The sequence below is a fragment of the Somniosus microcephalus genome, chromosome 8 (assembly GCF_052327205.1).
Source record: "Somniosus microcephalus isolate GS21.2 chromosome 8, FLI_Smic_1.0, whole genome shotgun sequence".
Lineage (NCBI taxonomy): Eukaryota > Metazoa > Chordata > Chondrichthyes > Squaliformes > Somniosidae > Somniosus > Somniosus microcephalus.
The window spans coordinates 241512674-241573621 of record NC_140994.1 but is presented as its reverse complement, the minus strand read 5'-3'; the positions used below and the strand labels follow the sequence as shown (position 1 = coordinate 241573621).

The 60948-nt window shown below is 45.6% G+C and overlaps 1 protein-coding gene and 1 pseudogene across 3 annotated transcripts in view; both read right to left on the bottom strand.

Moving 5' to 3' along the window:
* Nucleotides 1-372: 372 nt before the first annotated feature.
* On the bottom strand, nucleotides 373-37904 carry LOC147114205 (uncharacterized; annotated as a pseudogene). Its single transcript, XR_015079422.1, has 6 exons — nucleotides 37820-37904; nucleotides 36582-36854; nucleotides 19928-20269; nucleotides 12222-12491; nucleotides 729-1082; nucleotides 373-650 (listed from the first exon to the last, which is right to left on the bottom strand). The product of XR_015079422.1 is annotated as an uncharacterized LOC147114205 (transcript).
* A 16690-nt stretch (nucleotides 37905-54594) lies between these two features.
* LOC147114204 (uncharacterized) overlaps nucleotides 54595-60948 on the bottom strand; it is a 22381-nt gene continuing 16027 nt past the window's right edge. Inside the window, exons 3-5 of one of the 2 annotated variants that reach the window (XM_085995869.1) lie at nucleotides 58996-59265; nucleotides 54951-55304; nucleotides 54595-54872 (exon numbers count right to left, since the gene is read on the bottom strand). In XM_085995869.1, coding sequence (XP_085851995.1) covers nucleotides 54595-54872; nucleotides 54951-55304; nucleotides 58996-59265 — 902 coding nt within the window. Of the gene's footprint in view, nucleotides 55305-58995; nucleotides 59266-60948 lie in introns of both variants that reach the window. The other variant, XM_085995868.1, reaches the window with a different exon arrangement.

Sequence of the window (60948 nt, the reverse complement as noted above, 5' to 3'; positions counted from 1 at the left end):
AGGCTCTTAACTGCCTTAACTCCCACCAGTTGGAGTCGGATCAGTTTGGGAGCAGCTGAACAGACACTCAGTAAAATTGCGTGGGGGCGGGATGGAGGCGGGTTGGGTGAAGCCAATTTTTCTGATTTTACCAGTTGACACGCCTCCAAACCCATCTCCTCAGGGCTGGTAAAATCGAGCTCATAGAGACCAGGAGAGTTCCAAGCTCGATCCCCGGCTGTGCTGAGTTATCTCAGGGTAGAATTTCTGAGATTCTGCCCCAGTATAGAGCCTCACACACAGGATATAAAGGAGGGGCTACTTCTGGCAACAGGAACAATAAGTGATAAGAATTTTCTATCCAGATTATAAGTATAAAGAGCAAACCCTGAGTCACTTACCACTGGGCTCCAGATAGTACGGGACTAAAACTCGGGGCCTGTTTTGATAAAACAAAGCACATATCCAGTTCCCTCTGCCTCTGTCAGCTTTCTGAATAATCAGTCTCAATGATTTCTCTTCCCCATTCAATCCATTCCATGTTTTTTCTTCAACAGTTTTGCCATCACTATTGATCCAAACAAGTCTCATTGATCCAGTGACATCAGAGACAGAGCAGGTCAGGGTAACGGTGTCTCCCTCAGTCACTGCATCAGATTGTTCAGCTGTGACTGTATAAATAAGAAAATCATTTAGATTTTAAACAATAACTTGATCACTGAAAACAACGGCAGCATTCTGTCTCCTACCTTTAACTGTGATTAGTTTAATGGTCACAAATTTATTTGGTCCCAGAGAACATGTGTAATCTCCTGCATCTTCAAACAGCACAGGGACAATCCTCACACTGAACTTTGTGCCATTAAACTTTGTCTCTGTGGGCACCAGTCGACACCCAAAGTAGGTCCTGTTTACATTGATGAGCTGAGATTTCGAAGCAGCTGCTATTTCTTGCTCCTGATTTTGAAGATGATGTGAACTCCAGGTCCATGCAGCATGAGTGTAAGAGTGAAGATAATTATCATAATAACCATAGCAAATCAGGGAGAGTTCACTGTGATCTGTGCCTGATCGATAAAGTGTGTAACTCTTCTCATATAAATCTGCAATAGAGAGACAGAGAACAGGGTGGTAGAATTTCCCAGTTGCTGAGGTACAGAGAAACGCCAGAATAAATATTGGCCACAATTGTATTAACCTATTTTGCATTTTGATCGTCATAATTTCATTTCATCACGTTTTTGTCAAAGTTATGAACTTTTTAAAAATTGTACAATTTGGATGACTTGAAATTCCAAAAGAAAACAGCAATTTATAAAATTTAAACCTTTTTGATTTTTAGTATGATGAGATTTTTGTGCCCTGGGCAACTCCATGAGACCACAGGCCCAATATTCTGAGGCTCGGCCAGCAACATGTGGCTGTGTTTTCTCAATGGGGAGCTTTTGGAGGCGGGACTCCCACTTGTCGGGATTTAGTCCCGCCTCCATCGATTTGTGGCCAACCCACGCTATTTTCCCTTGATTGACCTTGTTAAGCCGCCCAGCAGGCTTAGCGGGCCAATTAAGGGAAAGCTGGTTACTGGTGATGTCAGCGAGTGACGGTTCATCTGTCAAGAGCGTTTGACAGATGAAATGTCAGCGTTTGACGGCTCTGTGAAGCTGTCAAACACTGACAATCTGTCCTCTAAGTTGAGCCCTTCCACTCAGACTCAGTTAGAGATCTCTCCTGAGCAGAGAGCAGAAGGCTGCAGCTTTTGACAGTTCAGTGGCCATTCTGCTTTCTGTGCCGGTGAGATGAGGGACTCCCAAGACCTGGAGGGATGAAGCCTGCAGGAAGAAGTAAAGGTAAGTAAAACTTATTAAAACACTTTACATTCCCCTCACACACTCACCTCTCCACACTTGCACCCATCACTCACCTGCACATCAGACATCTCAACCCCTCCGACCCCCGCAGACGGACGGCCCGCCTCGCTGACCCTAGTATGGTTCGGAGCCATCGGGAAGCCCACACTTCAGGGCTGAAAATAGGGATTCTCAAAAAAACTGCCTGTTAACTACCTGTTAACAGGCAGTTAATTGGCACTGATCCCCTTCCCGCTGTAAGATTTGCAAAATTTCTACATTTCCCCAAAGGTTATTATTAATAAACGCGACCCTGTGTGGACATTTTAAATCAAAAAGGGTACCCAAGATAGCGTCTGCGCCTCGTGGCAGAAAGCCTGTGAGATTTTGAAACTTGGACTCTGTGACGCAGGCAGCTTGTGCAGAAATCGAAACCAAGGCTGCAGTTTCTGTGAAGAGAGACTTTGCATTTTGAAAAGCAGACAGGACTTTGAATTATGTATTAGAACAAATTGGAGACAAATCAAAAGTCAGTTAGGCCTATAGTTAAGGCCATCAAGCAGTTTGCATAAATAATCGGGAACAGATTAAGGAAGCCATCGAGGCTGGACAGGCCCATCAAGGTGTATTAATAACAAAACAAGTCAATTATCGGGCCAGTAGATGTGATTACCGGCCATCTAAAAACAGTTAGTGTAGATTGCTACCATTATTTAAAATAGCCCGCCAAGATTAAGACAAAGAACTAACCTGATTTGGTGCACAGATAAGGGCCATCCATAGGAGTATAGTTGAAGGCCCCGGGTAGCAATCTCTTTCTTCTCTCTGGCCTCTCCTTGCTCCTCACCCTCGTGGCTGCTGCTCTTCCCCCGTCCCGCGCTTACCCCCTGGCCTCTGCCCGTGCCTTTCCCCACTCCATCTGGAATCACCCAGGCACTGCATCGGGCGGACACGAACAATTCAGGCCAAGCGAGGCGGGATGCGACGAGGCGAGGAGGCAAGATGAGTTGAGGAAGGCGACTGAGGAGATGAACTGAGAAGACGACTGAGGAGACGAACTGAGGAGACGACTGAAGACAAGCTTCGAATGATCGGGCCTTCAGTCTCAGCTGACCTGCGACTATCTTTATGCAAACTCAAACTGTCGGCCGAAGAAGAGGAACCATCATCCCTGCAAGGTAAAGTACCCAAGCAGAGACTTTAACTTTGGGGTACTCGAACCTGGACAACGCCCTTACAGCACCCGGAGACCATGTGATGACAGCAGGCTCCAGAGAGCACCAAGAGCGAACCCTGAACCCCAGCACTGTTTTGAGTTTGGCAGACCCTTTTGATTGGTGAGCATAAATTCTGGCCCCTCGTAGCTTAATCTAGTTAGGTATAGGGGGTGGGATAAGGATAAGGGGATTGTTAAGATAGTTGTTTTCCCTTGATGTGCCGTGTGTTCCCCATTCCCTGTATAAGTATATAGTTATTTGTATTTGCCTGTAATTTTACACTAGTAATTTCTCATAAGACTGTGTTAATTTTCCTGTTTAATAAAATCTTGAGTTTGCTTACTTCCAAACCACCTGTCTACTCGAGTCTTTTCTGTATCGCCACCTGTACCTAAGTCCGGTGTCTAGAACCCAGGGGCGTGGGAGCAATTTGAACCGCTCATATACAGTCAGAGGCATAACTGACTGGGCGTATGCGCCAAACACCACCACACGCCACCCCCTACACCGCCTTGGGGAGGCGGCTCCCAGCATGGGTCGGGTACCCACCTCCTGGGAAGATGGCATTGAGGTGGGTTGGGTGGGGTTGGGTGCCCGCCCCCAGATTCTGCCATTTTCCTGGCAGTCCCGCCTCCTTATCCACCCCCATGGAATTCTGCTGGTGGCGGCTGCAGGTTGCATAGAACTAAATTTTGCACACAGCAATTTTGCAATGATTTAAATATGATTTCCTTTAGGCTAGTGCAATCCTCATTTACCTGCAATCACTGTTCAAAGAAGATCCCGCGCAGAATTTCAAGAATATTGGCAAAACTCTGCCTCCGGTGCTCGCCTCGCCCATGTGAAATGGGCACACATCTGCTCCATGGGCCTGTCTCACTTTAACATAATCCTTAAAGCAAGGACATAGAAACACAGAAAAATAGGAGCAGGAGTCGGCCATTCAGCCCTTCGAGCCTGCTCCACCATTCAATATGATCATGGCTGATCCTCTGGGCTGGATTTTCATTCAGCAGTCGGGAATTATTAAATACTTTCGGGTTTTAGTCCCGCCTCCATCGACGTCCGGCCAATCCACGCGATTTTCCCTTGATTGACCTTGTTGAGCCCGCCCAGCGGGCTCAGCAGGACAATTAAGGGCCACCCGGCAACAGGTGACATCACAGACTGAAATTTCATCTGTCAAGAGATTTTGACAGACGAAATATCAGTGTTTCACAGCTGTATGAAGCTGTCAAACACTAACAGTCTGACTTATAACCTGAATCCTTCTATGCAGACTCAGTTAGAACTCTCACCAGCACTGAAAGCTGAAGGCTGTCACTTTTGACAGATCGCAGCCATTCTGCTTTCAGTGCCGGCTGAGTGATGGACTCCCGACGCCTAGAGGAAGAAAGGCTGTTAAGGTAAGTACAGTTAATTTAAACTTCTTTACAAACTTTAGACACACCAAACACACTTACATTTGCACTCATGCACCCATCACTCACCTGAACACTGACATCGCGACCCCTCCAAGTCCTTCAACCTGACGGCCCGCCTGCTCTAACCTGGCGTGGTTTGGAGCCGTCGGGAATCCCTCACGACACCCCTCAAAATAGGGATTAGGCTAAAAACTGCCTGTTAACTATCTGTTAACAGGCAGTTAATTGGCACTAATCCCTTCCTGCCTTGGGTCGGCGGGTCCCAGTGCGGGGCGGGTACCCGCCTCCTTTGAAACTTAGGTGGAGGCGGGTTTTGGGCGGGATGGTGTCGGGACCCCCGAATTCGGGATTTTAGCCCCCCGCACGCCTAAAAGCCCGCCTCACGGCACACTGAAAATCTAGGCCTCTATCTCAATACCATATTCCTGCTCTCTCCCCATCCCCCTTGATGTCTTTTGTGTCTAGAAATCTATCTATCTCCTTCTTAAATATATTCAGTGACTTGGCCTCCACAGCCTTCTGTGGTAGAGAATTCCACAGGTTCACCACCCTCTGGGTGAAGAAATTTCTCCTCATCTCAGTCCTAAATATCCTAACCCCTATCCTGAGAGACGCGGTTGTTTGAGTTGGTGGCAACTGTAATGATATCAGCAAATAGTGATGGTATTTGCCTGTTTGATTATGATGCCTTACCAGCATATTTGCCTGTTTGATTACTTATGCCTGACCAGCAGAGGGCATGTGAGAGAGGCAGAGTTTAGTTTTAGTTTCGTTTTAGATGGATCTCTAAGATGGTGTCTCCTGTAATGCTGTTAACATAGTTGAACATACTTTAGATAAAAAGACATCTCTTTCATGAATGTGTCGTCATTGAACCCACATACAAATCAATACATGATGTCAGAAGTGATTGAAAGAAATGAAGAGGAAAAATCTGAGGTTAAATCAGCTCTCCACATATTAGCAAGCCAAAAAAGAACATTGTTACTTACCATTGGAGAATAGCTAACGAAGTGAAAAAATGGAAGGTTTACACCCGCCGGCGAAGCTTCAGTTGACAGGTAATGTGGCTGAAAATTGGAGGTGATTCAAACAACGTTTGGAGTTGTATTTAGCGGCAATCGGAGCTGACGAGAAAAGTGATAAAATGAAAGCGTCAGTGTTCTTGCATGTCGTAGGTGATGAAGCGCTGGAGGTGTATAATAACTTCACATTCGCTGCTGATGGAGACAAAATGAAGTTGGATAAATTAATGGAACAGTTTGAGGCCTACTGCATACTTAAACGTAACGTGACGTTTGAGAGGCACAGATTTTTCACATGTGTACAGAAAACAGGAGAGACTATTGATCAGTATGTGACTGAACTGAGAAACAGAAGCAAAACGTGTGAATTTGGGGGACTGACAGACTCGCTGATAAAAGACAGACTGGTGTGTGGTATTCCAGATAATGGTCTAAGGGAAAGACTGCTAAGAGAGCAAAATCTAGACCTGGGAAAAGCCATAGCACTGTGTAGGGCTACAGAGACTGTGAAGTCGCAGGCAAAGGAGCTGCTCAGTGACAGTAGCTGCAACGTGGATGCAGTGAGAAAGAACGGACACAAACCGTTTAACAAAAAGAGCGCCAATGTGAAAAAAGAGGCGTGGCCAGCGAACAAAAATGAAAGGGGCAATCGAAAGACATGTAGTCGATGCGGTACACAGCATCCACCAAAAAAGTGTCCAGCATATGGTAAAACATGCAATAGTTGCAACAAAAACAACCATTATGCCTGTTGCTGTAAGAACCAAGTGCAACAAAGCAAGGTCCATACAGTAGATGAAAGCGGGATAGAGGAGCTCTATGTGGATGTTGTGTCTGAAAACAAAGAAGAAAAAAGAGACTGGATGTTGACACTAAAAGTGAATGACATACACATTCCATTTAAATTGGATACTGGAGCACAAGTTAATGTGATATCAGAGACTGATTTTAAGAAAATTAGACCCAGACCAAAGATACATGGAATAAAAGTGAAAGTGACAGGATACTCAGGTACTGATATACCAGTGAAAGGAAGATGCATTGTCAAAGTGACACATAAGGACAGAGAGCACACGCTAGCATTAATCGTAGTGCCAAAGGATGTGCAGGCCATACTAGGTTGAAAAGCCTGTGAGAGACTGAACCTGGTAAAGAGAGTCCTCGTTGTGGAAAGCGAAGGAGAGACAGTCTATGATGAACTCATGAAAGAGTACAATGACCTATTTCAGGGTCTAGGCTGCCTTCCAGGAGAACACACGATCAGAGTAGATAAAAGTATGCCAACGGTCATACATCCATGCAGAAAAGTTCCGTTTGCTCTTCAAAAGCAACTGAAGGCAGAGTTGGACAGGATGGAAAGCCTGAACGTGATTCAGAAGATAGATGAGCCAACTGAGTGGGTGAGTTCCCTCGTCGTTGTGGACAAAAAGAATGGAAAGCTCAGAATTTGCCTGGATCCAAGAGATCTAAACAGAGCAATAAAGAGAGAGCACTTCACGCTTCCTACACGTGAGGAAATCATGTCACAGTTTGCAAATGCAAAGTATTTCAGCAAGTTAGATGCATCATCAGGATTTTGGCAGATGAAACTGGACGAGGCAAGTACAAGACTGTGCACATTCAACAGTCCATTTGGCAGATACAGATTCCTAAGGTTACCATTTGGCATTGCCTCAGCTCCTGGAGTGTATCACAAAACTATCCATATGATCTATGAGCACCTGGAGGGAGTTGATACATCAATGGATGACATCATAGTATGGGGAACCACGAGAACTGAGCATGACGAGAGACTGAAAAAAGTGCTGGCAGCAACAAGGAAAACAAACCTGAAGCTGAATAGAGAGAAATGCCAGCTCGGGGTGACAGAACTGACATTCGTGGGAGATATCCTTAGCGGTGAGGGCATCAGACCAGATCCCAGAAAGGTGTCCGCCATTGAGAATATGCCAAAGCCACAATGCAAAAAGGACGTGCAGAGGTTTAATGGAATGATCAACCACATGGGTAAATTTATATCCAACCTCTCAGAAAAGATGGCGCCACTGAGACGACTAACTGAAAAGAACATAGAATGGGAATGGAATCATGAGCATGAGAAGTCATGGAGCGATCTAAAGAAACTGCTCACAGAGGAACCAATTCTGAGGTTTTATGACCCAGTGAGACCCATCAAGATATCATCAGATGCATCACAGAGTGGGCTCGGTGCCGTTCTTCTGCAAAAATATGACGACTGGCAACCTATTGCATATGCATCGCGCTCAATGACAGACGCGGAGACGCGATATGCTCAAATAGAAAAGGAGCTGCTCAGCATCACATACGCCTGTGAAAGATTTCACCAGTTTGTGTCAGGACAAACAATCAGTGTAGAGACTGACCATAAGCCCTTGATTGCATTGTTCCAAAAGCCACTAAATGGCTGTCCGCTTAGAATACAAAGAATGATGATCAGGCTGCAACGCTATACACTGAATGTTGCGTACACACCGGGCAAGCTGATGTATACAGCAGACACGTTGTCCAGAGCTGTAGACCCAAGAGAGCCCGCAAACACCAAAATGGATGAAAAAGTGAACGCCTACATGGACATGATCACAAGCGCACTGCCCATAGCAGATGCAAAAATGGAGCTCATAAAGACTGAGACAAACAAAGATGAAACAGTGAGATGACTGAGGAAAAGCATCTTGGATGGATGGCCCAACATGAAGCAAGACTGCTCACCTGACATGGCAGAGTACTGGAACTGCAGGGCGGAACTATCAGTGGTCGAAGACATCATCTACAAAGGAAGTAAAATAGTTATCCCAAAGAGTCTGAGAAAAGAGATGCTAAAAAGGATCCATGGAGGACATCTGGGAATCGAAAAGTGTAAGAAAAGAGCACGAGAGGTGATGTACTGGCCACGAATCAACCAAGATGTGACAAATGAGGTGTCAAACTGCACAATATGCCTGAAATATCGAGCAAGCAATCCGGCAGAACCACTAAAGCCACACCCAGCGCCAGACAGACCTTACCAGAAGGTAGGCGCTGACCTATTCGTATGTCAAGGGAAGGACTATCTTATAGTCACAGACTATTACTCCCTGTATCCAGAGGTTTGTAGACTGTACACCGCCACTGCAGATGCTGTGATAACATGTATGAAAGCCATATTCTCCAGACATGGCGTGGCAAGCGAGGTCTTCACAGACAATGAACCCCAGTTTTACAATGCAAGTTCCCGACACTTTGCCAAAGAGTGGGACTTTGTCCACACAACGTCAAGTCCTCACTTTCCACAGTCCAATGGACTAGTGGAAAAATCGGTCCAGACAGTGAAAAGACTGATGTACAAGGCAAAAGACAGTGGAACTGACTTCTACCAGAGCATGCTTGTATACCACACAACGCCGCTCGAGTGTGGTATGTCACCAGCCCAACTCCTTATGGGACGTCTGCTAAGGTCAAACCTACCCATCCTGGAGAACCTCCTGAAAACAAAAGAGGGGGAGAAAGTGAGGAAGTTCAAAGAACAACAGAAAGAAAAGCAAAAGTACTACTATGACAGAGGAACACAAAACCTACCTGAACTCCACACTGGTGACCAAGTAAGGTTCAAAGACAAAACAAACATTTGGACTCAGAAGGGAACTGTCCTGAGTGAAGTTCAACCAAGATCATACACCATTCAGACAGACGAGGGTGCTGTTCTGAGAAGAAATCGTCGCGATCTTCTCATGGGACCAGCCACAGCAAGTCAAAAGACTGATACTGTTGAACAACCTGATCACACAGCAGGTCAAAAGACTGATACTGTTGAACAACCTGATCACACAGCTGAGAAATCATCATCTGAGGCAACAACTCAGATTCAAGGACAATCAGAAAATCCTCAAGACGCGTGAAGCCTCCTGAGAGACTCATTGAGCAAGTTTAAGGACTCTTGTTATAGAAGGAAGTAATGTTATCTTATTCTCTCTTCAAGTTCTAGTGTATTTACATATTTCATGTGAACACACAAAACAAGGTTAACAAACCTTGATAATGATAATGTAAGTTCATTAAGTGTTACAGTTAAAATGCAGAGTAATACAAAGAAAACATGTTGTTAGATAAAAGTAAAATACTTTTGTTTTAAGAAAGGGAGATGTAATGATATCAGCAAATAGTGATGGTATTTGTCTGTTTGATTATGATGCCTTACTAGCATATTTGCCTGTTTGATTATTTATGCCTTACCAGCAGAGGGCATGTGAGAGAGGCAGAGTTTAGTTTTAGTTTCGTTTTAGATGGATCTCTAAGATGGTGTCTCCTGTAATGCTGTTAACTAAGTTGAACATACTTTAGATAAAAAGACATCTCTTTCATGAATGTGTCGTCATTGAACCCACATACAAATCAATACAGCAACTAGCAGGTTTCTTCACTGTGAACATCTGTCTCCTTCTGTATTTAACATTCTGCACAGACTTTACACCTGTGCATTTTCTGCATGTTCTTTCTTTTTTCTTCCTCTCTTTCTTTCTTTCCTTCAAATTTTCTCAGCAAGACTAACCCAGAGTTGTTTTAACTGTTGCTGCAATACAACTTGGCAGCTGAAAAAATTGGAATGTTGGAATTCCTTTCCTTATTGTCCAGGGAGCGATCATGATGCTGTCTTCCAGAAACATGGGGGTAATTTGGCTTTGTGCGATAGTGTAAAATGATTGATCGCAAATTGTCAGCACGTTTTACATCTCACAAAGTTGTTGTACTATTGCACAAAGTCAAAGGGGGTCATTTTAAGCCCCTAAAATGGGTGTGTTTGGGTCGGGTGGGATGTTAACATGTTAAAAATCACAAACCCGACCCCAACCCGCCCACTTCCGGTTATAACGTTGGTGGGACGGGGGACAGGACGACCAATCCACTCCCAGGAGGTGAGATGCTCATTTAAACATTATAATGCGGCGGCTTGCCTCAGATTTAATCTCCATTTCAAATTGAACCCTGGCCAGCCGGATTTTGCGGTCCTCAAGAAATCCAACAGCTAAAGGGAGGCGAGGATGCTGGATCCAGCAGGTAAGTGCCTTTCCAATTACTTGCTGGATCGAGCTTACCTGCTCCCCACCACATCCACCTTCTGATCGGACACTCCCCCCGAGCCACGATCTCCCACAATCCAACCCTTCCGATCTCACCTCCACCACCTTGGTTTTTCCAATCCATCCATCCCTTCTCTGCACTCCCCGACAGCGGCCTCCGATCTCCCCACGATCCTTCCGATCTCCCCTCTGGTCTTCGATCTCAATCCCGCCACACCCGATGGCTCCGATCTCCCCTCTATCCAAACTTCTGGAACTCCCTTCCTAAACCCCTCCACCTCTTGCTGTGTCTTCACACACACACTGAAAACCTATCTCTTTGACGCAGCTTTCAATCACCTCCCCTAACTTTCTCACTAATGCTTGACATCCACTTCATTCTTCCTCAGTGAAGTATATTATTTTTCTTTCTTCAAGATGCTATGTTGCTGCAAGCATTTGCTGTATTTTTTAATACTTCGGGACCACTTACATGATACAATTCAGATTTTCTAACTTCCGATGTTGAACTGCCTCATTTACATTGATAATTCTAGACAAGAGAAACAAATATCGGTTGTTGCCTTGTTCCTCCCCCCACTTGCCTCTCGACAGCTGGTGAAGTGGTTCCCATTGAGTTACCTGTACAGAACCAGGCCATATTAAAACAATCCGCCCTCCCTCCACTCCCAATCTATTGATCTCAGATGCTAACAATCACAGAGCACCATAACTGCTGGTACAATTCTTGTAATACCAATGATGTTCAACCAAAGTCAGTCAGTGTTGTACCCTAGGTGTGTGTTTTGGACGAGCACTGAATAGATATTCAAGGCTGGACTTTAATGCTGTGCCCTTGCAGTGAGTAAAGTGAACCATATTTAGAAAAGAATTGTCTCTGTGTTTTGGTAACTGATGAGCTGTGTGAGAATGTTGCTGTCCACCTTCAACTCTTTTGCTGTTTATTGTCAGATCTATCAAGACCTTGTTGTTGATATTTGCCCACTGTATTGCAATGTTATATTTACACCAATGTTTCAAAGAGAAAATAAGGTCCCAGTCTGTAGTAAAAGCATATGCTGTCTCTGTGCTCCCTGTACTTTGTGTGTAACAGTGTTATTTCAATAACTATTTAATATCTACTGTAAGGTAGTTCTGGCCTTACCCTGATCCACATCAATAGTTTTGATGCTATTTTAATAACAGAGTCTTTTTTCTACACTTCACACAAATGCAAATTCTTATCTTCTACTCCAAAGTTCCACTCTCAGCTTTTCCCCACTTCCTCCCCCAAAGCCCCACTCCCAGCCTCTGTCATTCCCCTCTGCCCACCATCTCTCCTCTACATTGCCATCATTTCCATCCTTCCCTCTCCATTCATGGCCATTGATTCCCTGCCCTTCCCTCTTCCCTCAGTCCTGCTCCCAGCTGAATGCTTATTTGAAGCCGAGAGTATGCAGCAGCTGGAATCACTTCAAATAGCAGCAGAGCTCGGTTAGAAGTGGCATTGAGGGGTGAGAGGCCAGTTTTTTGTTCAATGCTGATATGTGCACCAGGCCCCACATGCTGACTGTAAGCATGAAGTGCTGATGGTTGACATGTATGACTCCACTTTATATGTAACAGTTTTATATTAGTAACTCTTTAATATTTATTGTGAGGTAACTGCACTTACTGTGGGCCACAGAAAAATCAGCTTTTCCTGTGAGAATAATGGATCCATCTTCCTGCACTTCACACGCGTACAACTCCTTATCCTCTACTGCAACATGTTTGACTATCAGATAGACTGTGTTATTTAGTCAGATCTGATCAGTGTTCCTCCTGTTCTGCTGAGATGAGTCTCTCTGTTTCCATTGAAGGCTGACTGTATCTGAGAGTTTGGAGATGGTACAGCTGAGTGTAACGTCACTGCCCACCACAGCACTCTGTGGACTTGACTCAACTGTGAAAAACAGATCAATAAGGTTTAATGTAAGTAGTGACATGTACAATCCAACGATTAGGTTCTAACTGACCGTAGGATGTGCCCATCATCAGCACTTGTACCTTGCTGCATTAAAGGCTCAGGCCAGATTACACACATCAGTAGAATAACACAGTGGGCCTGAAAATTCTCAGTCCTGCTCTGCCAGAGTACGTGAGCCAGAGTGCGGCCGATGACCTTTATCACTGACCCTGCTGGAGTATCCGGGGTCAGGATTAAGGTTACATGGTTTGGATGGCATTTGGGGAAGTCAACTCCACAATGGACAGGTGATGGAATCTCACCAGAGGAGAGTGTGATGGAAATGTAGCGCCCATATTATCAGACAAGGAGCAGGCTCCAGTCCCACCATGTTCTCAATGTGCCTCGCACACTTCACTGAGACCACCCAACACATGCACTGGGAGCCTGTGCACAAAATCCACATCAAATGTCATTATGTTATTTAAATTTGTGGGCTCCCAAAATGCTCTTGAGCAGGGCTCCAATCATTGAGCGTCCATGAGGAATGGCACTTCAGGTGAGGGTTATTTTAAAATGCCCACCCTGACTCTCAGTCCCACCTACAACATGACAAGTAAGAATCAAATCTTCAACAGGGACTTTATTTCCAAGGTCAGGCTAAAAATAATGGTGGCATCCATTAGCTGCTGGCGCCCAACACTCTGGTGCCCGACCCATGTGGCGTTCCCTGTGTACCACGCACTATGTACCATGAGTGCCACTAACAAATGTAAATGAGTTGACTTTCTATTGTGGTCAAGACATTCTGGTGCAGTTTGGGCCAACACCTCAGGAGCAATGGTCCAGGCCCAGTACAGTCATCAGCATATTTTGGCCACTACGACATTTCAGGATTGGATTATATTTTGTATCAAGTACATTTGACAGTGACCTCAGCCTCATTTAGATGTTACACACATCAACCATGCAGAAAGTGCAGCTGCTGAGCAACATCCTTAGTTGGCAGGAACTGAAGATTTTGATTTATTTATACTAATTTAAAATATTTATGAGTAGACACAATGGCCGGAATTTATTTTTTTCATTCGCTTATGGGATCTGGGTGTCACTGGCAAGGCCAGCATTTATTGCCCATCCCTAGTTGCCCTTGAGAATGTGGTGGTGAGCTGCATTCTCGAAACATAGAAACATAGAAGATAGGAGCACGAGTAAGCCATTCGGCCCCTCAAGCCTGCTCCGCCATTTAATGAGATCATGGCTGATCATCCAAATTCAGTACCCTGTTCCCACTTTCTCCCCATATCCCTTGATCCCTTTAGCCTTAAGAAATATATCTAACTCCTTCTTGAATATATTTAATGAATTGGCCTCAACTGCCTTCTGTGGTAGAGAATTCCACAGGTTCACCACTCTCTGGGTGAAGAAAGTCCTCCTCATCTCTGTCCTAAATGGCTTACCCCTTATCCTTAGACTGAAACCCTGGTTCTGGACTCCCCCACCATCGGGAACATTCTTTCTGCATCTAGTCTGTCTAGTCCTGTTAGAATTTTATAAGTTTCAATGAGATCCCCTCTCATTCTTCTAAACTCCAGCGACCCGCTGCTGTCCATGTGGTGAAGGTACTCCCACAGTGCTGTTAGGTAGGGAGTTCCAGGATTTTGACCCAGCAACGATGAAGGATTGGTGATATCCTTCGAAGTCAGGATGGTGTGTGACTTCGAGGGGAACTTGGAGGTAGTGGTGTTCCCATGCGCCTGCTACCCTTGTCCTTCTAGGTGGAAGAGGTCGTGGGTTTGGGAGGTGCTGCCGAAGAAGCCTTGGTGAGTTGCTGCAGTGCATCTTGTAGATGGTAGACACTGAAGTCACGGTACGCCAGTGGTGCATAGAGTGAATGTTTAAGTTGGTGGATGGGGTGCCAATCAAACGGGTTGCTTTGTCCTGGATGGTGTCGAGCTTCTTGAGTGTTGTTGGAGCTGCACTCATCCAGGCAAGTGGAGTGTATTCCATCAGATAGATAGGGTTCTCTGCAGTCAAGAGCGGGAGTCCCGAAGGCTGTGTTGCCTGCCTGGTGCCAGGGTTAAGGACATCTCTTCTGGGCTGGAAAGAAACTTGCAGTGGGAGGGGGAGGATCCAGTTGTCGTGGTCCATGTTGGTACAAACGACGTAGATAGGACAAGGAAGATGGTTCTGTTAAAGGAGTATGAGCAGCTAGGGGTCAAATTAAAAAACAGAACCTCAAGGGTAATAATCTCTGGGTTATTACCTGAGCCACGAGCGAATTTGGCTAGGCTAAATAAAATTAAAGAGTTAAATGCGTGGCTCAAAAACTGGTGTGGGAGAAATGGGTTTTGCTTCTTGGGACACTGGCACCAGTACTGGGACAGGAGGGAGCTGTTCTGTTGGGACGGACTCCACTTGGCCAGTGCTGGGACTAGAGTCCTGGCGAATCATATAACTGGGGCTGTAGAGAGGGCTTTAAACTAATTAGTGGGGGGGAGGTTTCTAGAGAGCAAATAATAGAAATGACAACAGAGAAGGTCATAGACTTAGGTAGCAGTGGGGGAATTAAAAAACAGAATGTGTCAGGAAGGGACAGAAGGTATGGAGTAAAAAGTAAAGTAATAAAAAGGGAAAAAACAGGAACTAAGTGTTACAAAACATATTTGAAAGTTCTTTATCTGAATGCACGTAGCATTCGTAACAAAATGAATGAGTTAACGGCACAAATAATGACATATGGGTATGATCTTGTGGCCATTACAGAAACATGGCTGCAGGGTGACCATGACTGGGAATTAAACATACCAGGTTATTTAACAATCAGGAAGGACAGGCAGGAAGGGAGAGGAGGTGGGGTGGCTATGTTAATAAAGGAAGGAATCACTATAATACAGAGAAATGATATTGGGTCAAAGGAGCAGGATAGTGAAACAGTTTGGGTGGAGGTAAGGAATAATAAGGGGAAAAAAACACTAGTGGGTGTAGTCTATAGGCCTCCGAACAGTTGCAACTCTGTTGGACGGAGTATTAATCAGGAAATAGTTCAGGCTTGTAATAAGGGAACAGCTATAATTATGGGGGATTTTAATTATCATATTAACTGGACAAATCAAATTGGGCAGAGCAGCCTTGAGGAAGAGTTCATTGAGTGTATTAGGGATGGGTTTCTTGAGCAGTATGTAACTGAACCGACCAGGGGGCAAGCAACCTTAGATCTGGTCCTGTGTAATGAGACGGGATTAATTAAAAATGTCCTCGTAAAGGATCCCCTTGGAATGAGTGACCATAACATGGTTGAATTCCATATTCAATTAGAGGGTGAGAAGGTTGGATCTCAAACAAGCGTGCTGAGCTTGAATAAAGGAGACTATGAAGGTATGAGAGCGGAATTAATTAGAGTGGACTGGGAAAATAGATTAAAGGGTAAGACGGTACATGACCAGTGGTGTACATTTAAGGAGTTATTTTACAACTTCCAAAAAAATATATTCCACTGAGGAAAAAAGGGTGTAAAAGAAAAGATAGCCATCCGTGGCTAAGTAAAGTAATTAAGGATAGTATCCGACTAAAAACAAGGGCATATAAGGTAGCCAAATCTAGTGGGAGGATGGAAGATTGGGAAGTCTTTAAAAGACAGCAAAAAATAACAAAAAGATTGATTAAGAAAGGGAAGATAGATTATGAAAGTAAATTAGCAAAAAATATAAAAACAGACAGTAAAAGTTTCTATAGTTATATAAAAAGAAAAAGGGTGGCTAAAGTAAATGTTGGTCCCTTAGAGGATGAGACCGGGAAATTAATGGTGGGAAACATGGAGATGGCAAAAACACTGAACAATTATTTTGTATCAGTCTTTACAGTAGAGGACACTAAGAATATCCCAACACTGGACAAACAGGGGGCTCTAGGGGGGGAGGAACTAAATACAATTAAAATCACTAAGGAAGTGGTACTTGGTAAAATAATGGGACTCAAGGCGGATAAATCCCCTGGACCTGATGGCTTGCATCCTAGGGTCTTGAGGGAAGTAGCGGTAGGGATTGTGGATGCATTGGTAATAATTTTCCAAAACTCACTGGACTCAGCAAAGGTCCCGGCAGATTGGAAAACTGCTAATGTAACACCATTATTTAAAAAGGGTAGTAGGCAGAAGGCTGGAAACTATAGACCTGTTAGCCTAACATCTGTGGTTGGTAAAATGTTAGAGTCCATTATTAAGGAGACAGTAACGGGACATTTGGATAAACATAATTTAATAGGGCAAACTCAGCATGGTTTCATGAAGGGGAAGTCATGTTTAACAAATTTGCTTGAGTTCTTTGAGGAAGTAACATACAGGGTGGATAAAGGGGAACCAGTGGACGTAGTGTATTTAGACTTCCAAAAGGCATTTGACAAGGTGCCACACAAAAGATTATTGCTCAAGATAAAAAATCACGGGATTGGGGGTAATATTCTGGCGTGGGTGGAGGATTGGCTCTCTAACAGAAAGCAGAGAGTTGGGATAAATGGTTCGTTCTCAGATTGGCAACCAGTAACTAGTGGTGTTCCGCAGGGGTCAGTGCTGGGTCCCCAACTCTTTACAATCTATCTTAATGATTTGGAGGAGGGGACCGAGTGTAACATATCAAAGTTTGCAGATGATACAAAGATGGGACGGAAAGTAGTGAGTGAGGAGGACATAAAAAACCTGCAAAGGGACATAGACAGGCTAAGTAAGTGGGCAGAGATTTGGCAGATGGAATACAATACTGGAAAGTGTGAGGTTATGCACTTTGGCAGGAAAAATCATAGAGCAAGTTATTATCTTAATGGCAAGAAACTGGAAAGTACTGTAGTACAAAGGGATCTGGGGGTCCTGGTGCACGAAACTCAAAAAGTTAGTATGCAGGTGCAGCAAGTGATTAAGAAGGCCAATGGAATGTTGGCTTTTATTGCTAGGGGGTTGGAATATAAAAACAGGGAGGTATTGCTGCAGTTGTACAAGGTATTGGTGAGGCCGCACCTGGAATACTGCACACAGTTTTGGTGTCCATACTTAAGAAAAGACATACTTGCTCTCGAGTCAGTACAAAGAAGGTTCACTCGGTTAATCCCGGGGATGAGGGGGTGGTCATATGAGGAGAGGTTGAGTAGATTGGGACTCTACTCATTGGAGTTCAGAAGAATGAGAGGCGATCTTATTGAAACATATAAGATTGTGAAGGGGCTTGATCGAGTGGATGCGGTGAGGATGTTCCCAATGATGGGTGAAACTAGAACTAGGGGGCATAATCTTAAAATAAGGGGCTGCTCATTCAAAACTGAGATGAGGAGAAACTTCTTCACTCAGAGGGTGGTAGGTTTGTGGAATTTGCTGCCCCAGAAAGCTGTGGAAGCTACATCATTAAATAAATTTAAAACAGAAATAGATAGTTTCCTAGAAGTAAAGGGAATTAAGGGTTACGGGGAGCGGGCAGGAAATTGGACATGAGTCTAGGTTCGGAATGGTCATGGCCCTGTGGGTAGTGGAGTGGGCCCAGGGGCCGTGTAGCCTTGTTCTGCTCCTACTGTGTTCTAATTCTGTTAGATTTCAGGAGATGGTTTTATTCCTGTTCCTGGCTGGGGTGGAGATCGCCTTTACAGAAGGTAAGTACTGTAGAAAATATAGGGACAGAGTGATCTCCTGGAAGAATTTCGATCGCCTAGATGGGTCGGAGAGGAATTTCCCAGTTTTTTTTCTCCCAAATTGGCCATTGGGTCTTTATCTGGTTTTTCGCCTCTCCCGGGAGATCACATGGGTTCGGGTGGATGCAGAGTGATAGAAGATTTGAGGTTAGGATCAGATCAGCCATGATCTTATTGAATGGTGGAGCAGGCTCGAGGGGCCGATTGGCCTACTCCTGCTCCTATTTCTTATGTTCTTATGTTCTTAGTCCTTACTTGTGCCTTGTAGATGGTGGAAAGGCTTTGGAGGCAGATAGGGAGTGGTGGGACCGAAATTAGCAACAGGGTGTGATCAACATTTAAAATCTCTGTTTCCCGCCCACAGCCAGCCAGAAGGAAAGGCTCGAATGTAAAGGCCTGGGGCACCAGGCCACAGAGAGGAGGGAGTGAGGGACTGGTGGGGTTGTCGGAAGGCTGGAGTGGGGAATCGGAGGTCCGAATGGGGAGGTCGGAAGGCCGGAGGGGAGAGATCATATGGCCAGAGTTGGGAGGTCGGAAAGCCAGAGGGAGTATCGGAGATTGGAGGAGGGTTGGAAAGCTGCAGGGGGGAAGTTGGAAGGCTGGAGGGGGAATTGGAAATCAGAGAGAGGTCAGAAGGCTGGAGGGGGGAGGTGGAATGCCAGAGTTGGGAGGACGGAAGGCCAGAGGGAGTATTGGAGATCGGAGGAGGTTTGGAAAGCTGCAGTCGGGAAGTCGGAAGGCTGGAGGGGGAATTAGGGATCTGAGAGGGGTCGGAAGGCTGGAGTGGGGAGGGCGGAAGGCCGGATGGGAGGTCAGAAGGCAGGAGACGAGATCAGAGATCGGAGATCTCATGGAGACATGTCGGAGGCCCCAGCGTGAGGTTGGGGGGAGAACGGAATGGTCGGGGTGGGGAGTCCGATCATGGGCGGCTGGCGAAGCAGAAACTCTGGATCCAGCAGTCCTCGTCACCCTTTAGCTGGCGGGTTCCCCGAGGCCTGGAAAACACGGCCGCCCACAGTTAAATTTAAAATGGTGGATCCCTATGAGGCACCCAACCCCATTATAATATTTAAAGTGAAAACTCACCTCCTGGGAGCAGGTTAGCTGCCACCCCACCCCCGTCCCACCTCCGTTAAAACCAGAAATGGGTGGGTTGGAGGCGAGTTGAGGCCAGGATTCAGATTTTTAACTCTGGAACCTCCCACCCAACCACAAGCCAACCATTTTTGGGGGTTAAAATTCCCCCCAATGTATCGCTTTTTCTCTGCCATGTTCTTCTAGCTTTCCTGAAGGCGTTAACTCCTTGTCATAGTACGAGTTCCAGGGACACTTAACATCCTCTGGGACCTCAACCAAGTGACACATCTAACAGGCTCACTGGACAGCAATCAGGAGCAGTGATTCTGGCCAATCTTATTCCTGTCCCATCGCGCTGAGGCCCATTACTACAAGGGTTCTATTGGTTTGGTAACAGAATTCAGTACATCTGACAGAGAGTGTGCCACTGTACAGACCATAATACCCTCTGTGGGGTAGATTCCTCGGTTTGCTATTTCTGGTAAAATTGTCGACGTTTTTACTCATGTTGACCATTTCAGGAGAAACAATGAACAAAATCTTTCCCCTGGTTGTTTTAATGAGAGATGCTCTCTGCACTGGGTGATATAAATCTCACGTGATCCTGGCAATCTCTCATCATTGCACGTGAAATTATTCACCGAGAATCATTTTATTGAACCTTTTCTACACTTTGTCCCACTCACCTTTGATCCCAAATATTTCGTACAGTTTCAGGATTTTATTACTCGGCTGTGTTTGAGTCAAGATGAATGATCCCGCAAAATTAATTGTGGGTTTTTTAATTCTCAGATTAATGGTACCAGGATCACATTCTATCTTCTGGTACAAGTCACTGTTTCTAAAGTGATCGTTCCATTGTGCGCCCCACCAGCCCGAACTCCTTTTGTGAAAAGTAACCAGTCGCTGGATTTCTTGCCCTGAATGTGGTTTCCATTCCCAGACAACGGGATCATTCCCAGGATTGTCTGGTCCTTTTAATGGAATGTCATCTCCCTCATCCAAAAAATAAATATGATTTGGGTTTCCTGTAAGAAAGAGGAACAATGTAAGTATTTTAATATATAAATTGCCACTCCTATATTTTAATGATTAATATTGGACTTCATTTATTTACAGTCATATTTTTTACATACAACGGATTCAGCAATGACACATACACACCCCAGTGAAGAGCTGACTGTCTGGAATAATCTGGCCTAATCCACTGATACTTTCGAACATTAGAGTGTGAATTTCTGCCATTGCACTCTGACCTCGTGGGCCTGCAGTGTCCAATTTCACAATATGTATTTCCAGCATTTACTGGGAGTGTGGAAGGGGCGTCATTACTCCCATTTTGTTAAGAAATCTGAAATATCGTCACAATAATCAATATTCTCCTAAAACTGAATATATTACTGGTGCAGTCATATCACTTCAGGCTCATAAATCAGGTCAGCGATCTCTACAAGTGAACTCCCCTCCTCTTGTGCAATGCCCAGTACGTTGTTGGTTCTCCTGGACCACCAGTGACCAGGCTACCCACAGGATTACCGATAACAAAGGGAGGCAGGATTTTCCACTTGGCCATAATCTGCCTGTAGGTTAGCGTGACAGACTCTGTGCCCACCTGTCTTCCAAACCATGATCCCTGGGGAATTTCTTGAGATCAGTATAATTTCCATAATTATTGTGGGCTCCCAGCAGGACTCGTGCTTTGATCTGAGGGACCCACCTGGGAGAGGGAGGGATCAAATTGCTTTGATCATGATCAATTGCTTTGCTTCAGATAGATGTTTGAAATTGAAATCCCCTCCCACAAGCCAACACAACGCCAGATGCCGGGAACATGCTGCTGCCCCTTGTGTTCCAGCATTGTTATGGCAGCAATGACGGTGAATGTAACATCTGATAACACTTGGCCTCTCCACATAATTTGAATAACTCTCTCCATATTTGGGTCCATATATTCAGTGAAGTGACGACAATCTGCAGGGAGCAGCCCGCCGGATCCCCATCCCCACTTTCTGCCCCTGCCGACCACAATCTATCAAAATTGGGCAAGAAGGGGGAGTGAAATCCTCTCCCATTACAATCCCAAGAAGCTGGCAAAGCTCCTTCATTGAGGAGTTCAGTCCAGAGGAGGTTACAATGAAGCACTAATACATGAGGAGAAAGCACTGTATCATGTCACCTTCACTGCAGGCACTGTTACAGGGAAAAACAGAACACGTCCAGTTGATATTCTGTGTATCTATTACTAGAGCTTTCTGTACATAGATAGGCACATGAAGGAGATGTTTCTGTGCTGTAAAATACTTTGTAATTCTATGTAACATACATTATTATTACAAAAAGTAATCAAAATAAAAAGAGAGGTCATGGCCAAATTTTCGTGTTACAGAAAATAAAGGTTCCAAATCTCCTCGCGACTCCTGGTCCACAGGGGGCATTATCAGGGTGGACAGGAGCTCGGGGAGAGAAATTGGTGCAGGTTACGGTTACGCCGGGTCTCCACCCTGTTTGTCCTGTGACGGGGTTTCCTGAGGTGGGCAGTGATCAGGCAGTTCCTGCATCCTCCCCCCTTGTCTGATAAGACACCGTGACAGAGATAAACCAGCTCTTGGAACCTGACTTGCAGCCTCTTTCCACCAGATGCTTTGCCTTATCTGTGAAAGGTGACAACTGTGGCTGTGACGGTGACATTTAACGTTAATGCATTTGGATACTTCCAGGTGGCCTCTGGTGACAGTGGTCACATCATTCAGTCAATAGTTCATCGTTACCATTCCCTGGACTACATTTCCACCTTTGAATCATTATCTTCCTTCATTTCAAGGGTAACAGTAAACTAATCCTCATTGTAACCATTATTTTATTTACATTGTCATAAGGGAAGTGATCGAACGCAGTAAATCCCATGTGTCTGTAAGTCTTGATTAAATACCAGCTCACATCACAATTACCAAAACCACAATGGCTCTGTGCACACTGTATTCACAGTGATGTTTAAACACCTTTGGACACTAAACCAAGATGTGACCCGAAGTGAGGATCAGCGACAAACCTTCAAAACTTTTCAAATGATGTTTTACCCAACTGTAACGTTTATATGTTGCACAGCCTCAAACACAAAAAATGATTCTCAATAATTCTGAATTTTAACATTTATTAACGTTTTGATATTGTTATTACTTTTGACCCATTCTATACCACATGCAATCTGTTAAGCTGTTGATTGACCAAATGTAACATATCATAGAATACAGAAAATGCTCTTATGTAAGTTTGCTATTGTAGGGAACAGTAGCATAGTGGTAACGTCACTGGGCTAGTCATCCAGTCGCCTGGACTAATGATCCAGTAGACGGGAGTTTAAATCCCACTACATCAGCTGGTGAATTTAAATTCAGTTAATCAATTAAATCGGGAATAAAAAGCTAGTACAGGTAAACTATCCTTTATCTAAAAACCGAAAGTTTTTTTGTTCAGCGTAAATCGTGCGCACGACATGACCAGAGTGGCGCACGACTTACGCTGAGCAGGGCAAAGGGTCACAGAGTTCCCTCCTGGGTAGGAGATTGCAGGCCGAGTCGGGCAGTGTGAAGGAGGTACCGGGAGAGTGAACCCAACAATACAGCGGCCCGTCCGATAGCTGCAGCGGTCCGTCCGATATTCTTTTCTCCCCCCCCCCCCCCGCCGACCCGAACCGAACTGCGGCCCGTCCGACATTCTTTTCTCCCCCCCCCCACCGACCTGACCCCCGACCCGAACCGCGGCCCGTCCGATATTCTTTTCTCCCTCCCGACCCCCCTCCGGACCCCCCCCTGACCCCACCACCCCCGGACCCCCCCGACCCCCCCCGGACCTCCCCCCATCCCCGACCCCCACCCTCCCCCACCCCTCCCCCTCCCCCGACCCCCCCCGAACTGAACCGCGGCCCGTCCAATATTCATTTCTCCCCCCGGACCCCCCACCGACCCCCCCCGGACCCCCCCCGACACCGACCCCCCCCGGAGCCCCCGACCCCTGGCCCCCCCGACCTGAACCGCGGCCCGTTCGATATTCTTTTCTCCCCCCCACCCGACCCCCGACCTGATTTGCGGGCCAGCTTAGTAGGAGTCAGCCGATATCCGGCTTTCCAGAGAAGCAGGAAGGGAAATGAGACACGGAACAGTCGCAAGAGGTAGCCTGAACTTTTACAATTTATATTAAATACAAATTTCCCAGTCTCATAATAATACCTTCTGAAATCCGAAAAATTCCGAAAACCGAAACTCAGCTGGTCCCAAGGCTTTCGGATAAGGGATAGTGTACCTGTATCGGTAATGGTGACCATGAAACTAACGGATTGTTGTAAAAACCCATCGGGTTCACTAATGTCCTTTAGGGAAGGAAGTCTGCCGTACTTACCTGGTCTGGCCTACACGTGACTCCAGACCCACAACAATGTGGTTGACTCTGAATTGCTCTCTGAAATGGACTAGCAAACCACTCAGTTATAACCACCCGCTACTAAACAAAATAATAAAAATGAAACTGGATGGACCATCCGGCATCGACCTCAGCACCGGCTATGGACACGGCAATGGCACACCCAGCCCACTCAACTCTGCAAAGTCCTCCTCACCAACATCTGGGGACTTGTGCCAAAATTGGGCGAGCTGCCCCACAGACTAGTCAAGCAACAGCCTGACATAGTCATACTCACAGAATCATACTTCCAGACAATCTCCCAAACTACACCATCACCATCCCTGGGTACGTCCTGTCCCAACGGTAGGACAGACCCACCAGGGGTGGCGGCAGAGCGGTATACAGTGGGGAAGGAATGGCCTTGGGAGTCCTCAACATTGACTCCGGCCCCCATGAAGTCTCATGGCTTCAGGTCAAGCATGGGTAAGGAAACCTCCTGCTGATTACCACATACTGCCCTCCCTCAGCTGATGACTTAGTACTCAGCCATATTGAACACCACTTGGAAGAAACACTGAGAGTAGCAAGGGCATAGAATGTACTCTGGGTGTGGGACTTCAATGTCCATCACCAAGAGTGACAGGTGGTGAGAGAACCAACACGAGGGAAAAACCTACTTGAACTCTTCCTCACCAATCTACCTGTCACAGATGCATCTGTCCATGGCAGTATTGGTAACAGTGACCACCGCACAGTCATTGGGGAGACGAAGTCCCGTCTTCACACTGAGGACACCCTCCATCGTGTTGTGTGGCACTAGCACCAGGCTAAATGGGAAAGATTCAGAACAGATCTAGGAGCTCAAAACTGCGCATCCATGAGGCGCTGTGAGCCATCAGCAGCAACAGAATTGGATTGGATTCCACCACAATCTGTAACCTCATGGCCTGGCATATCCCTCACTCTACCATTACCATCAAGCCAGGGGAATAATAAGGAGTGTAGAAGAGCATGCCAGGAGCAGCACCAGGTGTACCTAAAAATGAGGTGCCAACCTGGGGAAGCTGCAACACAGGACTACATGCAAGCTAAAAAGCAGAAGTAGCATTCTATAGACAGAGCTGAGTGATCCCACAATCAACAGATCAGATCAAAGTTCTGCAGTCCTGTGAATGGTGGTGGGCCATTAAACAACTAATGGGAGGAGGAGGCTCCATGAATATCCCCATCCTCAATGATGGCGGAGCCCAGCATGTGAGTGCAAAATACAAGGCTGAAGTGTTTGCAACCATCTTCAGCCAGAAGTGCCGAGTGGATGACATATCGCCCTACTCATGAGGTCCCCACCATCACAGAAACCAGTCTTCAGCCAATTCAATTCACTCCACGTGATATCAAGAAACAGCCGAGCGCACTGGATACAACAGAGGCTCTGGGCCCTGACAACATCCCGGCTATCGTGCTGAAGACTTGTGCTCCAGAACTAGCCGCACCTCTAGCCAAGCTGTTCCGGTACAGCTACAAAACTGGCATCTATCCGACAATGTGGAAAACTGCCCAGGTTTGCCCTGTCCTCAAAAAGCAGGACATTACCGCCCCATCAGTCTACTCTCAATTATCAGCAAAGTGATGGAAGGTGTCATCGAATGTGTTATCAAGTGGCAATTACTTACCAATAACCTACACACCGATGATCAGTTTGGGTTCCGCCAAGACCACTCGACTCCTGAACTCATTACAGCCTTGGTCCAAACATGGACAAAGGAGCTGAATTCCAGAGGAGAAGAGAGAGTGACTGCCCTTGACATCAAGGCAGCATTTGACCGAGTGTGGCATCAAGGAGACCTAGTAAAACTGAAGTCAATGGGAATCAGGGGGAAAACCCTCCACTGGCTAGAGTCATACCTAGCACAAAGGAAGATGGTTGTGGTGATTGAAGGTTAATCATCACAGCCCCAGGACATCACTGCGGGAGTTCCTCATGGCAGAGTTCTAGGCCCAACCATCTTCAGCTACTTCATCAGTGACCTTCCCTCCAACATAAGGTCAGAAATGGGGGTGTTCACTGATAACTGCAGTGTTCTATGACATTCACAACTCCTCAGATAATGAAGTAGTCCATGCCCGCATGCAACAAGACCTGGACAATGTTCAGGCTTGAGCTGATCAGTGGCAGGTAACATTCACAGCACACAAGTGCCAGGCAATGACTATCTCCAACAAACAAAGGATGACTCTAGATGAGGTGTAAATGGCAATGGAAGAATCATCAACAGTTACCATGTGAGAAAAAAAGGGAAAAAAATAGAGGCCAAGCTTATAGTCTGAAATTGTTGAAGTCAATGTTAAGTCCAGAAGGCTGTAAAGTGCCGAATTAAACGGTGAGGTGCTGTTCCTCGGGCTTACGTTGAGCTTTGCTGGAACAGTGTAAGAGGCCAAGGACAGAGAGATCAGAGTGGGAGTGGAGCGGAGAATTAAAGTGACAGGCGACTGGAAGCTCGAGATCACGCGTACGGACTGAACGGAGGTGTTCTGCAAAGCGGTCACCCTATCTGCGTTTGGTCTCCCCAATGTAGAGGAGACCGCATCGTGAGGAGTTAAGTTGGTTAAGTCAAGAATTTAACCCACTGGTTTGGAGCAGTGTAGCATGTTCATTATTTTCAACTGCTACACAAAGACAGGTTATACTGATTGAATGAAGTGAGTCTGATCATAACTGTTATTCTGTATGTTCACTTGCTGTGAAATAAAGCAATTTAACAATTCATTACTGGACTTGTCTCACCAAGGGTTTTTTGGTCAACCTTCAAAATGACTAATGAAGTACACATGCGATAGACACGAATATCCAATTCATATCACAAGGGGAGCTTATTCTTACACCCTTAGTTTATGCTGTCATATAGTCAGATATTGAGCTGTAAGAGAACATCCCTAAATGTAAGACACTTGTAATGATCAATAACATGTCATTCTATAGTGGACACTAGGTGGAGCCGTAGAGCTGTGTAGAGCTGTATATAGCTGTATGTATATAAGACTACACTACCCAGCTGTATGTATATTAAGACTACATTACCCATGAGGCACTAGGCTACCCACAAGGCAGCAGTCAAGATGGATGCCTCTACAGATACTGTACCTAGTCCACATGTGCTCAATAAAGTGTCTAGCAAAAGCTAGCTGTGTTCATAATAAGAATGTCTATTTATTAATGAACATAACATGGTACCAGGATGGTGATGATCTGCTGAAAATTGTGAAAAGCGACATGGAGAATTTGAAGCCACCAGAGCGTTTGAAACTCGCAGGAAATATCGACTACAATTGGCAGACTTTTAAACAACAATTCGAAATCTACATTGCAGCCATCAGATTCAGTACGGAGCCAGACGCAAGGAAGATAGCGTTGCTGCTTACGGTTGCAGGCCCACAGGCGATAGAGGTATTTAATACATTTGTATTTAATCCAGAGGAGAACAGAGAAAAATTAGAAGATGTGCTAAAAAAATTTGATGCACATTGCTCTCCCAAAAAGAATGAGACCTATGAAAGATACATCTTCCATTCTCGGACACAGCAGCAAAATGAGACTTCTGATAGCTTTATAACTGATCTGAAACTGAAAGCACAGACATGTAATTTCTCTGAGCTGAAAGAATCCATGATTCGTGACCAGATTGTGTTTGGTATTCATGATAAAAAAAGTCAGGGAACGTCTGTTGAGAGAAACCGAACTAAATTTGGAAAATGCTGTGAAAATATGCCAAGCCAGCGAGCTAGCTCGAAAGCACGCGAAGACTTTCAGTGAAATCAATAATGATGCGATTGTAATGAGTGATAATGCTGCTGTCGGTGCTGTGTCCTACAAGGGGAAGAAACGTGGGCAGAACAGAAATGAAAAGCAATCGGAGGATGAAATTTTAAATGGTAAACGCTGTGGTTACAAACACCAGTTAAGAAATGCCCAGCGTTTGGAAAAATGTGCACAAAGTGTAATGGAAAGAATCACTTTGCCAAACAATGCTTTTCAAAAGTAAAAACTAAGAAAGGGCAACGAGTTAATGTAATTGAGGACACTGATTTAAGTGAGACATGTTTTGTCGGAATGGTGTCATGTGACAATATCAAAAAGGATACAGAAAATGTGCAGCCCTCAGAAATGGAAAATGCTGAACATAAAGTTAATGCAGTAAAAGAGGACAAATGGATGATCCCACTGCAGGTAAATGGAGCATTAGTTACCTTGAAACTAGACACTGGGGCAAAAGCAAATTTAATCAGTATGAGTGACATTAACAATATGAAAGAAAAGCCCAAAATACAGAAAAAGTCAGTACTACTGAAGGACTATAATGGACAGAAAATAGATAGCTTAGGTGTATGCAGACTTAAAGTGATAATCAAAGACAAAGTGCATCATAAGAACATAAGAAATAGGAGCAGGAGTAGGCCAATCGGCCCCTCGAGCCTGCTCCACCATTCAATAAGATCATGGCTGATCTGATCCTAACCTCAAATCTTCTACCCCTCTCCATCCACCCAAACCCATGTGATCTCCCGGGAGAGGCAAAAAACCAGTTAAAAAACCCAATGGCCAATTTGGGAGGAAAAATCTGGGAAATTCCTCTCCGACCCATCTAGGCGATCGAAACTCGTCCAGGAGATCACTCTGTCCCTATATTTTCTACAGTACTTACCTTCTGTAAAGGCGATCTCCACCCAGCCAGGAACAGGAATAAAACCATCTCCTGAAATCTAACACAGAATTAGAACACAAGAAGTAGGAGCAGAACCAGGCTACACGGCCCCTGGGCCCACTCCTCTACCCACAGGGCCATGACCATTCCGAACCTAGACTCATGTCCAATTTCCTCCCCGCTCCCCGTAACCCTTAATTCCCTTTACATCTAAGAAACTATCTATTTCTGTTTTAAATTTATTTAATGATGTAGCTTCCACAGCTTTCTGGGGCAGCAAATTCCACAAACCTACCACCCTCTGAGTGAAGAAGTTTCTCCTCATCTCAGTTTTGAAAGAGCAGCCCCTTATTCTAAGATTATGCCCCCTAGTTCTAGTTTCACCCATCATTGGGAACATCCTCACCGCATCCACCCGATCAAGCCCCTTCACAATCTTATATGTTTCAATAAGATCGCCTCTCATTCTTCTGAACTCCAATGAGTAGAGTCCCAATCTACTCAACCTCTCCTCATATGTCCATCCCCTCATCCCCGGGATTAACCGAGTGAACCTTCTTTGTACTGACTCGAGAGCAAGTATGTCTTTTCTTAAGTATGGACACCAAAACTGTATGCAGTATTCCAGGTGCGGTCTCACCAATACCTTGTACAACTGCAGCAATACCTTCCTGTTTTTATATTCTATCCCCCTAGCAATAAAAGCCAACATTCCATTGGCCTTCTTGATCACTTGCTGCACCTGCATACTAACTTTTTGAGTTTCGTGCACCAGGACCCCCAGATCCCTTTGTACTACAGTACTTTCCAGTTTCTTGCCATTAAGATAATAACTTGCTCTATGATTTTTCCTGCCAAAGTGCATAACCTCACACTTTCCAGTATTGTATTCCATCTGCCAAATCTCTGCCCACTTACTTAGCCTGTCTATGTCCCTTTGCAGGCTTTTTATGTCCTCCTCACTCACTACTTTCCGTCCCATCTTTGTATCATCTGCAAACTTTGATATGTTACACTCGGTCCCCTCCTCCAAATCGTTAATATAGATTGTAAAGAGTTGGGGACCCAGCACTGACCCCTGCGGAACACCACTAGTTACTGATTGCCAGTCTGAGAATGAACCATTTATCCCAACTCTCTGCTTTCTGTTAGATAACCAATCCTCCACCCATGCCAGAATATTACCCCCAATCCCATTATTTTTTATCTTGAGCAATAATCTTTTGTGTGGCACCTTGTCAAATGCCTTTTGGAAGTCTAAATACACTACGTCCACTGGATCCCCTTTGTCCACCCTGTATGTTACTTCCTCAAAGAACTCAAGCAAATTTGTTCAACAGGACTTCCCCTTCATGAAACCATGCTGAGTTTGTCCAATTAAATTATGTTTATCCAAATGTCCCGTTACTGTCTCCTTAATAATGGACTCTAACATTTTACCAACCACAGATGTTAGGCTAACAGGTCTATAGTTTCCAGCCTTCTGCCTACTGCCCTTTTTAAATAAGAGTGTTACATTAGCAGTTTTCCAATCTGCCGGGACCTTTGCTGAGTCCAGGGAGTTTTGGAAAATTATTACCAATGCATCCACAATCCCTAACGCCACTTCCCTCAAGACCCTAGGATGTAAGCCATCAGGTCCAGGGGATTTATCCGCCTTGAGACCCATTATTTTACCAAGTACCACTTCCTTAGTGATTTTAATCGCATTTAGCTCCTCCCCTCCTCGAGCCCCCTGTTTGTCCAGTGTTGGGATATTCTTAGTGTCCTCTACTGTAAAGACTGATACAAAATATTTGTTCAGGGTTTTTGCCATCTCCATGTTTCCCACCATCAATTTCCCGGTCTCATCCTCTAAGGGCCCAACATTTACTTTAGCCCCCCTTTTTCTTTTTGTATAACTATAGAAACTTTTGATGTCTGTTTTTATATTTTTTGCTAATTTACTTTCATAATCTATCTTCCCTTTCTTAATCAATCTTTCAGTTATTTTTTGTTGTCCTTTAAAGACTTCCCAGTCTTCTATCCTCCCACTAGATTTGGCTGCCTTATATGTTCTTGTTTTTAGTTGGATACTTTCCTTAATTACTTTACTTAGCCATGGATGGCTATCTTTTCTTTTACACCCTTTTTTCCTCAGTGGAATATATATTTTTTGGAAGTTGTAAAATAACTCCTTAAATGTACACCACTGATCATGTACCGTCTTACCCTTTAATCTATTTTCCCAGTCCACTCTAATCAATTCCGCTCTCATACCTTCATAGTCTCCTTTATTCAAGCTCAGCACGCTTGTTTGAGATCGAACCTTCTCCCCCTCTAATTGAATATGGAATTCAACCATGTTATGGTCACTCATTCCAATGGGATCCTTTACTAGGACATTTTTAATTAATCCTGTCTCATTACACAGGACCAAATCTAAAGTTGCTTGCCCCCTGGTCGGTTCATTTACATACTGCTCAAGAAACCCATCCCTAATACACTCAATGAACTCATCCTCAAGGCTGCTCTGCCCAATTTGATTTGTCCAGTTAATATGATAATTAAAATCCCCCATAATTATAGCTGTTCCCTTATTACAAGCCTCAACTATTTCCTGATTAATACTCCGTCCAACAGAGTTGCAACTGTTCGGAGGCCTATAGACTACGCCCATTAGTGTTTTTTCCCCCTTATTATTCCTTATCTCCATCCAAACTGTTTCACTATCCTGCTCCTTTGACCCAATATCATTTCTCTGTATTATAGTGATTCCTTCCTTTATTAACATAGCCACCCCACCTCCCCTCCCTTCCTTCCTGTCCTTCCTGATTGTTAAATGACCTGGTATGTTTAATTCCCAGTCATGGTCACCCTGCAGCCATGTTTCTGTAATGGCCACAAGATCATACCCATATGTAGTTATTTGTGCCGTTAACTCATTCATTTTGTTACGAATGCTACGTGCATTCAGATAAAGAACTTTCAAATATGTTTTGTGACACTTAGTTCCTGTTTCTTCCCCTTTTAGTACTTTACCTTTTACTCCATACCTTCTGTCCCTTCCTGACACGTTCTGTTTTTTAATTCCCCCACTGCTACCTAAGTCTATGACCTACTCCATTGTCATTTCTATTATTTGTTCTCTAGAAACCTCCCCCCCCCACTAATTAGTTTAAAGCCCTCTCTACAGCCCTAGTTATATGATTCGCCAGGACTCTAGCCCCAGCACTGGCCAAGTGGAGTCCATCCCAATGGAACAGCTCCCTCCTGTCCCAGTACTGGTGCCAATGTCCCAAGAAGCAAAACCCATTTCTCCCACACCAGTCTTTGAGCCACGCATTTAACTCTTTAATTTTATTTATCCTAGCCAAATTCGCTCGTGGCTCAGGTAATGACCCAGAGATTATTACCCTTGAGGTTCTGTTTCTTAATTTGACTCCTAGCTGCTCATACTCCTTTAACAGAACCGTCTTCCTTGTCCTCTCTACGTCGTTTGTACCAACATGGACCACGACAACTGGATCGTCCCCCTCCCACTCCAAGTTTCTTTCCAGCCCAGAAGAGATGTCCTTAACCCTGGCACCGGGCAGGCAACACAGCCTTCGGGACTCCCGTTCTTGACTGCAGAGAACCCTATCTATCCCCCTAATAATACTATCCCCTACCACTACAACATTTCTTTTTACTCCCTCCACTTGAATGGCCCCCTGTACCACGGTGCTGTGGCCAGGTTGCTCATCCTCCCTGCAGTCCCCGCTCCCGCCCTCACAGGGAGTAAGAACCTCGATCCTGCTTGACAAGAGCAAGGGCTGCGGTTCCTTCCACACTATCTCCTGAATCCCAGTACCTGCTTCACTCGTAGTCACACCGTCCTGTCCCTGACCATGGATTACATCTGCATTAATTAATTTCATAGGTGTGACCACCTCCTGATACATAGAGTCCAGGAACTTCTCCCCCTCCCTGATGTGTCGCAGTGTCTGAAGCTCGGTCTCAAGCTCCATAACATGGAACTTGAGTTCCTCTAGCAGCAAACACTTGTCGCAGATGTAATCACCATGAGCCTCAATGGGGTCCACCAGCTCCCACATCTCGCAACAGTAACACATCACCTGCTCCATTCTATATAATTAATTAAATTTCTTATTATTAGTTATGAAGACCCTGCCCGGATATAGATGATAATATCACACCGCTATTCAATAGGACTTATAAACTTAAAGGTATAAAAGAGAAGAGAAGGAAGAAAACCAACCAACCAGCTGATCACCAACCTCCTCCTTGAATACTGTCTGTGGGGCCTGTTTGGTTGACTCGTCTCGCTGCTCCACCTCCGCAGTGCTGTCTAAGCCTGGGAGTGGGGAAAAAAAACAGAGCAAAAAACACACCCTCACCTCCCACTTGCCCGAACTCTCCCACTTACCAAAACTCCAGCAGCACTCAATGCCCAAAGCACTCCGTGCACAGCACTAGCCCCGCCCCTTTTATACCCGGATTCTACTTCCGGTTTAAACTGCCCAATAGTTTAATATACCCTTAAAAAATTAAACTTACTTCAAATAATTGACTTTTTAACACACTAAAATTCACAAAATACATTTAAATGATTTTTCTCCCACTTTCCAAAACTCCAGCAGCACTCAATGCACAAAGCACAAATCATCTCATGTTTTCTGTTGTGGCTGAAAGACTTGACTCACTACTGGGTGACAAAGCTTGTGAGGACTTAGAACTGGTCAAGAGAGTCTACCCTCTAAACTGTGCCATAAGCAGACCTGATGACTCGGTGGATTCTGTAGTGAATAATTTCCAGGATGTGTTCAAAGGATTTGGAGTTCTACCATTCACTTACAAGATCCAGCTAAAGGAGGATGCTCAGCCAGTGGTACATGCTCCACGAAGAGTTCCAGCACCCCTGCATGACCGGCTCAAGAATGAACTGGACAGAATGACCACACTAGCAGTCATCAGGAGAGTCGAAGAGCCAACAGACTTGGTTAACTCTATGGTATGTGTAAAGAAAAAGAACAATGATCTAAGAATATGCATGGATCCAAAGGACTTAAATGCAAACATAAAACGTGAACACTACCAGATTCCCAAGCGAGAAGAAATCACCAGTGCAATGTCAGGTGCCAGAGACTTTACAAAGCTCGATGCCTCACAAGGATTTTGACAACTAAAACTGGATGAAGAGAGCACCAAATACTGTACCTTCAACACACCATTTGGCAGGTATTGTTTCCTCAGAATGCCTTTCGGGATAATATCTGCATCTGGAATCTTTCATAGAGCGATGGAACACATAATTGAAGGTCTGGAAGGAGTTCGGGTCTATGTTGATGACATCATCATCTGGGGCTCCACACTGAAAGAACACAATGAGAGACTGACTAAAGTGCTACAGAGCATACGCCAGAATGGACTGAAGCTCAACAAAGCCAAGTGTCAGTTTGGTGTCCAGGAAGTCACTTTCCTAGGAGATAATCTATCTGGTAAAGGAATAGAGCCAGATATGGAAAAAGTAAACGCCATACTCAAAATGCCCGACCCACTGACAAAAAAGGAGTGCTACGCATCATGGGGATGATAAACTTCATTGGAAAGTTCATTCCTAACTTGTCAGCCAAGACAGCCTGTCTGCGAGACCTGCTACATAAAACAAATGAGTTCGCATGGACAGAAAGACATGAACAAGAGTGGATAAACCTCAAAACAGTGCTGACAACCACACCTGTACTCACCTTCTTTGACCCAACAAAAAGAATTAAAGTGTCAACGGATGCATCAAAGGATGGCCTAGGCGCGGTCTTGCTACAAGCAGAGGGTGAAGAATGGAAACCTGTTGCCTATGCCTCCAGGTCTATGACTGATACTGAGTGTCGATATGCCCAGATTGAAAAGGAATGTCTAGGCTTGGTAGTTGGACTAGAAAAGTTTCATGGCTACATATATGGACTTCCCACCTTCACAGTTGAGACAGACCACAGCCCACTGGTTGCCATCATAAAAAAAAAACCTGAATGAGATGTCTCCAAGGATTCAACGACTCATGATGAAGCTGCAAAGATATGACATTGAACTGATCTACACACCAGGCAAATACATAGTGTTAGCAGATGCACTATCCCGAGCACCCACAATGATTCATTTGAGCTCTACTGAAGAAGATGTGGATGTTCATGTGAGTATGGTCACTGCTGCGCTGCCCGTGTCAGACACAAAATGAAAGCAAATAGCAGAAGAAACAGTAAAAGATACAGTATTACAAACAGTAATAGAGAACATTCATCATGGTTGGCCAAAAGGTTCCTGTCCAAAATATTTTCACATAAGGTCAGAATTGAGTGTCGCAAGTGGACTATTACTAAAACAGAACAGAATAGTCATTCCACAGGCTCTACGTCAAGACATGCTCAAAAGGATTCATGAGGGACATCTCGGAATTGAAAAATGCAAAAGGAGGGCAAGAGACACTGTTTATTGGCCTGGCATAAATAAGGACATTGAGAACATGATAGGCAAATGTGAGACATGTCAGAAACACCAAAACAAACAAGCAAAGGAACCAATGATAGTAGCTGACATACCAACAGCACCATGGCAAAATGTTGGTATGGACCTTTTTCATTTAAATGTTAAAGACTATCTAATAGTGATTGACTACTATTCTAACTATCCTGAGATGGCGCTGCTCTCAAGCACCACAGCAAGCAGTGTCATAATTCATGTGAAATCCATCTTCGCCAGACATGGAATTCCCAGGATTGCCATTAGCGACAATGGTCCGTGCTTCAACTGTAAGGAGTGGCAACAGTTAGCAGCACATTATGACTTTCAGCACATCACATCCAGTCCTTTGTATGCTCAGTCAAATGGTAAGGCAGAGGAAGGTGTTCACGTTCTCAAGCAGCTACTTAAGAAAGCGACAGAAAGCAAGTCTGATCCTTATCTCGCCCTGCTGAGCTACCGAGCCTCACCTTTAGACTATGGTTCTTCACCTGCTGAACTACTAATGGGTCACAAGTTGCGCACCACGCTACCCTGCTGTGCAAAAGAACAGCAAAGTGAGGAACTGAGACAGAGACTTCAACTGTTAAAGCTGAAACAGAAATCATACTACAAGTCATCCAAAACTCTAAAACCATTGACAAGTGATGATGTTGTCAGGATTGAGGATCCAGATGCATGGAACAGGAAAGCTACAGTTCTTGAGGAAGTAGGACCAAGGTCATACACTGTTAGAACTGAGGAAGGACAGATTCTCAGGAGGAACCGCCGTTCTCTCCTAAAAACACAAGAGACTATTCAAGACCAGATTGATGACAATACCGCAACTGCATCTTGTCATTCACCACCAGAAGAATCTCATGAAGACACATCAGACTTACCCGTGTTGAGAAGATCCACACATGAAGTAAAAAAGCCTGATAGACTTAATCTTTGAGTACAATGTAAAGCTTTGAAAATGTGTTGACTGTTTTGAAAATGTTTATGTTTATAGAGCACTAACAAAAGTGTTACTGATATTATCTTTATTGTTTTCTTGAAAGTTGATTGTTATTGATGTTGTTAAACCTCAAAGAAAGGGGGATGTAATGATCAATAACATGTCATTCTATAGTGGACACTAGGTGGAGCCGTAGGGCTGTATATAGATGTATGTATATAAGACTACACTACCCAGCTGTATGTATATTAAGACTACATTACCCATGAGGCACTAGGCTACCCACAAGGCAGCAGTCAAGATGGATGCCTCTACAGATACTGTACCTAGTCCACATGTGCTCAATAAAGTGTCTAGCAAAAGCTAGCTGTGTTCATAATAAGAATGTATTTATTAATGAACATAACAACACTCAGGCCAGTTTTGTGAGTGAGCAGCACCAGTGTACCCAAGAGAGTGTCTCAGGAAAGACCCGAATCTTGTAACACCTGTGTTGGGTTCATTTAATTTGTTTGTATTTCTCTATTCCAATATAGACTGGAATTGGCAGTTGCTTTTATAGATTGATGTATGAATCAAAAAGAACAAAATCCATGTGATTCAAAATGAATCTATTGAGTTCACCTGGTTGGTTATATCAGCCCTTAATGTCACCATTTTATATTTACACCCATGTTCCAGGGCAAAAACAAGGACCACATTCTGCAGTAAAAGCCCACAGTGGTGCCTGTGCTCGCTGTACTTTGTGTGTAACAGTTTTATATCAGTAACTATTTAACACCTACTGCAAGCTAGCTCTGGACTTACTCTGATCCACATCAACATTTGTGTTTCCAGTGAGAACAATGGAGTCATTTTCCTGCACTTCCCATGTGTACAAATTCTGATTTTCTGCTCCAACGTGTCTGACCATCAGATAGACCGTGTTATTCAGATGGATCTCATCAGTGTTGTTCCTCCTGTTCTGCTGAGATGAGTCTCTTGGTTTCCAGTGAAGACTGACTGTATCTGAGAGTTTGGAGATGGTACAACTGAGGGTGATGTCAATGCCGATTACAGGCCTCTGTGAATCTGTCTCAACTGTAAAAACAGATAAATGACGTGTAGTATAGCTTTCCATAAACTTTTTGAACTATTGCATTCAGAATTTTCTTTTTCTCAAAACAGACACAGTCAGACTAATGCTGACCAGCTGTGCTTAGTGCTGACTATGAACTTTTCCCAGATAATGTGCCCTTGTCCCCCATGGCTCCCTCATCTTCCTCATCTACAAGCTGCTCCTCGGCAACATCATGCAAAGACAGTGGGCCAGCTTTCACATGTATAAAGAATAGCTAATGAGTCCCTACGGGGAGTAAGCATTCCATTGTACCAGTTACATATGGCAAATAAAATGAATTGAATTGAATTGAACATATTCACAACTCCCAGCTCTACCACTCCGCCACCTCTCTCGACACTTCCATTGCCTCTGTGCTGTCAGATCACTTGTCTAACAGCTACTTTTGGACGAGCCGCAATTTGCTCCAGTTAAATATTTGGAAGACGGAAGCCATCATCTTTGACCCTCACCACGAACACAATACCATCACCACCCGTTCCATCCTCCTCCATGGCCATCGTCTCAGGAAGTTTAGATGGATGGACAAAAAATTGCAAACAAATCAAAATTACTCGCCCTGAGTGCATCCACTAGTTCTAATGCACAGAAGACTTTTACCCACCTGGCTGCTTTTAATAGGAGAATCATTCTGGGCTGGGTATTGAACTGGAGGATCATGACATGATAGGAATATTTGTAGAATTACTCACAGAAAATCATATTATTGAAACCTTTCTCATCCTTGTCCTATTTACCTTTGATCCCAAAGATTTCATACTGTTTCAGGATTCTCTTACTGGGCTGTGTCTGAGTCCAGGTGAACAATCCCGCAAGTTCAAAGGTGGGGTTTCTGATTCTCAGATTAAGGGTACCCCAGTCCTCATGTATCCTCTGAGAAATGCCTGGTATATTATTGTACTCCTCGCTCCATTGTACCGCCCACCGCTGATCTTCTCTGTGAAAAGTTCCCAATTGCTTTGTAGTTTGTTGCCCTGAGTGTGGTCTCCATTCCCAGAGAATGGAGCCATTTCCGGGATTGTCCGGGCCTTTCAATACAAAGTTACCTTCCTGATGGAAAAAATAAATATAATTTTGGCTTCCTGCAAGAAAGAAGAACAAGCATTTTAAAATCAGAGAGCAACTTCTCAATCCAATCTGTGTAATTATTAATACCGTAGACAATTTATTTTCACTAAGTTATTATTTATGTTTCAGTTCAAAAGTGACACATCACATACACACCAGAGGACTATACTGTATAGCTGATACAGGATATGTCACTTTCCTATAGATACACTTATTGTAATGGATTGTGGTTTCTCAGACATTCTCTCAGCACCCAAAGCTTTAACAAAATCAAGGCAGCCTCTGCCTCCTCTGCTCCCTCCTCTCCCCCAGCTTACACACTGCTTAGTGTTCCTGGGAGTAGAAAAGGAAGTCATTTGATGAACTCTCAAGGGTTGCAAAGGTAAGCGAGCTCACACTTTGCTTCCTTTTATAATCTTTCCTTCCAATGCAGGCTATCAGCACTTCACTGCAAGCTTAATGGAGCATCAAGGTGGGAAATGCACAGCTCTCTGGCAACTGTTCACCCACTTTCCAAATGCACAGAAACACTGTGAAATCTAGCACACTGCCAACACAAGATATCTGCATACTGCGTGTTCACAGACTCACATAAGTTGGATGCTAGGCTTGGCTCTAGGGTGGCATTGTCTCTGCTTTTCCTGTAATGTATATACCTTTAAGGGGGGAACTACTTTTTACAGCTCATGTATACTGTAGTACCGGCAGTGACCACACCTGTATATAGCACTGAGTAGTAATCTGTACAGGCAGTTGCAGTGTGAGCCACCTGTTGTACGGTTCTCCGCAGTGTGTGTCTTATTATACACGGACGCAACATTGGCGACGAGGCAGGTTCAAACCTACCTGCAACTCTACATCACCTCCCGGGGATTCGTTCCTGGAGATCAGTGGATTGGAGGTCAAGGCCAGAGACTCGGGCGTCGACCATGGGCAACCGCCCAGTCATCCAGCAGAGGCTCGAGAATTGCGGGGGAGGCTGCCGAGAGCCAGGCTTGGCTTTCCAGTCGAGGTGGTCCAGCGAAATGGGCTGGTAACAGGTAGTGCGCAGACCCTTCCCGGACAGCGGCGGGCTAGAGCCCGACCGAGCGGCACAGCAAAGGGCTGAGCAGCGTCGACAGGGGAGAGAGAGAGAGGGCAGAGCGCACAGGGCGCAGCCGGTGTTCAGGGGCCGAGCAGAGTTGGAGAGAGGGAGAGAGAGACGTGCAGAAACCCGCGAGGTGCCGCCATTGCCACGAGGACCGCCGAGAGCAGCGTTGGCAGCAGCGCAGGAGAAGCGCGCGAAACCTACAGGGCGCTGCCATTGCCATGAGAACCGCCAGGAGCGGCTTTGGCAGCAGCGGGGGAGGAAGGAAAGCGCGGGAGACGCCATTTTAAGCCATTGGGAGACGCCATTTTAAACCACACCCAAAATGCCGAGGAGTGGCAGTATCACCGCATTTGACAATGAAGTCGAAGATTGGACTACATATGTCGAACGAATAGAGGTGTGCTGCAAGGCAAATGAGGTGTCAGATGACAAGAAAGCGTCGGTATTGTTAAATTTAATGGGTGCAAAGATGTATGGTTTATTACGAAATCTAGTAACCCCAACGAAGCCAATGGAAAAGAGTTTTCAAGACATAGTAACAATACTAAAGGAACATTTAAACCCCACACCGCTGCTGATAGCAGAAAGATTCAAGTTTCACAAACGGAACCAGCATAAGGATGAAAGCAATGCTGATTATTTAACAGAACTGCGCAAACTATCGAAACACTGCCAGTTTGGAGCGGGACTGGCAGATACCTTAAGGGACAAGTTTGTGTGTGGGCTTCAAAGTGAAGGAACCCAGAAACGGCTTTTATCTGAAAAGGACCTTATGCTGGAAAAGGCTTTCAGCATTGCGGTATCATATGAACCAGCAGCACGTGGCGCTGCAGAGATACAACAGAGACCGCAAGAATATGGCACAAACGAAATGTCATATGGAACAGAGAAGTGCCATCGCTGCGGCAGAACAACACACGACCAGAATGAGTGCTGGTTCAAAGACAAAGCGTGCAGACAGTGTGGAAAAGTAGGACACATAGCACGAGTCTGCAGGTCGGGAAAGAAAACCAGCAATAAGAAACCTACCAAAGGAAAGTACAAGAAGGTACATAAGATGATGGAGCATAGTTCAGATGAACAAAAGAGTGATAACGACTCCAAAAGCAGGGAACTGAGTTGTCTGAAACTACATAATGTGATCACAACGGAGGGTCACCGAACCATTTGGGTCATTCTCAAGTCAGCAGAAGTCCAGGTAAAGATGGAATTGGACACAGGATCAGCCCTAACAGTCATAAACCGATGGGACTACGAGTGGCTATTCTCACACATACCCTTGACAGACACAAAAAATATTTTGAAGACGTACACGGGGCAAAAAGTCTACCCCAAAGGAACAATAAGGGTGACCGTTATATATAACGGTAAGGAAACACCAAAACTAGACCTGTATCTATTGCAAGATGGAGGACCACCATTACTGGGATGTGAATGGATCCGAAAAATACAACTGGATTGGCATTCCATACAGGCACTGAATGTGGCTGACAAAAAGGATGACGACGTCACACCTGGGCAACTGTCAAAGATCCTAACTGACGCAAAAGAAGTGTTCCAGCAAGGACTCGGAACACTAAAAGGCATGACAGCGACGATTAAAATTGAAGAAAACGCCAGGCCAAAATTTTTTATGGCCAGACCGGTACCTTATGCGATCCGCCCAGCCGTCGAAGCAGAGCTGGAGAGTCTGGAACGTTCAGGTGTACTCTCCAAGGTAGACTGGAGCGAGTGGGCTACACCCATCGTCCCTGTGATGAAAAACTCGTTGAGCAGCACACCTAGGGAACCAAGGAAGGTTCGCATCTGTGGGGACTTTAAGGTAACAGTGAACCCGGTCCTTCACACCGTACAATATCCACTTCCGCGGATTGAAAATATTTTCGCCTCGCTATCTGGAGGGAAACGCTTCACTAAGATTGATCAGGCCCAGACGTATCTGCAAATGGAGGTAGAAGAAGCATCAAAGAAATACCTCACAATCAACACCCATAAAGGTCTCTACCAATACAACCGGCTAGTATTCGGGGTAGCATCAGCTCCGGCTATTTGGCAGAGGGCAATGGAACAAGTCCTGCAAGGGATCCCAGGGACCCAGTGTTATTTGGACGACATCCTGGTCACAGGCGAAAATGACAGTGATCACCTTGCCAACCTGCTCACTAGATTGCAGGAATATGGGCTCCGAGCTAACCACCCCAAATGCGAGTTTTTTAGAAAACAGATCTCGTATTGTGGCCACGTTATCGATAAAGAGGGGTTACATAAGTCCCCAGAGAAGATTGAGGCAGTAGTCAAGGCTCCAGCACCGGAAAATGTGTCACAACTGAGGTCGTTCCTCGGGCTGGTAAACTACTACCATAAGTTCTTGCCAAATTTGTCTACAATACTACACCCACTGAACACCCTACTGCAAACTGGGGTGCCATGGAAGTGGAGTGACGAATGTAGACGAGCTTTCCAGAAGAGCAAAACACTAATCACATCGAAAGAGGTATTGGCCCATTACAACCCAGCATTACCAATTCAGTTGGCATGTGATGCGTCACCCTACGGCATTGGAGCGGTGCTGTCGCACAAATTCTCGGACGGCTCAGAGAGGCCAATAGCATTTGCGTCACGATCACTAACCTTAGCCGAGCGTAACTATGCCCAGATTGACAGGGAGGCCCTCAGCCTAGTGTGGGGAGTGAAAAAGTTCAATCATTATCTGCACGGGCAGAAGTTCACCTTGCTGACTGACCACCAACCACTTGTCTCCATCTTTAATCCAAAGAAGGGCGTTCCGATGATGACTGCGCAACGGCTACAAAGATGGTCACTTTTTCTAGGGGCGTACCACTATGAGATTGAATATAAGGGCACGAAACAGCATGGAAATGCTGATGGGCTATCACGCCTGCCACTGCCTACTGTGGAGGAAGCACCAGCAGTGGATCCTGTCGAAATATTCCATTCGACTATAGTTGAATACCTACCGGTAACTAACGCTTGTATCGAAAAGGAAACCCGAAATGACCCGACACTGTCTCGGGTATATGATTTGACGGTGAAGGGATGGCCAGCACATGGCGACTCACTGTTGCCAGCATTCTCGACAAGGAAAGAACAGCTGTCAGTGTGCCGGGGGACCTTGATGTGTGGATCCCGAGTGGTAATTCCACCCAAGTTAAGGGATAGAGTGCTCAATGAGCTTCATGTGAGTCATCTGGGAGGGGTAAAAATGAAAAGCCTAGCCAGGGCTTATGTGTGGTGGCCGGGAATCGATAAACAAATTGAGGACCTGACCAAGAGCTGCTCAGGATGCCAGAAAGTCCAAAATGCACCACCACATGCCCCTCTACACCCATGGGAGTGGCCCTCATCTCCATGGCAACGGGTGCATATTGATTTTGCTGGTCCATTCATGGACTCAATGTTTTTAATAGCCGTGGATGCGCACTCGAAATGGCCTGAGGTCATCAAAATGTCCTCCACCAACACGGAGAAACTATTGCAGTCCTACGGACCATTTTTGCCAGGAATGGCTTGCCAGAACAGATTTGCTCCGACAACGGACCACAGTTTGTGTCCGAAGAGTTCCGGAGGTTCTTGAAAAAGAATGGGGTAAGGCATTACACATCCGCCCCGTATCATCCAGCCACAAATGGATTGGCTGAGAGGTTCGTACAAACCTTTAAGAAGGCAATAAAGGCTATGTACAATGACAACATTCCGCTGCAGCACAAGGTGGACAATTTCCTGTTCGCCTACCGGAATGCGACACATGCAGTCACCAACCAGGCCCCAGCCATGATGTTCTTTAACCGAAGGTTAAGATCTCGCCTGGATTTGCTCAGACCAAATGTACGAAGAGATGTTGAGAGTAAGCAATTCCAGCACATCCATGAGAAGCCAACAAGGAGCTTCAATGTAGGGCAACCAGTCTTGGCCCGCGACTACCGAACAGAAAAATGGCAGCCAGGAACGATATGCACACGGCAGGGCCCACTAATGTACACAGTGGACGTTGGGGAGAGCATCGTGAGACGCCATGCTGACCAGATCCTAGAGTCACAGGAACAAGTCAACCCCATGCCTCGCCCATACGTACCTGGTGATGAACCCGACGTACAGGTCGCATCTACCCCAGAAACAGTAGCATCGGAAGCTGATGAACCAACCGACGACAGGGGGCCAGAATCGCCTCCGCACCAAGAGCAAGAAACTCGGGAAAGGCGCTATCCAGAAAGGATCAGGAGGCCTCCCCAAAGACTGAATATATAAATAGACTATTTTCAGCTAATGTTGCATGTTAAAAGTGTTAATTGTAATTAGTTTGATATTTAATTGTTAAATGAGTGTTATGGTACTGTTAATCTAAAAGGGGAGGAATTGTAATGTATATACCTTTAAGGGGGGAACTACTTTTTACAGCTCATGTATACTGTAGTACCGGCAGTGACCACACCGGTATATAGCACTGAGTAGTAATCTATATAGGCAGTTGCAGTGTGAGCCACGTTCAGTAAACACCTGTTGTACCGTTCTCCGCAGTCTGTGTCTTATTATACACGGACGCAACATTTCCCAATTCCAGAAAATGTCTCTTCTATATCAGCTTACAGAAGGCTTTACATGTGAACATAAATGGTACCTGGGGGGGATCTCCAGAGCTCACTGACCAAATTCAGCCATTCCACACTCCAGGTATAATTTATTTTGACAGCAAAATGGGGAAGAAGCTGCTTTCTTTGCTTTTCCACACTGAAATTAATCTGCCCTTGAACATTTTTACCCTTCCCACGATCTGCCTGTGGAGTTCTCAACAGGGCTAATTTACATCTACTATAATGCGGGCTAGTGTCTCTGCGGCATCGAGTTTCCTGCTCTTGCGCTCACAATGCACGAGCCCTCAGTTAGAATGAGAGTGATGAGGCTCCGATGTTTCCAGGATCAGCTGAGATAGGCAGAGAAGAAGAGTTTCTCTGAGCCTGAAGAGTGGAGACTTTCAATTTGCAGCTGAGAATGACTTTTTGCTGTGATTTTATTTTGGCATTCTACCTAGGTATTCTGAGTGAATCTGGGCCAGACACCCAATAGAAACGGCTTCTGTATCATTTTGCTGCCAAAAAAAATTTGTCCTGTCTCAGTGAGTTTACCAAGAGCATCGTTCAGACACACAGACCAGGAAATTTCCAAGCTCGATCCCAGGCTGTGCTGAGTTTTTTTATATTTATTCAGTCACAGGATGAGGGCGTCACTGACAAGGCCACCATTTATTGCCCATCCCTAATTGCACTTGAGAAGGTTGTGGTGATCCGCCTTCTTGAACCGCTGCAGTCTGTGTGGTGAAGGTACTCCCACAGTGCTGTTAGGGAGGGAGTTGCAGGATTTTGACTCAGCAACGATGAAGGAACAGCCAATATATTTCCAAGTTAGGATTGTGTGGGACTTGAATGGAAACTTGGAGGTTGTGATTTTCCCATGCGCCTGCTACCTTTGTCCTTCTAAATGGTAGAGTCTGTGGGCTAGATTTTCTGGGAGCCTTCAGGCGGGGTTTCAGGCGTGTGGGGGGGGGAAATCCCGACTTTGGGGGTCCCGCCACCATCCCGCCCAAACCCCGCCCCACGTAAGTTTCAGGAGCGGTGGGTACCCGCCCCGCACTGGGACCCGCCGAAACCAGGCGGGAAGGGATTAGTGCCAATTAACTGCCTGCTAACAGGTAGTTAACAGGCAGTTTTTAGCCTAATCCCCATGTTGAGGGGTTTCGTGTGGGTTTCCCAACGACTCCAAACCACGTCAGGTTGGAGCGGTGGGCCGGCGGGTTGAAGGAGTTGGAGGGGTCGCGATGTCGGTGTTCAGGTGAGTGATGGGTGCATGAGTGTAAAGGTAAGTGTGTTTGGTGTGTCTAAGGTGTGTAAAGAACTCTTACTTACCTGTACTTACCTTCACAGCCTTTCATCCTGTAGCCGTCGGGAGCGCATCACACAGCCGGCGTTTAAAGCTGAATGGCTGCGATCTGTCAAAAGTGACAGCCTTCAGCTTTTAGTGCTGCTGAGATTTCTAAATGAGTCTGCGCAGAAGGACTCATCTTAGAAATCAGACTGTCAGTGTTTCACAGCTTCAAACAGCTGTGAGACACTGATATTTCATCTGTCAAGAAATCTTGACAGATGAAATTGCAGTCTGTGACGTCACCAGTTTCCGGGTGGCCCTTAATTGGCCTGCTGAGCCCGCTGGGCGGGCTCAACAAGGTCAATCAAGGGAAAATCGCGCGGATTGGCTGGACGTCGAAGTAGGTGGGTCAAAAACCCGAAAGGGGAAGTCCCGCCTTCTTCCTGACAGGTTCGACAAAATCGACCCCTGTGTGTTTGGGAGCTGCTGTTGAAGAAGTCTTGGCGACTTGCTGCAGTGCATCTTGTAAATGTACTCACTGCAGCCACGTTGTGTCAGTGATGGAAGGAGTGAATGTTCACATAGAAGAAACATAGAAACATAGGGCTAAAAATTCGGTGGCGCCCCGTTTGAGGTGCCAGTCTCGCCTGGGTGCCAGAAGTTCCGCCCCGGAAGTAGCGGCGAGCGCCAGCTCGATATTCAGTTCCAGTGCCCCAAACGGAAGCGGGGCGCTGCTCGAGGCGCCCCGCATGCCTCTTGGGGCGATGCAACTGAAAATCGCAGCGCTACGTGCCACAGCGCCACACGCTGCGGCACGGCGCGCTGCGGTACTGCAGGCCTTCCTCCTCTTCTTAAAGGGGAGGGGCCTTGTTCTGCACGATCTGGGGCCCAGCTGGGCCACTGAGGATCGCGAGTGCCGGCAAAAGAGCCTGGCACCGAGGAGAAGTGCCGGGCTCTTGGAACACAGCCGGCACTACCCGGGGGAGGGGGGCTCAGGAGACCTGGGATGGCAGCGTGGAGAGGTGCTGGCAGGCGGCCAACAACAAAACTGGCCGCCCCGCACCTCTCCTTTAATTAGCGCTGCTACCGCCGCAGGTAGGCCCCCCTGAACCGTTCGCAAATTGCGACCGGCGCTACCGCGGGGGGCTCGACCAAATATCACGTTTGGGGTGGTAGCGGGGCGCTGTGCACACCGATGACGTCATCGGTGGCGGCGCAGCGCTACAGGCTAATGCCGCCATTAGCGCCCTGCTATATTTCACGGGAGGCATGGCCAGTGGCGCTAAAGCCACTACGTGCCCTCTTTGGGCGCTAACTGGTGGCGCAGCCCAACAAATTTCTAGGCCATAGAAGATAGGAGCAGGAGTTGCCATTCGGCCCCTTGAGCCTGCGCTGACATTTAATGAGATCATGGCTGATCATCCAACTTCAGTACCCTGTCCCTGATTTCTCCCCAAATCCCTTGATCCCTTTAGCCTTAAGAAATATAGCTAACTCCTTCTTGAATATATTTAATGAATTGGCCTCAACTACCTTTTGTGGTAGAGAATTCCACAGGTTCACACTCTCTGGGTGAAGAAATTCCTCCTCATCTCTGTCCTAAATGGCTTATCCCTTATCTTTAGACTGTGACCCTTGGTTCTAGACTCCCCTGCCATCGGGATCATCCTTCCTGCATCTAGCCTGTCCAGTCCTGTTAGAATTTTATAAGTTTCAATGAGATCTCCTCTCATTCTTCTAAACTCCTGCGAATATAAGCCCAATCGAATCAATCTCTCGCCATACGTCATTCCTGCCATCCCAGATATCAGTCTGGTGAATCTTCGCTGCACTCCCTCCATGGCAAGAACATCCTTCCTCAGATAAGGTGACCAAAACTGTAGGATTTGCAAAATTGAACTTTATATTATAAAGGGTCGAATGGCAGAAGAGGCCATGATTTTTAAAGACTGTTTTGAAAGAAGCCTAGGAAAAAGGGGCATTCAAAATGGCCACCAGACCCCGTGACCAACTTATTGGGACACTTTAAAATGGTTCCTGCAGTCCTCAGACAGCTTTGTGGATTCAGCCCACAGTAAGTTCTGGAAGCCGTTTCTGAGAGAACGAAACCAGACACCCACATATACATATAGATTGGATGCAGATCCAGTCAAGATCGGCCTGTTGATAAAGGCCATCTAAATGTTTACCCAGACAAAAGGGAAGTTTCATATTCATGAGAAGAGCATCAAGGACCCGTTAAGGACATCACCAGGACATTAAAAACGATGAAGGTCATTCCAGGCCAGAGATGGCCCATTACTGGCCATCCAAGAACAGTTTAAAATATAATAACTACCCCGTTGTGCTCCCAGCCCGCCAAAATTAAAACAAAAGACTAACCTGATTTGGTGCGAGATAAGGGCTTCTGATGAGAAGTATATCTGGGAACCCAGGGGTAGAAAGAAAAGCAGCCATCGTGGTGCTACCATCGTATCGGTGGCGTCATCGCTAGAAGAAGGAGAAGAAGACGGTTCGAGCCGGCGTCCCGCCCCGGGGTAAAACATCGGGAGATCATCGACCAACCCCGGGCCGTTGACGAAACGGGAGGCCATCGACCCACGCCAGATCGGGAGAAGAGACAATAAAAAACTACAGAAGAAAACTATGGGGGCCAGCCCGAGGCTCCTCTGACCGGGGTCGAGCAGATGATCCCCGACCCCGCTGACGTCCAGGCCAGCCGGTGTCCAGCCGTCCCCGACCCCCACCTCAGGAGAGAGATGTGGCACAGCTTGCTGGGGCTCCACTAACCATGTGGAGACAGGACGCCTGAAAGGATCAAACGCAGACCTGTTTCAAAACCTTACACTTCCTAGTTGGATTGGTGAGCATGTTTCTGGCCCTTCATAATCAGATCTAGATAGGTTTAAGTGGGTGGACACTTAAGGGTATAATTAACATGAGTTGTTGTCCCTCGATGTTCCGTGTGTTTCCCCATTTCATGATGATCTTTGTAGAGTACAATATGCCTGTACTTGCCTTAGTTAGTATTGTGTTGTTATGATTTGTTTGTGTTTTTCCCTCCCATGTACCCTCTTATTTGCTTGCATTTGATTTGTTTTACTTTATGCAATAAAATTCCATTTTGTTTCATCAAATTTGGTCTATAAGAGTTTTCTCTACATTGTAGTTCCTGCCCCTAAGGCCAGAGTATAGAATCTAAGGGGCGAGTGGGTCGAACCACTCACGGTTTTACTGTGCAAGAGAGAGAGGCCTCTAGAGAGAGAAACCTCTGCGATCTAAAACCCCTTACAAAACTGCACACAATACTCAAGGTGTGGTCTCACCAAGGTCCTGTACAACTGCAGCAAGACATCCTTGTTCCTTTACTCGAATCCTCTCACTATGAAGGCCAAAATACCATTTGCCTTCTTAATTGTCTGCTGCACCTGCATGCTTACCTTCAGTGACTGGTGCACAAGGACACCCAGGTCTCGTTGCACTTCCCTTTCTCCCAATCTATTGCCGTTCAGATTATAATCTGCCTTCCTGTTTTTGCCACCAAAGTGGATAACCTCGCATTTATCCACACTGTACTGCATCTGCCATGCATCTGCCCAATCACCCAACCTGTCCAAATCATATTGAAGTTTCTCGGCATCCTCCTCACAGCACACACGCCCACCCAGCATTGTGTCGTCTGCAAACTTGGAGATATTACATTTAGTTCCCTCGTCTAGATCATTAAAATATATTGTGAATAACTGGGGTACTAGCACCGATCCCCGCGATACCCCACTAGTCACTGCCTGCCAATCGGAAAAAGACCCGTTTATTCCATCTCTTTGCTTCGTGTCTGGCAACCAGTTCTCTATCCAAGTCAGTACCTTACCCCCAATCTCAAGTGCTTTAATTTTACATGCTAATCTCTTATGCGGGACCTTATCGAAAGCATTCTGAAAGTCCAAATACACCACATCCACTGGTTCTTCCTTATCTATTCTACCAGTTACATCCTCAAAAAATTCCAGTAGATTAGTCAAGCACGATTTACCTTCTGTAATACCATGTTGACTTTGTCCGATCCTGTCACTGTTTTCCAAGTGCTCTGCTATTACATCATTTATAATGGACTCTAGCATTTTCCCCATTCCCGATGTCAGGCTTACCGGTCTATAATTCTCCATTTTCTCTCTACCACCTTTTTTGAATAGTGGGTTTACATTAGCTACCCTCCAATCCTTGGGAACTGTTCCAGAGTCTATAGAATTTTGGAAGATGACCAGCAATGCATCTACTATTTCTAGTGCCACTTCCTTAAGAACCCTAGGATGTAGATTATCAGGCCCTGGGGATTTATCGGCCTTTATTCCCATCAATTTCCCTAACACCATTTCCCTACAAATGCTGATTTCATTCAGTTCCTCCCTCTCATTAGACCCGATGTTCCCCGTCATCTCTGGGAGGTTATTTGTGTCCTCCTTTGTGAAGACAGAACCAAAGTATGTATTTAATTGGTCTGCCATTTCTTTGTTCCCCATTATAAATTCCCCTGATTCTGACTGCAAGGGACCTACGCTTGACTTCACCAATCTTTTTCTCTTCACATATCTATAGAAGTTTTTACAGTCAGTTTTTATGTTCCCAGCTAGCTTACTCTCATACTCTATTTTCCCCCTCTTAATTCATCCCTTTGTCCTCCTTTGCTGAATCCTAAACTGCTCCCACGCCTCAGGTTTGCTGCTTTTTCTGGCCAATGTATATGTCCTCTCCTTGGATCTTATGCTATCCCTAATTTCCCTTGTTAGCCATGGTTGAGTCACCTGCTTTGTTTTATTTTTATGCCAAACAGGGATGAACAAATTCTGTAGTTCATCCATGCAATCTTTAAATGTTTGCCATTGCCTTTCGACCGTCAACCCTTTAAGTAACGTTCCCCAATCCATCCTAGCCAACTTGCGCTTCATACCATCGTAGTTTCCTTTATTTAACTTCAGGACCCAGGTCTCTGAGTCAAATACTTCACTCTCCATCTTAATGAAGAATTATATCATATTATGATCACTCCGCCCCAAGGGGCCTCGCACAACAAGATTGCTAATTATTCCTTTCTCATTACATAATACCCAGTTTAAAATGGTCTGATCTCTAGTTGGTTCCTCGACATATTGGCCCAGGAAACCATCCCGTATACACTCCAGGAATTCCTCCTCCACAGTATTGTTACTAATTTGATTAGCCCAATCTATATGTAGATTAAAGTCACCCATGATAACTGCTGTGCCCTTATTGCACGCATCTCTAATTTCCCGTTTACTGCCATCCCCAACCTCAGCATTAATGTTTGGGATCTGTATACAACTGCACCTAACGTTTTCTGCACTTTAGTATCACTCAGCTCTTCCTATATAGATTCCACATCATCAGAGCTAATATCCTTCCTTACTATAGTGTTAATCTCCTCTTTAACTAGCAATGCTACCCCACCTCCTTTTCCTTTTTGCCTGTCTTTCCTGAATATTGAATACCCCTAGATGTTGAATTCCCAGCCTTGGTCACCCTGGAGCCATGTCTCCGTAATCCCAATTATATCATATCCGTTTACATCTATTTGCACAGCTAATTCATCCACCATATTAAGAATGCTCCTCGCATTAAGTCACAAAGCCTTCAGGCTTGTTTTTTTTTAACACTCTTAGACCTATTAGAATTATTATTTACTGTGGCCATGTTTGATTTAAGCCCTTGATTTCACTGACTGCCACTTTTGCTTTTCTCCTTTCTCTCTTTTGCTTCTATCCTTGCTTCCCTTTCCTCTGTCTCCCTGCACAGGTTCCCAACCCCCTGCCATTTTAGTTTAAACCCTCCCCAACAGCACTAGCAAACACTCCCCCTAAGACATCGGTCCCAGTCCTGCCCAGGTGCAAACTGTCCAGTTTGTACTGGTCCCACCTCCCCCAGAACCGGTTCCAATGTCCCAGGAATTTGAATCCCTCCCCCTTGCACCATTCCTCTAGCCACGTATTCATCTGAAATATCCTTCTATTCCTACTCTGACCAGCATGTGGCACTGGTAGCAATCCTGAGATTACTACCTTTGAGGTCTTATTTTTTAATTTTCCTCCTAACTCCCTATATTCAGCTTTTAGGACCTCATCCGGGTTTTTACCTATATCATTGGTACCTATATGCACCACGACAACTGGCTGTTCAGCCTCCCCCTCCAGAATGCCCTGCAGCCACTCCAAGACATCCTTGACCCTTGCACCAGAGAGGCAACATACCATCCTGGAGTCTCGTTTGCGGCCGCAGAAGCGCCCAACTATTCCCCTTGCAATAGAATCCCCTATCACTATAGCTCTCCCATTCTTTTTCCTCCTGTCCTGTGCAGCAGAACCACCCACGGTGCCAGGAAGTTGGCTGCTGCTGCCTTCCCCCGATAAGCCATCTCCCTCAACAATATCCAAATTGTTATATCTGTTTGAGAGGGGGATGGCCACAGGGCACCCCTGCACTACATGCCTGCACCAATACTCTGCCTGGCGGTCACCCATTCCCTTCCTGCCTGTGCAGCCTTTACCTGCGGTGTGACAAACTGATTAAACGTGATATCCACGATGTCCTCAGCATCGCGAATGCTGCAGTAAGTATCCATTCGCAGCTCCAGCGCCACACTGCAGTCTGTCAGTAGCTGCAGCTGGGTACACTTCCCGCAAACATGGTCGTCAGGGAGACAGGAAGTGTCCCTGATTTCCCACATAGTGCAGGAGGAATATGGAACGGGCCCGAGCTGTGCTGCCATGATTTACCCTTTAATTAATTTAAATTAATTTAAATCAAATCAATACCACTAATTATACTACAATTAAATGATATACTCAAGGGCTCTTGGTTAATAGTACTCCCCGATACACAACAGGGTCCTTAGAAACTATAAACACAAAAATTAAGACCTTCTAAATTTTATAAACTATAATCTTAACTGTCAAACTATAGAGTGGTACAAATACTCACCTGGCCGTACTCACCCAATCAACTACTTCCTCTTGCCCGCATCACTTTTGGAATCGTGACGTGACTCCGGAACGCCGCCGCCGGTCTGTGAGATTGGTAAGCCTTGTACCGTGGCTCTCTCCGCTCCTGACACTGGCCTCAATCAGCTCCCTCCTCTTGTGCTGACGTCACTTTTGACTTCTGATGTTACTCTTTGAAAATTCTGCCGGTACTGAGTTGGTACCACTGCCGCCGCCTCGCCGATCCTCCCAGGTCCACACTGCCACTGCCGCCACCGCTGCTGTGGGGCCTACGTGCGCCTTGGGCTCACTTTATACTGCCGCCACCTCACCGCTCCTCCCAGGTCCGCACTGCCGCCGTTGCTGCTGCTGCTGTGGGGCCTACCTGCGGCTCGGGCTCACTTTATACCGCCGCCGCCTCGCCGCTCCTCCCAGGTCCGCACTGCCGCCGCTGCTGCTGCTGGATGGGTGCTGATCAAGTGGACTGCTTTGACCTGGATGGTGTCAAAATTCTTGAATGCTGTTGGAGCTGCACTCATCCAGGCAAGTGGAGAGTATTCCATCACACTCCTTACTTGTGCCTTGTAGATGGTGGAAAGGCTTTGTGGAGTCAGAAGGTGAGTCACTCACCACAGAATACCCAGCGTCTGACCTGTTCTCGTAGCCACAGTATTTATCTCTGAGTAAATATCCTGAGGCTCAGCATTCTGATTGATTTGGGGTCAGAACACCCATGGAAACAACTTCTGTTTAATTTTGCAGTCAAAAATATATGTTGCCCTGTCTCAGTGAGTTTACCATGAGTGCAGTTGAGACATAGGCCGTGATATTACTAATGGTGGTGGCTTGAGTGCGGGTCCGCTGCTCGGAGTCTTTCCGACCCGCTCCTGGCTGCTGCCTCCCAGAACTTAAGGTTTTACGTTGATTGGCCTCGTTCCGGCCGACATGCGGGTCCCTCCAGGCAATTGCTTGGAGGCTGTCAGTTTCCCCCGTCTGATGACGTGTTGTTTGGATGAAAATTTAAAGGGGCCCTGTCCCCTTTGGGAAAAATGTCAATGTGATGGTTTGGTGATGTAACATATAGAAAGGGGAGTTGACAGCATCTGTTCTGAACAAAATTTAATGAATGAAATTGCTGGTCATATTATTCCACAAAGATTTTTATGATTGTTAGATATTTCAATTTATTATCTGGTTATGAAATGAAAAAGATACCAGATTTGTTCCAATCATTGGCTTAGTGATATTCATGCTTTTTGCTCTTAAATGTGCTGGCTGCTGCAGGAACGGCAGCCCCAATAACTAAGGCTGCACCCAGTTCAATGACAGCTCTCTCCATGCTCTTGTTGATGGAGTTAGAGGATGTCAGGAGCTCCTCTTCCTTGGAAACGGAAGGAGGAGGTCTCCTCAGCAAACCAAGGCAGCTTGGCTGCAAATTGCTGAGGAGGTGAGCTCGAGGTCTGTGTGCAGACGCACATGGGTTCAGTGTGGAAAAGGTTTAATGATCTGCTAAGATCACCTAAAGTGCGGCCTCTGTGTTGTGGGAAATGGAAGTTCAAGAGTGAGGGCTCAGGGTGATTTCCATGTAGAATGTTGGTGGTGACACTGAGCACAAACCATCATTTATTGGACAGATGATGCCTGGGGTTTTGAGATTGTCGGACTTATATTCATCTCCATGTGCCAGCCACCTGTGGTTGAAGCATAAGATTACACAAATCTGACATGGATGAGTGCAACCCTTGCCTGAGGGCCAGCAATGTGGTCGTCTGCTGCTGGATTGGCCACATCCGAACCTTCAAGGGACCACTCCCCATCCTCCTCCTCCTCCTCTTCACCTTCCTCCAAGGAGGCAGTGTGCTGAGCTACTTGTTCATCCGGCAGCACTAAGCCGCGCTGCTCTTCCTCCGATTCTGACGACCAGGATGAGAGGATATAAATGGTTCCCATCCCATTGTTATAGATTTCAGTTAAGGCAAGAAGCTTGAAAGCACACACTCAAAGTGGCCTGAAACTATTCTAATCAGTTCAAACTGCAGATGTGTGTCAGCTCGACCAGTCACAAGGTCAGTAGATTTGCAAAATCTTATCCCAAACCTCCAACAACAAAGTTGTTGCATTTGAATGGAAGCCATGTTACAGGAGCAATTTTAAAGTTCTGCACCAATTAATGACTACAGATCATGTCCTCCACCAACTCGTCTCCTTGCAGCAGGACTGTTTCTGACAAGATGGGAAACAGGAGCCAGAGGCATTAAAATGGGAAACCTCTTTCAAAATAGGATTATCAAGCCAGTTAATAGGCTCTTAACTGCCTTAACTCCCACCAGTTGGAGTCGGATCAGTTTGGGAGCAGCTGAACAGACACTCAGTAAAATCGCGTGGGGGCGGGATGGAGGCGGGTTGGGTGAAGCCAATTTTCCTGATTTTACCAGCTGACACGCCTCCAAACCCGTCTCCTCAGGGCTGGTAAAATCGAGCTCATGGAGACCAGGAGAGTTCCAAGCTCGATCCCAGGCTGTGCTGAGTTATCTCAGGGTAGATTTTCTGAGATTCTGCCCCAGTATAGAGCCTCACACACAGGATATAAAAGACGGGCTACTTCTGGCAACAGGAACAATAAGTGATAAGAATTTTCTATCCAGATTATAAGTATAAAGAGCAAACCCTGAGTCACTTACCACTGGGCTCCAGATAGTACGGGACTAAAACTCGGGGCCTGTTTTGATAAAACAAAGCACATATGCAGTTCCCTCTGTCTCTGTCAGCTTTCTGAATAATCAGTCTCAATGATTTCGCTTCCCCATTCGATCCATTCCATGTTTTTTCTTCAACAGTTTTGCCATCACTACTGATCCAAACAAGTCTCATTGATTCAGTGACATCAGAGATAGAGCAGGTCAGGGTAACGGTGTCTCCCTCAGTCACTGCATCAGATGGTTCAGCTGTGACTGTGTAAATAAGAAAATCATTTAGATTTTAAACAATAACTTGATCACTGAAAACAACGACAGCATTCTGTCTCCTACCTTTAACTGTGATTAGTTTAATGGTCACAAATTTATTTGGTCCCAGAGAACATGTGTAAACTCCTGCATCTTCAAACAGCACAGGGACAATCCTCACACTGAACTTTGTGCCATTAAACTTTGTCTCTGTGGGCACCAGTCGACACCCAAAGTAGGTCATGTTTACATTGATGAGCTGAGATTTCGAAGCAGATGCTATTTCTTGCTCCTGATTTTGAAGATGATGTGAACTCCAGGTCCATGCAGCATGAGTGTAAGAGTGACGATAATTATCATAATAACCATAGCAAATCAGGGAGAGTTCACTGTGATCTGTGCCTGATCGATAAAGTGTGTAACTCTTCTCATATAAATCTGCAATAGAGAGACAGAGAACAGGGTGGTAGAATTTTCCAGTTGCTGAGGTACAGAGAAACACCAGAATAAATATTGGCCACAATTGTATTAAACTATTTTGCATTTTGATCATCATAACTTCATTTCATCGCGTTTTTGTCAATGTTATGATCTGTTTAAAAATTGTACAACTTGGGTGACTTGAAATTCCAAAAGACAACAGAAATTTATAAAATTTAAACCTTTTTGATTTTTAGTATGATGAGATTTTTGTGGCCTGGGCAACTCCATGAGATCACAGGCCCAATATTCTGAGGCTCGGCCAGCAACATGTGGCTGTGTTTTCTCAATGGGGAGCTTTTGGAGGCGGGACTCCCACTTGTCGGGATTTAGTCCCGCCTCCATCGATTTGTGGCCAACCCACGCTATTTTCCCTTGATTATCCTTGTTAAGCCGCCCAGCGGGCTTAGCGGGCCAATTAAGGGAAAGCTGGTTACTGGTGACGTCAGCGAGTGACGTTTCATCTGTCAGGAGCTTTTGACAGATGAAATGTCAGCGTTTGACGGCTCTGTGAAGCTGTCAAACACTGACAATCTGTCCTCTAAGTTGAGCCCTTCCACTCAGGCTCACTTGATCTCTCCTGAGCAGAGAGCAGAAGGCTGCAGCTTTTGAAAGTTCAGCGGCCATTCTGCTTTCTGTGCCGGTGAGATGAAGGACTCCCAAGACCTGGAGGGATGAAGCCTGCTGGAAGAAGTAAAGGTAAGTAAAACTTATTAAAACACTTTACACTCGCCCCCAGATTCTGCCATTTTCCCGGCAGTCCCGCCTCCTTACCCGCCCCCGTGGAGTTCTGCTGGTGGTGGCTGCAGGCTGCATAGAACTAAATTTTGCACAGAGCAATTTTGCAATGGTTAAAATATGATTTTCTTCAGGCGAGTGCAATCCTCATTTACCTGGAATCAATGTTCAAAGAAGATCACGTGCAGAATTTCAAGAATTTGGGCAAAATTCTGCCTCCGGTGCTCGCCTCGCCCATGTGAAATGGGCACACATCTGCTCCATGGGCCTGTCTCACTTTAACATAATCCTTAAAGCAAGGACATAGAAACATAGAAAAATAGGAGCAGGAGTCGGCCATTCAGCCCTTCGAGCCTGCTCCACCATTCAATATGATCATGGCTGATCCTCTATCTCAATACCATATTCCTGCTCTCTCCCCATCCCCCTTGATGCCTTTTGTAGCTAGAAATCCATCTATCTCCTTCTTAAATATATTCAGTGGCTTGGCCTCCACAGCCTTCTGTGGTAGAGAATTCCGCAGGTGAATAAATTTCTCCTCATCTCAGTCCTAAATGTCCTACACCCTATCCTGAGAGACGCGGTTGTTTGAGTTGGTGGCAACTAGCAGGTTCCTTCACTGTGAACATCTGTCTCCTTCTGTATTTAACATTTTGCACAGACTTTACACCGGTGCATTTTCTGCATATTTCTTTTTTCTTTCTTCCTCTCTTTCTTTCTTTCCTTCAAATAACTCAGCAAGACTAACCCAGAGTTGTTTTAATTGTTGCTAATACAACTTGGCAGCTGAAAAAAATTGGAATGTTGGAATTCCTTTCCTTATTGTCCAGGGAGCGATCATGATGCTGTCTTCCAGAAACATGGGGGTAATTTGGCTTTGTGCGATAGTGTAAAACGATCGATCGCGAATTGGCAGCACGTTTTACATCTCACAAAGTTGTTGTACTATTGCACAAAGTCAAAGGGGGTAATTTTAAACCCCTAAAATGGGTGGGTTTGGATCGGGTGGGATGTTAACATGTTAGAAATAAAAAACAACCCCAAGCCGCCCATTTCCGGTTTTAATGCTGGTGGGACGGGGGACAGGACGACCAATCCACTCCCAGGAGGTGAGTTGGTCATCTAAATATTATAATGCGGCGGCTTGCCTCAGATTAATCACCTGGCCAGCCGGGTTTCCTGGGCCTCAACAAACCCAACAGCTAAAGGGAGGCGAGGATGCTGGATCCAGCAGGTAAGTGCCTTTCCAATTACCTGCTGGATCGAGCTTACCTGCTCCCCACCCCATCCACCTTCTGATCGGACACACCCTCCGAGCCACGATCTCCCACGATCCAACCCTTCCCATCTCACCTCCACCACCTTGGTTTTTCCAATCCATCCATCCCTTCTCTGCACTCCCTGACAGCGGCCTCCGATCTCCTCACGACCCTTCCGATCTCCCCTCCGGCCTTCGATCTCAATCCCCCCACACCCGATGGCTCTGATCTCCCCTCTACCCAAACCTCTGGGCCTCCCTCCCTAAACCCCTCCACCTCTTGCTGTGTCTTCACACACACAATGAAAACCTATCGCTTTGATCCAGCTTTCCATCACCTCCCCTAACTTTCTCACTAATGCTTGACTTCCACTTCATTCTTCCTCAGTGAAGTATATTATTTTTCTTTCTTCAAGATGCTATGTTGCTGAAAGCTTTCGCTGTTTATTTTAATCCTTCGCGACCACTTACATGCTATAATTCAGATTTTCAACCTTCCGATGTTGATCTGCCTCATTTACTTTGACAATTCTAGACAAGAGAAACAAATATCGGTTGTAGCCTTGTTCCTCCCACCACTTGCCTCTCGACAGCTGGTGAAGTGGTTCCCATTCAGTTACCTGTACAGAACCAGGCCATATTAAAACCATCCGCCCTCCCTCCACTCCCAATCTATTGATCTCAGATGCTAACAATCACAGAGCACCATAACTGCTGGTACAATTCTTGTAATACCAATGATGTTCAACCAAAGTCAGTCAGTGTTGTACCCGAGGTGTGTGTATTGGACGAGCACTGAGTAGTTATTCAGGGCTGGACTTTAATGCTGTGCCCTTGCAGTGAGTAAAGTGAATCATATTTAGAAAATAATTGTCTCTGTGTTTTGGTAACTGATGAGCTGTGTGAGAATGTTGCTGTCCACCTTCAACTCTTTTGCTGTTTATTGTCAGATCTATCAAGAGCTGGTTGTTGATATTTGCCCACTGTACTGCAATGTTATATTTACACCAATGATTCAAAGAGAAAATAAGGTCCCAGTCTGTAGTAAAAGCATATGCTGTCTCTGTGCTCCCTGTACGTTGTGTGTAACAGTGTTATTTCAGTAACTATTTAATATCTACTGTAAGGTAGTTCTGGCCTTACCCTGATCCACATCAATAGTTTTGATGCTATTTTAATAACAGAGTCTTTTTCCTACACTTCACACAAATGCAAATTCTTATCTTCTACTCCAAAGTTCCACTCTCAGCTTTTCCCCTCTTCCTCCCCCAAAGCCCCACTCCCAGCCTCTGTCATTCCCCTCTGCCCACCATCTCTCCTCTACATTGCCATCATTTCCATCCTTCCCTCTCCGTTCATGGCCATTGATTCCCTGCCCTTCCCTCTTCCCTCAGCCCTGCTCCCAGCTGAATGCTTATTTGAAGCCGAGAGTATGCAGCAGCTGGAATCACTTCAAATAGCAGCAGAACTCAGTTAGAAGTGGCATTGAGGGGCGAGAGGCCCGTTTTTTGTTCAATGCTGATATGTGCACCAGGCCCCACATGCTGACTGTAAGCATGAAGTGCGGATGGTTGACATGTCTGACTCCACTTTATATGTAACAGTTTTATATTAGTAACTCTTTAACATCTATAGTGAGGTAACTGCACTTACTGTGGGCTACAGAAAAATCAGCTTTTCCTGTGAGAATAATGGATCCATCTTCCTGCACTTCACACGCGTACAACTCCTTATCCTCTACTGCAACATGTTTGACTATCGGATAGACTGTGTTATTTAGTTGGATCTGATCAGTGTTCCTCCTGTTCTGCTGAGATGAGTTTCTCTGTTCCCATTGAAGACTGACTGTATCTGAGAGTTTGGAGATGGTACAGCTGAGTGTAACGTCACTGCCCACCACAGCACTCTGTGGACTTGACTCAACTGTGTAAAACAGATCAATAAGATTTAGTGTAAGTAGTGACATGTACAATCCAACGATTAGGTTCTAACTGACCGTAGGATGTGCCCATCATCAGCACTTGTACCTTGCTGCATTAAAGAGTCAGGCCAGATTACACACAAGTGCATCTTATCAGTAGAATAACACAGTGGGCCTGAAAATTCTTAGTCCTGCTCTGCCGGAGTAAGTGAGCCAGAGTGCGGTCGATGGCCTTTATTACTGACCCTGATGGAGTATCCGGGGTCAGGTTAAGGATACATAGTTTGCATGGCATTTGGGGAAGTCAACTGCACAATGGACAGGTGGTGGAATCTCACCAGAGGAGAGTGTGATGGAAATGTAGTGCCCATATTATCAGACATGGAGAAGGCTCCAGTCCCACCATGTTCTCAATGTGCCTCGCACACTTCACTGAGACCACCCAACACATACACTGGGAGCCTGTGCACCAAATCCACATCAAATGTCATTACGTTATTTAAATTAGTGGGCTCCCAAAATGCTCCTGAGCAGGGCTCCAATCATTGAGCGTCCATGAGGAATGGCACTTCAGGTGAGGCTTGTTCTAAAAATGCCCTCCCTGAGTTTCAGTCCCACCTACAACATGACAAGTAAGAATCAAATCTTCAACAGGGACTTTATTTCCAGTGCCAGGCTAAAAAATGGTGGCATCCATTAGCTGCTGGCGCCCAACACTCTGGTGCCCGACCCATGTGACATTCACCGTGTACCACGCACTATATACCATGAGTGCCACTTAGAAATGTAAATGAGTTGACTTTCTATTATAGTCAACCCATTCTGGTGCAGTTTGGGCCAAAACCTCAGGAGCAATGGTCCAGGCCCAGTGCAGTCACCATCATATTTTGGCCACTACGACATTTCAGGATTGAATTATATTTTGTACCAAGTACATTTGACAGTGACCTCAGCCTCATTTAGATGTTACACACATCAATCAACCAGAAAGTGCAGCTGTTGAGCAACATCCTTAGTTGGCAGAAACTAAAGATTTTGATTTATTTATACTAAAGAATTTTAAATATTTTTGAGTAGATACAATGGCAGGAATTTTTTTTTTTTTTAATTTGCTTATGGGATCTGGGCGTCGCTGGCAAGGCCAGCATTTATTGCCCATCCCTAGTTGCCCTTGAGAAGGTGGTGGTGAGCTGCCTTCTCGAAACATAGAAACATAGAAGATAGGAGCACGAGTAGGCCATTCAGCCCCTCAAGCCTGCTCCGCCATTTAATGAGATCATGGCTGATCATCCAAATTCAGTACTCTGTCCCTGCTTTCTTCCCATATCCCTTGATGCCTTTAGCCTTAAGAAATATATCTAACTCCTTCTTGAATATATTTAATGAATTGGCCTCAACTGCCTTCTGTGGTAGAGAATTCCACAGGTTCACCACTCTCTGGGTGAAGAAAGTCCTCCTCATCTCTGTCCTAAATGGCTTACCCCTTATCTTTAGACTCTAACCCCTGGTTCTGGACTCCCCCGCCATCGGGAACATCCTTTCTGCATCTATTCTGTCTAGTCCTGTTAGAATTTTATAAGTTTCAATGAGACCCCCTCTCATTCTTCTAAACTCCAGCGAACCGCTGCTGTCCATGTGGTGAAGGTACTCCCACAGTGCTGTTAGGTAGGGAGTTCCAGGATTTT